Source organism: Nicotiana tabacum, chromosome 14 (genome assembly GCF_000715075.1).
Source record: "Nicotiana tabacum cultivar K326 chromosome 14, ASM71507v2, whole genome shotgun sequence".
Lineage (NCBI taxonomy): Eukaryota > Viridiplantae > Streptophyta > Magnoliopsida > Solanales > Solanaceae > Nicotiana > Nicotiana tabacum.
Genome location: NC_134093.1, coordinates 93,880,261 through 93,952,349, shown reverse-complemented (window position 1 = coordinate 93,952,349; position 72,089 = coordinate 93,880,261). Strand labels below are relative to the sequence as shown.

General features: G+C 38.3%; 3 protein-coding genes across 3 annotated transcripts; all 3 read right to left on the bottom strand.

Annotated features, from left to right (window-relative positions):
• Positions 1-33,670: 33,670 nt before the first annotated feature.
• LOC107790982 (uncharacterized) lies at positions 33,671-34,509 on the bottom strand. The gene is made up of 2 exons (XM_016612961.1): positions 34,326-34,509; positions 33,671-33,846 (listed from the first exon to the last, which is right to left on the bottom strand). The coding sequence occupies exons 1-2, from the start codon at positions 34,507-34,509 to the stop codon at positions 33,671-33,673; spliced, it is 360 nt and encodes a 119-aa protein (XP_016468447.1).
• Positions 34,510-39,833: 5,324 nt separating this feature from the next.
• LOC142168767 (uncharacterized) lies at positions 39,834-45,343 on the bottom strand. The gene is made up of 3 exons (XM_075229765.1): positions 45,224-45,343; positions 44,401-44,514; positions 39,834-43,813 (listed from the first exon to the last, which is right to left on the bottom strand). Exons 2-3 carry the CDS (start codon positions 44,436-44,438, stop codon positions 43,369-43,371), a joined length of 483 nt encoding a protein of 160 aa, XP_075085866.1. The 5' UTR covers positions 44,439-44,514; positions 45,224-45,343; the 3' UTR covers positions 39,834-43,368.
• An 8,613-nt stretch (positions 45,344-53,956) lies between these two features.
• LOC107790984 (L-type lectin-domain containing receptor kinase IX.1-like) lies at positions 53,957-56,452 on the bottom strand. Its single transcript, XM_016612963.2, has one exon. It carries the CDS (start codon positions 56,175-56,177, stop codon positions 54,228-54,230), a length of 1,950 nt encoding a protein of 649 aa, XP_016468449.1. The 5' UTR covers positions 56,178-56,452; the 3' UTR covers positions 53,957-54,227.
• Positions 56,453-72,089: the final 15,637 nt, after the last annotated feature.

Below are 72,089 nucleotides of genomic sequence, written 5' to 3'. Positions count from 1 at the left end.
TTCACCTTCATGGTGTGCCGGTGTCCATTATTTCAGATCGGGACATGCAATTCACATCGTATTTTTTGAGAGTAGTGCAGTGAGAGTTAGGTACACGGGTTGAGTTGATTATAACATTCCACCCTCAAATAAACGGACAGTCCGAGCGCACATTCAGATACTGGAGGATATGCTACGCGCTTTTGTCATGGATTTCGAGGGTTCTTGGGATCAATTTCTACCGCTTGCAGAGTTTGCCTTCAATAACAACTACCAATCGAGTACTTAGATGGCTCCGTATAAGGCCTTATATGGGAGGCGGTGTAGATCTCCAACTGGGTGATTGAGCCGGGGAAGGCTAGGCTTTGGGTACTGATTTGGTTCTGGATGCGTTAGACAAGGTCAAGTTGATTCAGGATCGGCTTTGCACGGCACAGTCTAGACAGAAGAGTTACACCATTCGGAAGGTTCAGGATGTTGCCTACATGGTGGGAGAGAAGGTATTGGTCAAACTTTCACCCATGAAGGGTGTCATGAGGTTTGGGAAGAAGGGCAAGTTGAGCCCTCGGTACATTGGCCCTCTTGAGGTGCTTGAGAGGATTGGAGAGGTGGCCAACAAGCTTGCAATGCCACCTAGTCCATAGAGTTTTCACCCAGTATTTTATGTTTCCATGCTCCGAAAGTATTATTCTGATTCGTCTCTTGTTTTGGATTTCAGTACGGTTCAGTTAGACGAAGATTTGACTTATGATGTAGAGCTGATGGCCATTTTGGATCGGTAGGTTCGGAAGTTGAGATCAAAGAATATAGCCTTAGTGAAAGTACAGTGAAGAGGTCAGCCATTCGAGGAGGCTACTTGGGAGACCAAGCAGGAGATGCGGAGCAGTTATCCACAACTATTTGATACTCCAATTGTGATTCTAGCCCCGTTCGAGGACGAACGTTAGTTTAAGAGAGGGAGAACATAATGACCCTGCCAGTTGTTTTGAGTATGTAGTCTCGTTCCCCCATTTATTGCTTATTCTATGTTAGTTTATTTCTATGTGACTTGCCGGGGTGGTTGGTTTGGTTCCGGGAATGTTTCAGAATGAATTTGGACACTTAGTCCCAAGGTTGGAAGCCTAAGTTAAAAGAGTTGATCGGATGTTAAATTATGTGTAAATGACTCCGAAATGGAGTTTTGATAGTTCTGATAGCTCTGTATTGTGATTTTGGACTTAGGAGTGTGTCCGTATATTAATTTGGAAATCCGTATATGGTTTTGGCTTGAATTGGTGAAAGTTGAAAAAATGAAGGTTTGGAGAGTTGAGAGATTTGACCGACAATTGCTTTGTTGTTACCGAGCTCGGATTTTGGTTTCGGAAGTTGGAATAGGTCTTTTGTATCATTTATGACTTGTGTGCAAAATTTGAGGTCAATCGGAGTTGGTTTGATAGGTTTCGGCATAGATTGTAGAAGTTGGAAATCTATTAGTTTCAATATGCTTGAATTGAGGTGTGATTCATGTTATTTATGTTATTTGATGTAATTTGAAGCCTCGACTAAGTTCGTATGATGTTTTAGGATGGGTTGGTATATTTGGATGGGGTCACGGGGGCTTAGGAGTGATTCAGATTGAAATCGGATTAAAGTTTTGACTTAAGGAAATGTTGAAGAATTTTAGGTCTGGTGCGGTCACACATGCGAAGAATTGGTCACAGGTGCATGACTGCTGAAGCGATCATGGCATCGCAGGTTCAGAATGTGCTGGGGTTGGGGTATGCGCAGGTGTGAAGAGGTGTCTGCATCTATGATCTCGCAGATGCGGGAAGTGGAGCGCAGAAGAGGAGGGCAGATTGGTGTGGTTTTCCGCAGAAGAGGGTTTGTTGCTCAGGTGCGTGTGCACAGAAGCACTTGATTGGCTGCAGAAGCAGAAGTTGGCTAGAAGGTCTCATGCCGCAGATGCAGCCACTTTTCTTTAGAAGTGGTTGAGTGACCGAAGGTGCGGAATCACTGGTAGAATGTTTAAATAGAATGGTTTCGTGATTTCTCTCATTTTGGACTTTGCAAGCTCGACTAGTGACGCATTCTGGAGAGGTTTTTACCTAGATTGAAGAGGTAAGTGACTTTTGATCATTTTTATTCATTGATATTGGATACCCATTGAATTTCCCACTTTGATTATGTGGTTTTGAGGTGAAATTTGGAGAATTGTTTACTAGGGATTGGAGAGTGAGATCTGGGGGTTTGAAGGTCGATTGATGGTCGGAATCAGATGAATTTTGTATGGTGGGACTCATTATTGAATGGGTGTTCGGGTTTTGTGAATTTTGTCGAGTTCCGAGGTGTGGGCCCATGGTTGACTTTAGGGTTGACTTTTAATTTTTGGTTAAAGATCTTAGCTTTATCATTTGGAATCAATTCCTATACCTTTTATTGATAGTATTACGTTATTGTTTGCTAAATTCGAGCCTCCTGGAGATTGATACACATGAGAAGGCTTGCTAGCAGAGTGATTTGATTTCTTGAGGTAACTATCTTATCTAAACTCGGTTGAGGCACTAGTTTCCTGAATTATTATAATAGCTATGAGGTATACATGTGTGGGGTTGAGCCCATGTGCTGACGCCGGGAGTATTAATTTATGTTCGGGTTGTGCTCAGGTTATAATAAGTCTGGAATTGATTATTAAACCTTAAGCTATGTTGCTTCATACATTTGTGACATTGTTGTGATCTATTTGAGCCATGTTTGAGGCCACATAGGGGTTTAATCCCCGAATGAACTGATAAATGTTATTCTCTTATGAAATTGTCGGTTTGAGCTATAAAGTACACCTTGCACATTCCTACACTTTCGCATGTCGTTTATACCAGTCCAGGAGCATGAGATTTGTTATTTATTCATTTCATACATGTATACTTGTTTATTTGCTCATGTATGATATGATTGGACTAGGTGTCCGTGACCACGCCGGGCGGATTATGTTGTTGTACCTGTGCCCATGCCGGAAAAATTATGTTGTTATGCATGAGACCATGCCGGGCGGATTGTACTATTATACATGTGACCACACCGGGCGGATCACGATATTGAGCATGTGACCACGCCGGGCTGGTAGCACATTGAATTGGCTATGCTTGTGTGTGGATATGGATCCATCCCCCTAGGGTCACCCTCTCATGTTTCTCTCTTGATGTTGTACACGCAGTTATTGAGGAACTGATCAGTGGTTTGGTACGGGTATGGAAAGGTTGAGAAATCTTGCCAGTATTTTGTTGGATTTTGCATTTCATCTTTTCTTGCAATTTCCTTGATCATTTATCTGATTTAACTGCATATCATATCTATATGCCGAGATATTGATCGAACATGGTATTTGAGAAACTGTACACATACACACACAGATGTTTTCTTATTGAACTTACGTTTTGATTTCAATATTGTTCTATACCGGTTTAAAAGATGAAACTACAATAGTTAGTATCATTTAATAATTTGTTCTTCTCTTACCTCTCCGTGCTTATTTGCGATACTTATTGAGTACATTGGGTCGGTTGAACTCAAACTACACTCTGCACTTAATTGTGCAGATCCAGGTGTGGGGACTAGTTATCAGCAGTAGGCTTGCTTGTTAGACTATCTGCTAGAGGCGAGGTAGAGTTGGATCCTTGGTCGCAGTTTGACTTGTCTTTTCCTTTCATACTGTTGTTACAGTCCAGACAGTGTATTTATTGTTCAGTTTCAAACTTGTATTTTGTAGTAGAAGCTCATGACTCTGTATTTACTAGTTCTAGGGATTTACTTTATATTAGTAGTTATATTGTATTGAGACCTCAGACTTATGCTATTTCTATAAATTTCATTATTCTTTTTACCTTCATTATCATGTTTCGTCTTGACTAGGTGGTGTGTTAGGCGCCATCATAACGGGTAGAGATTTTAGGCCGTTACAGATTTCCATAACTTTGGGTCCATAATTTGGAATTCAGGTGACTTCAAGCTTAAAAATGTATTAGGTCACAACACAATACCTTATTATTTTTGGTTAGTTAGAGCTTACATTGTTTAAGGTGGAAGATTTCCAGTTGAGTCCTTGTTTTATCTTCAGTTCATACATATCACCGAGGTGAAGGTTATAAGTTGGTTAAGACATAGAAATCTTGTTCAGCTAATTGGTTGGTGTCATGACCAAGGTAAGTTCTTACTTGTTTATGAATTCTTGCCAAATGGTAGCTTAGATTGTCATTTATTTTGTAAAAGGAATCCTCTTAGTTGGAATATGAGGTATAAGATATCACTCGGTTTAGCATCTGCCTTGCTCTATCTACACAAAGAATGGGAGCAGTGTGTGATCAACAGAGACATCAAATCGAATAATATAATTCTCGATTCGAGATTTAATGTCAAGCTTGGTGATTTTGGCTTAGCTAGACTAATGGACCATGAATTAGGTCCTCAAATTAAAGGGTTTGCTGGAACGGTAGGTTATTTGGCTACCGAATACATAAAAATAGGCCGAGCAAGTAAGGAATTAGATGTCTATAGCTTCAGAGTTGCTGTACTAGAAATTGCAACTAGAAGAAAATCAGTAGATCCGGGAACTGGAAAATTTGAGGATTAGTGGAGTATGTTTGGGATCTTTATGGAAAAGGGCAACTTCTTTATGTTGTTGATGAGAAGTTAAACCTGGATTTTGACGCAAAACAAGTAGAGCGATTGATGATTACCGGGTTATGGTGTGCTCATCCGAAGAGCAATCTGAGGCCATCGAGTAGACAAGCAATTAATTTTCTCAATTTTGAGGCAACATTGCCTAATATACCAACGAAGATACCAGTTCCTGTGTATTATTTACCTGATACTTGTACAGAACCGGCAGTTATCTTGGGGGAGCCTATAATGACTTACACAAGCATCAATGTAGGTCATTAATTATTCACAACATCTTGTGTGGCCTGTAAATCTTGGAAACTATAAACATATTTCATTTAATTGTGGTTGTAACATGGTGAAGTTCTTCAAGTTCCAAAAGAATTTAAGGCGGAAGAAATGTTAACAAATTCAATGATTTGGCTTCTGAGTACTGTGTCTTGAATACATAATTGACTTAGACTCTAGTTCTGAAGTTTATTTCTTGTATAAGCATATAAACAGAGGCGGACATGTGTAGAGAGAAGAGGGGTCCCTGGACCCCGTTAACATCGACAAAAATTCTAGATATATACGAGCATATATGCTTAAAATAATTATATATTTAGCCTGAAACCCTTAAGATTAAACGTCTGGTAGGGCGCTGGTTGAGCAATCCACTCACGTGCCTCCGCTACCTTCAAATCCTTAGTCCGCCTCTGAGCATGTATGATACCATACAATGTTAAATGCTACAAGTTCATGCTTGATTTAAGCCTTAATTTTTAAGCTGGTACAATATCTCAAATTATGCATTGTATTCAATTCAGGATCCATAGTTTTCTAATAAAGGACCCCTCCAATATCATGATTAGGTATGTCAGGCCAAATCATGAGTGAATAGAAAACGTTCTAACACATGACTATTAGACTGATGTCAGAAGTACTACTATTAGATTTTTTTGTTTCATTTCTTACTTACTTTTTCGTATTACATCACAATACAAGAAGATTAAACTCCTCATCTTAAGATTTGAAAATTTGGAAATACCATAGTAGTTTAGTGAAGGATGCTTTTGAAAGAGTCGAAAGAAACCAGAAGCTTGAAGTCTCAATTTTCATCTGGATTCTGATATCGATAGATCGATTTAATTTGCATGTTTTCTACCTAAGGTATGATGTTGCTTGCTAAACATAAGAAATCGAAGTATATTAGCATACGGTTATATAATTGTAACGATCCGATCTGTCGTTTTGTGTAATTGCACCATGTTACCCCTTTTTATGCTTCACATATGTGTGTTTATGATTTTATGACTTGCAGGGTTGATTATTTCGTTCCGGGAAGCTTTCGGGTTGATTTGGACCCTTTGATTCTTGACTTAGAAGTTTGAATTAGAAATGTTAACCAAACTTTGACTTTTCTAAAAACAACCCCGAAACTATGTTTTGATGGCTCCGATAGCTTCGTATCGTGATTTCGAGCTTGGGCGTATACCCGAAAATAATTTTGGAAGTCCATAGGTTAATTTATGTTGATTTGCCAAAATTTGGCAATTTGAAGTTGAAAAGTTTGACCGTAGGTTGACTTTTAGTTATCGAGCTCCGAATTTGATTTTGGGACTTGGAATAGGTCTGCTATAGTATTTAGAACTTGTCTACAAAATTTGGTGTCGTTTGAATTTGATTTGTAGGATTCGGACGTTTAGTTGTAATTTTAGAAATTTTTGAACTTTACTTTGAAATTCATGCGTTTTAGAGTTTAATTCGTAGTTATAGATGTTATTTTTGCATTTATATCACGCGAGCAAGTTCGTATGATGTTCTTAGATTTGTGTAAATATTTGGTTTAGAGCCCCAAGGGCTTGGATGAGTTCCAAACATGTATCGAAATGGTTTTGAACTTAAAATGAACTGCTTGTATGGTGGCGCTCAGTTATCGCAATTGTAAGATTTAGCCTCACAATTGCGTAGTTGACAGTAAGGGGCAGATGTCAAAAATGCGACTTCCCCTTCGCATTTGCGAAGGCAGCAGGATTTTGTTTGGTTCTCAATTGCGAACAAGTGTTCGCTTTTGCGATGATGGCCAGTTCGCAATTGTGAAGCCTTTTCTCGCAATCGAGATGATGCATGAGGTTGTCAGGATTCGCAAATACGAGCCCTGGTCCGAAATTGCGACAGTTCGCTAATGCGAACCCTGTGTCGCAAATGCAATATCTACAGCTGGAGAGGGGGTTTAGAGAGGAGATTTTCACCTAGAAACTTTGGGTAAGTTATACTAATCTATTTCTAATCATATTTCATCAATATATCTTAGATTTTCACATCAAAATCATATGAATCAAAGCAAAAATTTGTGAAACCTTGTCAAAATATTGAAAAATAAAAAATTGAGTTTTGAAAGTCGATTTGGACTTTGCTTTTGAAACTAATCATATATATGAACTCGTGGAGACATGGGTCCGAATCTACCATTGGACCTGGGTTTTGACCGGGCGGGCCCCGGGGTGAAATTGTTGACTTTTGGAAAAAGTGTAAAGATCTTAGATTTATCTGCTATATTTGATTTCTCTAGCATTGTTTGATAATATTAAGTCGCCTTTGGTCACATTTGAGCTGTTTGGAGGCAAATTTTAAGGTAAAAACTATTTTTGATTGTTGAATTGGCCTACTTGAGGTAAGTATCTTTCCTAACTTTGTGTTGGGGAAGTACCTCTTAGGATTTGAGATTGATTGTGTCTTTTGTGCTATCTGAAAGCCGTATATACAAGGTGACAAGTGGGTACACGGGTTGTACGTGGTATTTGACCGATTTAGGCTACTTAGTTCTATTCCACGCTTTAATCGAAAGGCCATATCATGTTCTAAATTCTCATAGTAAATCTACCCTTATTTGTGTTAGTCTATCCTTGCATGCCGTAATTGGCTTGTTTAACACTTGTTCTACATCCTACTTGATAAATTACTTTCATGATTTAGTTGAACTTGTTGCCTCTTTTATTATATCTCTTTATTGTTAATTATTATTATTCGTGTTATCTCCTTCATTATTGATTATCATTACATGAAGTTATTGTTCATGTTATCCTTTTTCATGTTGATTTCCATTACATGAAGTCATTGTTATATGTTATCTCTTCCTTTGTGAGTTGTTGTTACTTAATATCGTGGTTATACATTATCTCACTATTGAGTTATTGGTGTTGAAGTTGTGAAAGTCATTATCATGTTAAGGTTAAATTGTTATTGTAGAAACATCTTCCTAATTGGGCATTTTACATTCATTGTTGTTGTTGATATTCTTGTACCCGTTGTGGTGGCGCCATAGGCTATTGTTGTGGAAATATTGAGATTGTTGATTATTGGCAAGTTATGATATATGGGCACTTGTGGTACGAGTTGTTATTGTGATGTGATATTGGCGCGCATGCGGCGGTATAAGGCTTGGGGGTAATGTGCATGCGGCGGTATAAGGTGGGACTTATGTGCATGTTGCTTGTTGGGGAACTACTTGACGTCATGTAGCGTCATAAGGTCGGAAAACGTGTGTGTAGCTATTTCGAGAAAATAGTTTTAAAAATTTATTTCAAATGTAAGGCTCACGGGGCGGTATAAGTAAAGATTGTGATTGAGATTGTAAATTGTGAATACGAGGCAGTACCTCGATTGTGATTCTTGGTATATATACACGAGGCGGTACGTCGTCATGATTCTCGCTGTTTTATTCTTTCATATTTTCTTTTACCAGTTATTGTCTGTATATGATCATTGTAGTTCTCTTTAACTGAATTCTTTATGTTATTTCTGTGTTTACAATTCCGATATTAGTTCATGCTGTTAACTGTTTCGTATCAGTTATTTCTCTGTTTTCTATTATTTATCCTTATTATATTTTCATACTGTTTATTTATATCCTAGTAGGTGTCTTGACCTCGCCTCATCACTACTCTACCGAGGTTAGGCTTGATACTTATTGGGTACTATTGTGGTGTACTCATACTATGCTTCTGCAAATTTTTGTGCAGATCCAGGTACGCCTGCTCGTGCCGGATATCAATGATCACTTGTTAGCTGCTTTACAGAGATTTCAAGGTATACTTGCTCAACATCTACAGGCCTTGGAGTCACCTTCCTTTATTCTTATTTCCTGTTGTATTTTTTATTCAGACATTGATGTACTAGACTCCTCAGTTTACTCGGTAAAGCTTATGACTCAGTTCCACCGGTCTTGGGGAGTGGATTGTTGTTGATTCTATTTTTAGAAGTTTACATCAGTTATTTAGTTTTGTTTTATTATTTTGTTAATTATTTCTTCCAAGTTATTATTAACTGTTTGGCTTATCTAGTCGTAGAAACTAGGCGCCATTATGATATCCTACGGGAGGGAAAATTGGGGTCGTGACAAATTGGTATCAGAGCCCTAGGTTCATAGATGTTACGAGTCATAAGCAGGTTTAGTATAGTCATGCAGATCAGTACGGAGATGTCTGTACTTATTTTCAAGAGGCTACGAAACTATTAGAAAAACTGAATCTTTGACTTTCTATTCTGTCACAGATAGTGAGGACACGCACTGCTGGATCTGACAATCAGACACCCGCGCCCCTGCTAGATCCGCGAGAGGCCAGGGCCAGGGCAGAGGCAGAGGAGTGGCATGTGATGTAGATAGAGGAGCCGCTAGTAGCTCTAGTTGCGTAACAGGTACCCGAGGAACATGTTGCCACCCCAGCACTTCAGGAGACCGTCACACAGTTCTTGAGCATGTTCGGTACCTTAGCTCAGGCAGGGTTGATTCCACTTGCACCAGCCACATCTCAGACTAGGGGAGGAGCTCAGACTCCCGTGGCCCGTACCTAAGAGCACCGGGTCAAAGTTGACCAGGTCCTAGAGGTTATACCTGTACATCCTGTTGTTCCGGTTTAGCCAGCAGTTAGGGCAGCAACATCTGAGGAGGAGAAGCTAAGGATTGAGAGGTTCAAGAAGTATCACCCTCCTACTTTCAGTGGTTTAGCTTCAGAGGATGCACATGAGTTTCTAGAGGAGTGCCACTGTATTCTCCGCACCATGGGTATTGTGGAGACGAGTGGGGTTGCTTTTACTATGTTCTAGCTGTCAAGAGCGACATATCAATAGTGGTGAGTGTATGAGGAGGGTAGCCCAGCCGATTTAGCTTCACTTACTTGGATGCATGGCACGCAGAGTTTGAGCAGTTGCACCAAGGTACTATGATAGTGTCGGAGTATGTTGTCTGATTCAGTGATTTGTCTAGACATGCACTAGCCTTGGTTTCTATAGTCAGAGAGCGAGTCCGTCGATTTATCGAGGGGCTCAACTATGGTATTATGTTCAGCATGGCTCGAGAGTTGGAGATAGATACCCCATATCAGCAGGTGGTAGAGATTGCATGGAGGTTGACGGGTATGCGGGGTTATGAGAGAGAGGACAGGGAGGCTAAAAGGCTCGAGGTATTGGAGGATTTAATGGTGGCCACGCTGCAACTATAACTTGTCATGGAAGGGGATATGTTAGCCGTCTAATTCACTCAGGACTTCCAGCTTCTAGTGTTGCTTCGATAGTTCCAAGGTCTTAGGTTGCACACTTTGCTCAACAACTTTCTAGTGCAAATCCTGCATATGGTGACTTCAGCAGTCAGTCCAGCTGACCAGGCCCGAGCTAGTCCCAACAGCCACGCCTATTTAGAGCTTGCTTGAAGTGTGGTGATACCCGTCACATTGTTAGAGACTGTCCCAAAATTAGGAGGGGTGCACCTCCACATACTACTCAGGCTCCACAGATTCAGTCAGGTCCACAAACTTATCAGGCCATGGTTGCTTCCCCAGTTGCCGCTCCACCCGCATAGCCAGCTAGGGTGGGGTACGGGCGGGTAGAGGTCGCCCTAGAGGGGGAGGCTATGCCAGATTCTATGCTTTTCTAGGTAGGACAGAGGCAGTTGCTTCAGACTCAGTCATTGCATGTATGGTTCCGGTTTGCCATAGAAATGCATCAGTGTTATTTGATTCGGGATCTACTTATTCATATGTGTCATCTTACTTTGCTCCATATTTGGATATATCACATGATTCTTTGAGTTCTCCTATTTATGTGTCCACTTCTGTAGGAGATTCTATTATTGTGGACTATGTAAATCGGTCATGTATAGTTGTTCTTGGTAGTTTTGAGACCAGATTTGATCTACTATTATATAGTATAATAGACTTTGATGTTATTATGGGCATGGACTGGTTGTCACCCTATCACCTAATTTTAGACTGTCACACCAAGATTTTGACGTTAGCTATGCTAAGTTTACCACGGTTAGAGGGGAGGGGTGAATTGGATTATATTCCTAGTAGGGTTGTATCATTTCTAAAGTCTCAACGGATGGTAGTGAAGGGGTGTGATGTTTATCTAGCCTTTGTGAGAAATGTCAGTGCTGATGAGTATACTCATACTGTTGAGTCAGTTCCGGTAGTGAAAGATTTTCCAAATGTATTTCCAGCGGATCTTCCGGGCATGCCGCCCGATAGGGATATTAATTTTGGTATTGACTTGTTGTCAGGCACGTATCCCATTTCTATTCCACCATATCATATGGCCCCAGCGGAGTTGAAGGAGTTAAAGGAGCAGTTGCAAGATTTGCTTTATAAGGATTTTATTCGGCCAAGTGTAACGTTGTGGGGTGCTCCGGGCTAGTTTGTGAAGAAGAAAAAGGGTTCTATGCGCATGTGTATTAATTACGGACAGTTGAACAAGGTTACAATGAAGAACAGCTATCCATTGCCACGCATTGATGACTTATTTGATTAGCTACAGGGTGCTAGAGTGTTCTCAAAGATTGGTTTGCGGTCAGGTTATCATCAGCTTAAGATTCAGGATCTGGATATTATGAAGACTTCCTTTATCATTGTGTTTATTAATTCATTCATCATTGTGTTTATTGATGACATATTGGTGTACTCCCACAGTCGGGAAGATCATGAGAAGCACTTCAGGATCGTGCTCCAGACCTCGAGAGAGAAGAAGTTGTATGCAAAATTCTCAAAGTGTGAATTCTGGCTTGATTCAATGGCATTTTTGGGTCATGTGGTATCGAGTGAGGGGGTCAAGGTAGATCCGAAGAAGATTGAAGAAGTGCAAAATTGGCCCAGACCGTCTTCATCTACTGAGATCCAGAGTTTTCTCGAGTTGGCCGGGTATTATTGTCGTTTTGTAGAGGGTTTCTCATCTATTGTTGCACTTATGACTAGATTGACCCAGAAGGGTGTTCATTTTAGATGGTCTGAGGAGTGTGATGCGAGCTTTCAAAATCTCAAGACTGTTTTGACTACAGTCCCAGTGCTGGTGTTGCCTACGGGCTCGGGATCTTATACCGTGTACTGTGATGCATCACGTGTTGTCCTTGGCATGGTGTTGATGTAAGACGGTATGGTGATTCCCTACATGTCTCGACAGTTGAAGAACATGAGAAGAATTATCCGGTCCATGACTTGGAGTTGGCATCCATTGTTCATGCATTGAAGATCTGGCATCATTATTTTTACGGTGTCTCTTGTGATGTCTTTACCGACCACCGGAATCTACAGCATATGTTCAAATAGAAAGATCTTAAATTACGACAGCGGAGGTGGTTAGAGTTGCTTAAGGACCATGATATCACCATTCTATATCTTCCGGGAAGGCCAATGTGGTGGCCTATGCCGTGAGTCGAAAGGCGAAGAGTTTGGGTAGTTTATCATATCTACCGGCAGCAGAGAAGCCATTAGCATTGGATGTTCAGGCCTTAGCTAACTAGTTTGTTAGATTGGATGTTTCTGAGCCCAGCCGAGTTCTAGCTTGCGTGGTTTCTCGGTCTTCTCTATATTAATGTATCAGAGAGCGTCAGTATGACGACCCCCATTTTCTTGTCCTTAAGGACACGGTTCAGCAAGACGATGCCAAGGAAGTTACTATTGGAGATGACGATGTATTGCGGATGTAGGGCAGGTTATGTGTGCCCAATGTGGATAGATTGCATGAGTTGATTCTTCAAGAGGCCCACAGTTCACGATACTCCATTCATCCAGGTGCCGCTAAGATGTGTCAGGATTTTAGGCTGCACTACTGGTGGAGGAGAATGAAGAAAGACATAGTGGAGTATGTAGCCCGGTGCCTAAATTGTCAGCAACATAAGTATGAGCATCAGTGGACGGGTGGTTTGCTTAAGTGACTTGAGATTCCCGAGGGGAAATGGGAGTGTGTCACCATGGACTTTGTTGTTGGGCTCCCACGGCCTCAGAAAGAAATTTGAAGCGGTATGGGTTATTGTGGACAAGTTCACCAAGTCGGCTCATTTCATCCCGGTAGTGACTACCTATTCTTCAGAGCCGCTGGATTAGGTTTATATCTGTGAGATTGTCCGACTTCATGGAGTACCAATATTCATCATCTCTGACCGGAGTACGCAGTTCACATCACGTTTTTGGAGAGTCATTCAATCTGAGATAGGAACACGGGTTGAGTTGAGTACAGTATTTCACCCCCAGACGGACGGATAGTCCGAGCGCACCATTCAGATATTGAAGAATATGTTTCGGCATGTGTTATGGATTTCGGGGGTTCTTGGGATTAGTTCTTGCCGCTTACGGAGTTTGTCTACAATAACAACTACTAATCGAGTATTCGGATGGCTCCTTATGAGGCCCTATCCCCGTATTAGGGCAGGCAACTTTCAAATAACTAATGTGATGCTCACTTTGCTCAAGCAATGAGTGTTCTTCACCGGTGCACCGGGTCAAAATGCATACAAACACTTAAAAGGGTTCGTAGATACTTGTTGGGGGAGTAAACAAACTAATGTCCTTGAGGATGCCTTTAGGCTAAGTCTTTTCCCTTCTCTCTATGGGGGGAAAGCTTTAGATTGGTTAGACTTTTGCCAAATCATTCCATTCATATTTAGGATTAATTAGCGGAGAAATTTATTTCTAAGTACTTCTCTCCCGGGCACATGGCTGTTCTTCGGGATGAAATTTTAGCATTCAAGCAAGAGCCCAATGAACTACTACATGAGATATGGGAACTATATAGAACAATGGTGAAAGAGTGTCTCAACAACGATATGATGGAGAACATGATTCAACAAACTTTCTATCGGGGGATCAATACGACCAACCAATGTGTAGTGAATCAACTTGCCGGTGGAAACTTTATGATTACGCCTTATGCGGAGGCGTGTGATATTTTAGATGAGATGGCGGATACTTTATCGGCATGGCAATCCCGGGCTAATGTTCAATAAGGGGATCCCAATGTAATTCACCTTCACAAAGAATTGCATGACCATGGGAAGCCATAGTCGAATTGACCACCACCATGAACCAATTGGCAAAGGCTCAACTTTAACAAGTGCAAAAACAAAGGCAATTCAATGCAATGGAGGGAGTAAACATGATGGTGAACAAACAGAGGACAAAGGGTCCGCAAGTGCAACAAAAAGTGGAAAATATTGTGCAAGAAGATAGTGGGTTTGAGCAAGAGGATTCCTATAATTACCAAGAAGAAGAGTTCATGCAATTCCTATAATCCCAATGTAATTCATCTTCACAAAGAATATGTGAATGACTTTCAAGGGAAAAGAAACAACTTCCAAGTCCCAAGCCAACAACAATGGAAACATCAAAACAATCAAGGAAATTGGACAATCAAGGTAATTGGAGTGGTAGAAACAATCAAAGCAATTGGGATAACAACACAAATCAAGGAAATTGGAGTGGAGGTAATAATCAAGGGAATTGGCATAACAACAATAACCAAGGCAATTGGGGAGGCAACAATCAAGGTGGGTGGAATAATAATCAAGGAAATCAGGGATCGGGTTTTCAAAGGCCCCCGATGTATTAACAACCGAGCAACCCACCTCTTTATCCTTCCTATGGTCCTAGTTCTTCCAACAATAAAATGGGCCATATTGAGAACATGTTTAAGCAAATGATGGAGAAAAATGCTGATTTCGATGCCCAACTTGCTTCACACAACACATCGATCCGCTACTTAGAAGTGTAAATGGGGCAAATCCCTCAAGCCTTAAATTCTCGTCCTAAGGTGGCACTACCAAGTGACACGGTGGTGAAACCAAAGGGTGGGAACAATACGGGGCATGCCATGACCGTTACAACAAGAAGTGGAAGAGGTTGGAATGCACCCACCTCAAGTCATAGGCAACTCGTGGATTATGAGAAAGTGGTAGAAGAAGAAGAGATCCCGAACAATGTGGTGCAAGAAAATGATGAAGTGCGGATGGATATTGATGACATTGTGGAAGAGACTCAAGAGGAAGTGAACCTATCTAGGGATCATGTTATTGACATACTGGAACCGGTAGTGCAAAAGGCTAAGGCACCATTGCCTAAGCCACCTCCTACATATCCTCAAAGGCTTGCCAAGCAAAATGGCGAGAATCAATTCAAAAAGTTCATTGACATTATGAAGAGTCTCTCGATAAATGTTCCATTAGTTGAAGCCTTGGAGCAAATGCCTAATTATGCAAAGCTTATGAAGGATTTGGTGACAAAGAAGTGGTCGATGAATTTTGAAACTATCAAAGTCACTCATCAAGTGAGTGCAATTGTGCATTCGATGGGTCCTAAATTAGAAGATCCCGATGCTTTCACAATCCCTTGTACCATTGGAAAAGCTCATTATGATCTTGGGGCAAGTATTAATTTGATTCGGTTTTCAAGACCTTGGGAATTGGTCAACTAAGACCTACATCTATGAGATTACAAATGGCTGATCGTACAATGAAGAGACCGTTGGGAGTGATTGAAGATGTATTGGTTCGTGTTGAAAAGTTTATTCTTCCGGTGAATTTTGTTATTCATGATTGTGAAGTGGACTATGAGGTGTCAATTATTCTTGGAAGACTTTTCCTTGCTACGGGGAAGGTTCTTGTTGATGTGGAAGCTGGAGAACTCACTTTCCGGGTGGGTGATGAAAAGGTGGTGTTCCACGTGTGCAAATCTATGCGGCAACCAAATAGCACTAAAGTGTGTTCTTTCGTGGACTTGGTGACCAATGTGATTATTGATGATACAAGTGCCACGATTAATGTGGGTGATATGTTAGAGGTCATCTTGCTTAACTTTGATGATGACAATATGGATGGCTTCATGGAACGTGTGAATTCTTTGCAAGGAATGGGGTCGTACAACTATGCACCCCAGAAACTTTCCTTGGATCTTGAAAATAGGAAAACTCCTACAAAGCCTTAAATTAAAGAGCCTCCAACCTTTGAGTAGAAGCCATTGCCTCCATTTGGCTTATGTAATGCACCGGTGACTTTTCAAAGGTGTATGATGATGATCTTTACGGATATGGTCGAGGACTACCTTGAAGTCTTCATGGATGACTTCTCGGTGGTCGAGGATTCCTTTGATGATTGCTTGGTAAATTTGGATAAAGTATTGGCAAGGTGTGAAGAAACGAACTTGGTGCTAAATTGGGAGAAATGCCATTTCATGGTCGAGGAGGGAATTGTCCTTGGCCACAAAATTTCAAAAAATGGCATAGAGTTCGACAAGGCAAAGGCTGAGGTGATTTCTAAACTTCCACCTCCAACTTCAGTGAAAAACGTGCGAAGTTTCTTAGGTCATGCGGGGTTCTACCGGTGTTTCATCAAAGATTATTCTAAAGTGGTAAACCCGTTGTGCAAGCTCTTAGACAAAGATGCTAAGTTTCACTTCAATGATGATTGCATGAGAGCCTTTGAATTACTAAAGTTCAAGTTGACAACCACTCCCATTATCACCGCTCCTAATTGGAATATCCTTTTAAGCTCATTTGCGATGCTAGTGATGTAGCAGTTGGAGCAGTTTTGGGAAAACACATCAACAAGATTTTTCATTTAGTCTACTATGCTAGTATGACCATGAATGAGGCCAAAGTCAACTATACCATTACAGAAAAAGATCTCCTTGCCATTGTGTTTGCAATTGAGAAGTTCCGCCCGTACTTGATGGGTGCAAAGGTTATTGTTCATACTGATCATGCGGCACTTCGCTATCTTATGAGCAAGAAAGATTCCAAAACTCGGTTGATGAGATAGGTGCTATTATTTCAAGAGTTTGATATTGACATCCAAGATCGAAAGTGGAGTGAAAATCAAGTGGCGGACCACTTGTCTCGTTTGTAGGAGGAGGGGAGGCCGCATGATGGCCTTCAAATCAATGACTCCTTCTTCGATGAGAAACTCTTGGATATTTCAATGAAAGAGGTGCCATGGTTCACGGATCTAGCAAACTTCCTTGTGTGTGGAATCATCCCGGATGAGTTCTCTTCAAATCAAAGGAAGAAGCTCAAACGGGATTGTCAAGATTATTATTGGGACGAGCCATACCTTTTACGGATTTGCACGGATGGGGTAATTAGAATATGTGTGCCGAACGAAGATCAAAGTGATATTCTTGAGGCGTGCCATTCTTCGCCTTATGGTGGTCACCATGGCGGAACAAGAACGGCTGCCAAAGTGCTAAGTTGCGGTTTCTATTGGCCCACTCTTTACAAAGATGCAAGTGATATGGTGAAAAGGTGTGATTAATGTCAACGGGTCGGTGGAATCTCAAAGAAAAATGAAATGCCACTCACTACCATTTTGGAGATTGATATCTTTGATGTGGGGTATTGACTTCATGGGTCCCTTTGTGAGTTATTGTGGAGATATCTACATCTTGGTCGCGGTTGATTATGTATCCAAATAGGTTGAGGCCATTTCTCTACCCAACAATGAAGCAAGAAGTGTGGTGGCGTTCTTGAAGAAGAATATTTTCACAAGATTTGATACTCCGCGGGCTGTCATAAGCGATGAGGGGTCGCATTTTTGCAACAAGGCTTTTGACATTTTGCTTAGCAAGTATGGTGTCACTCATAAAGTTATGACTCCCTATCATCCACAAGCTAGCGGTCAAGTGGAAGTCTCTAACCAGGAGATAAAGAGTATTTTATCCAAAATAGTGAATGCTAACCGGACGGATTGGTCAAAAAAGCTTGATGATGCACTATGGGCTTATCAGACTGCTTTCAAAACTCCTATCGGGATGTGTCCATACCATTTGGTATTTGGCAAATCTTGTCATCTTCCGGTGGAACTTGACCACAAAGCCATGTGGGCTTTAAAGAAATTGAATCTTGATTGGGATGCAGCTGCTTACTTGCGGGTTGCACATTTGAATGAATTGGATGAGTTCTGGTACCATGCCTATGCAAGTTAGCCCTATACAATGAGAAGATGAAATACCTCCATGACAAATACATTCGGAACAGGGAGTTCAAGGTGGGTGATCTTGGTTTGTTGTTCAACTCACGGTTGAAGATGTTTCTCGGAAAGCTGAAATCTAAATGGAGTGGTCCCTTTGAAATTATGGGTGTAACGCCTTTTGGTGCATTGGACTTGAAGAACAAAAATAATGAGGTTTTCCAAGTCAATGGTCACCGAGTGAAGCACTATTTGGGAAAGGTTGATGATAGCCACGTGGTGGCAGTGATTCATTACAAATGATGGTAATATGCGTCATGCCGCGACGTTAAATCAGGCGGTTCTTGGGAGGCAACCCATTTTCCTTTTTCTTTTCTTTTCGTCTTTTCTAGTTAGGTGTTATTTTACTGCTAACTGGTTTTGAAGTATGTTGCAGGATTGAGTGTACTTTATAGAAATTATGCCTAGAAAATTGGCTAAGTGTGGAAAGAATTACGGACCGCAAATATATTGCGCGGACCACAAAATTTTGGTTGCTACAGCAAAAGGTGATCTGCAGCCACACCATTACATTTTAGACCGCACCATTTGAAAGGGAAAAATGACAACTCTCTGAAGTTCGTTTGTCAGAGAAATAGCCAAATTGCGATCGCAAGATAAAATCTACGGTCCGCAACAAATTCTGCGGCCTCACAGAAAATTTTGTGGACCACAGCACAAAAGGGCTTCTGAGCCCCCCAGGTAACATAGTGCAGACCGCAACAGGAATTCTAAGACCACACTCAACTCTCTTTCCCTCAGTCAAAACCGTCCAGTATAAATAGAAGGCCTAGGGCTACTGTTACCTTTTTTCCCTCTCTGAGCATTCACAAGTCTAAAATATTAAAATCATCTGGTAAATCATCTCACACACTCAACATCTTTGATCACTCATTTGCACTACTCCAAATTTGGTATGCCTCAATTACTTGTAGAATTTTTCAATTTTTAGTTTAATTTATAACTTGTTAGTTAGTTTTAGGCCAATTGTCAGTAGAATTCAATTATACAGCGATGTGGGGTTAAAACTGTAGTGGGTCAACTAGTACTTTCTCTATGGGGAATGTGTAAATAGGTTTCAATGATTATACACTACCACCATATCAAATTTGTGCAAAAATTGCAAACAGTAAAACTCTAATTGTAATTGTGTTGAAATCTGCGGCCGCAAAAGAAATTGTGCGGTCCATAAAAGTTGAAATTAGGGTACTTTAGTCAGGCATGATTCTGCGGCCGCAATGAAAATGTGCAGACCGTAGAAATCATATCGCGACCGTAGAACAACTAGTTTTCCGTTATCATAGAGTTGACAATTTGATGACTCACATATGCGGTCGCAATGGAAAATGTGCGGACCGTAGAAAAGTGATTGCGGCCGCAAAATAGCCCATTCTCTGTTATGAGAGAGTTGGCATATTGGTGGTATCTGAGCTGCGACCGTAATGACAATTGTGCAAACTGCAATCCAATTCTGCGATCGCACTAACAATTGTGCGGACCGCAAATCTAATTTTGCGACCGCAAGATTAAATTGTGTCGTCTGCAATGCCCAGTTTGCGGCCACAATGATAATTATGATGACCGCACTCCCCTACCCTTTAAGCATGTTTTACACTGTATTATTCACTGTCTCTCTGGCGTGTTCTTGTATGTTTGCACTTGAATTACAACTGACTCCTGCTTTTGTTTGATACAAAAAATGGTTAGATATCGAGGCAGAGGTGATACTTCAAAGGGGAGGGTGAACCTTCCAAGGGTCGAGACAAGAGTGCTTTACCCCTCGCCCTCCAAAAGATAATCTCATAGAAGATTACAGTCGGTCAAGGGAAAAATGCAGAGCCCTCTGAATCCAGTTCTTATACCCCATCTAGGGAAGAATCAAAGGGAAACTCGGTTCAAGAGCAGTCGGCTATCCAATCAAAGCCACCAGGAAGTTATCAACTCCGGGACGAGCCTTCCATATCTCAGAGCACTTCTAAGGAGTCAAAAAGTGCTGGTTCGGCTTTCGAACCCTCCTCTACACTTGTCCCTAAGGCACCAGTGACTACATTTGATGACATCCCCGATGATGGCCGAGGGGGAGATACTACAGTTGTTGGCCTTGAGCGGTCGAAGTAGAAAGAGGCATGGGAGGACCAATTCGTCAGTCTAGCAGCCTTCACTAGCTTCCGTGGGTGGTGGTCGGTGAGATCGCTTACTCCTGAGCAACAGTTCCGATTGAAAGATCTTGAAAAGTATAATCGGGCAGTCTTGAGGCAGTCCGAGAGCAGAAAGTGGTGGATGTGGTTCACCTAGAGTGTAGTGGACGCAAAGGAATACCTTGTCCGGGAGTTCTACGTCAATGTGGCTCACATTAAGAAAGGGATAAATGTAACGAAAGTGAGGAACCTGAAAGTGCGTTTTGACCAGCACATATTGAACAACTACTTGGGTTTTGATGATGTTGAGCCCGCACAGTATTTGGAGAAGTTGGCAATGGGAGATGTAGTTCGCCCATGGCTTGCTGAGATTCTGGCAGCTCCTGGGCCACCACCACCATGGATTACTGTAGGGGTATATATTCACAGAAACACCCTGAGTTTTGAGGTGAAGGGGTGGTAGATCTTTGTATGTAGCCGACTCGACTCGCGTCAGAATGAGACAAATCTTCCTATCCCGCGAGCAGTTGTAGTCGCCTCCATCATGGACGGGGTACCCGATCAATGTGAGTGTCGTGATGTCGGCCAACATATCTGTGGTCACTAGCAAAGATGATACCTCCTACCTATATCCCAACACCATTACTGAGTATCTTACGGATGCACGGGTGGAGCCGAGAGATTTTGATACGAAGGTGCGGGCAAAGAAGCCCTTCTCATGGTATTCGTTGATGGATGCACACAACCCTAAGAAAAAGGGTCAGCAGACTACCACCATAGGCCAGTCTGATGAGCCATCGGTGGTAACTGCAGAGACAGTCAACATGCCATCTATGTCAGTAGAGCCTTCAGCTAGTGCAGCAGCTATGCCCTCACCTCTAGCCTCAGTGCCTCCAGCAGCCCCCATTACAGGTTCTACCTCAGCTTTGAAGCCAGTGCCGATGCCATCTGCTCTACTATCTGTTCTGCGAGTCTCCCAGACACTAGCAAGCCTCAACAACTGGATGTCGATAGCTACTACAAAGCTGTCTGACATATCCAGTAATGTTGCAGCACACTCCTTCATTCCGGCACCCCAAATCCTCCTCCCCCCCACAGTTGAAGAAACTTTGAAGAAGCTCTTGGAGAATCAGAGCACAATCATGGCCATTTTGGTGCAGCATGGGTTAGTAATAGAAGAGCTGGGCAAGGACATAAAGAAGATGCAGAAGTCCCAAGCCTCCAAGAAGTCAATGGACAAGCTCTGGAGACAGGTTACTAAGCTTGCGGCAACAGGAGACATTCCATTTGACATGTTGATTGATCTGCACCACCCAGGCCCAGATCTTACAGCACATACAGCACCAGCTGGCCAATCTGAGGATGATGAGATCCAGCCACTCCCGGAGTTGAGATCCAGCCACTCCCAAAGATGTTCACCAACCCATCCATTCCCAGAATTGAGGATGATGAGATCCAGTTGGATGAGGCTGAGGTCGGTAACACTGTTGTGCACACACAGAGATGGCCAAGGAGCCATAGGGAGTTTTCTTCACTCTTACCCTTTCTTTATTCTTATTTTGTTAAGCATTGGGGACAATGCTTATTTTTATTCGAGGGGGTGGGGTGGAGTTTGTTTGATATATTTTGCTGATTCTGAGACATTTGGCCTGTAATTAACTTGATACTATTTTCTTCTTCTTTCTCCTTATGTATATGTTCTCTCTACTCTCTCATTATGTATATTCGCTATGCTTTCAATAGTTTTTGCTTTGTAGTTTCTTTATGTTTGTTTTCTTATTAGTTAGTGTTTAACTAAGTAGCTTCTTTTTGAATTAGTAGCTTCTTTTTTATTTAATAGTTGTTCTTATGTTTTAGTAGATAATAAGCCTTTGGGTTTCTTAATGCTACGGTTCTTTCCAAAGGTAGTTTTTGTGTGAACTGGGTGACTCGTCCAAACGATGGATGGCATGAGAACCTTCTTAATGGACTGAGTCCGTCTTTGGTGTTTAGGTAATAATAGTAATAGTAATGAATAAAAAGACCTAATTAAGTCATTCTCGAAGAGTCAAACATGCTTCACTTGGTACCAACACACTTAACTACGTGCGTATGGTTAAAAATAAGGTTTTTGGAAAGAAATAGCTCTAGTTAGTGACCTTGTGACTCTTGTGTTGACTTAGGCAATCATCGAGTGGTTTAATCGAACCATAGTGATTTTTAATCTTGAATATGGTCGTTGTGGGCCCTAAAATATATCCTCTTTAACGATCGAGCTGCGTGAGAGGTGATATGTTTTTGTTGCAAGTCCAAGTACCCGTACGAATGGTCTAGAACTTGCCCCGAATGTATTTCAAAGCAAAATCTTAAGTTTTGCTTGGCTTGAGAAGTGATTGTATGCTTTCCTTGACCCGCTTAAAGTTTTACATTGCCCACCATTGTTGTTATCCCTAGTCAACCCATTTGAGCCTCGCACCTTTCTCATTTGATAACCATGTTACAAGCCTTTACTCGTTTTGTCGTGACCCTCTCGTGGCACCCGAGTTTTCCTTAACACTCTTGTTAAACAATTAGCTAAAAACATAAGTTTGGGGGAGAGACGAGGAACTTGAAAGGGGTATACACAAAAGGAGAAAAAAAATGATGAGAAGGAAAGGAAAGAAAAAAAATGCAAAAGAAAGTGAATAAGTGGAAGAGTTGAAGGGATTCAAAGAAAAGTAACGATGCAAAGCATGGAGAAATCAAAAAGGGAGAAAATGAATGTCATAATCAAGAAAGAGTGATAATAAGTCTCTCTAATTCCCCAAGAAAAAGAAAAAAATAAAGTGCCTCAAAGAATTGGCAAAGCATGAGCCAAGAACAAAAAAATGGAGTGCTAAGGAAAGATAAACTTTCTCTACCATAGTATAACCAATCTTAGTCCGAAAGCCTTCATTACATTCTGAAAACGCCATACGTAATTTCAAGCCGAGTGAGCTCACATTAGTGGCAATGTACATGAGGGGAAAGTCTATGGTACTTAAAGCCATACTTGCAACATTCTCTTGAGAGAGATGAGTGAACCTTTCGCAAATCTTTGGATTGAGTGCTAAAGTTTTTAAGCGAGATAGGCAAACAGAGAGTAGACGAGGAGGAATTTGGGATCCACAATAACCTACATGAATGAGCGAGCTTCCTTGATGAATAAAGCCAACTCTTGATGCTCAAGTGTCACATTAGAACTATATGTGCATAAAAGTTTAACTTGTTGCCTTGTTGATAATTCATAACTGGTGTGAGTAATTGTTAGTCCCAATTGATGTGTGAATGACTCACCTTTGATTAGCTTGAATGGCCCTTAACTTGTGAAGGTGGGAACTAATTTATTTGCTTGAGGACAAGCAAAAAAACTTAGTTTGGGGAGTTGATAAGTGGGGATTTTGACTACTTATTAGTGCCTTTTAGCTTTTGTTTTAGTCTAAAAGCGTTAAATTATATTCCCGAAACTGATAAAATGTGCAAAATTGCAGGAATATTGGAAGTTGGACTCCCGAGATGAAATCCAACTCAAAAAGGAGTAATCTAAACTCAAGGAAATAAAAGGCACAGAAGCTCACAAAGTGCGGACCGCGGAATTTCATCTGCGGCCGCAGATGATGAAGGAAAGTCCAGCAGACTTTTGTGAAAAGTGCGGACAGCACATGAATTGTGTGACTGCAAAATCTGGACTAGGAACAAAGTTCAGAGAATGTGCAATTTCCCAAGTTCCAAGTCCCCCAGAAGAGCGGACCGCACAAGAATAGTGCAGCCGCAGAAGAAGTGCCTTGCGGCTACAGAAGTAAAAGTGTGAACCACAAAACCAAGTTGCAACCGCAGTTACAAATTTGTGGACCGCAAAAAGAATGCCTCGCGGCCGCAGATCAGAATTATGCATCCGCATACCTCCAGTTCCTGACAAGTTGAAGAAATCTACGGACCGCATATGAAATTGTGCGGCCGCAGAACCTCCCGAGGTGCATTTTTGTCCGAAATTGTCAGCTTTGTATAAATAGAAGAGTTTCACAAAATTAGGTCAATATTTTACATCAACAACTACAGTAGTTGTTTCTCTTTGCTTCTTTTAGTAGTTTTTCATATTTTGGGATATTTTAATATAGATTTTATCATTTTAATTTTACAATATGAATTTAATTAGCATTTCTTTTTCTATTTCTTCAATTTCAAGCATAAGTAGCTAGATTTTTACTAGGGTTGTTACCCAACCCTAGTGTGTAAACCTTATTGGTGTTTAATTTAATGCTTGTTTATGGTTGAGTATTTATTATTTAGCCTTGTTCATGCTTTAATTTATGGAATTAATGGTTGCAAATATTAGTTCATGCCTATTTGACTTAGTCTCTACTTGAGAAAGAGAGACTTAGTCTAGGAAAACTTGGCTAACAAGAAATTGGGACAATCGAGAGATTGATAATCCCAATTAAAGAGTTCAACCTAGAGATAGTAATAACCCGACTTGAGCTTTTATCAACTATTTCGTGCAATACCCATTTGAACTTGAGAAATCCAAATTGGGAAAAATCACTCTCTGACCGTGAGGTATTGAGTGGGTAATTGAGAATTGATAGCTATAATACACCCCGATCAATAAAATAAGTATTGCGGTTTATATCACATTAGGCAAACACCTAGTTTATGGTCATAGCCCTAGGCTTTTTACAAAACTTGAAAAACAACAAAAACAATTCTCTTAGTTTTATTTCTTAACTTTAAAATCTTAGTTTTAAATTAGACATAGAAACAACCCAAATTTGTGGAAGTGTAAATTAAGATATTCAAACTCATATACTACAATATATACTCCTAACTCCCATATATAGCTCCCTATGAAAATCGATTCCGACTCTCGTTCGGTACTATTATTGCAATCGACCGTTTCATAACCTTAATTTGAGGTGTGAAATTGGACGAGATTAGCCGGCCACACAGTTGAGGCTGCAAGGGAGATACCAGCTCAGGGGCGAGCCGCCTTCATCTCACAGCACTTTCATTAGATCGGAGAGCGCTAGTCAGGCTTCTGAGCCATCAGCTACACCAGTCCCTGAGGCACAGGTTACACTTGATATCCCCGATGATGGTAGAGGGGGAGATGCTACAGCTTCCGGCCTTGAAATATCAAAGAAGAAAGACGTTTGGGAGGATCGCTTTGTCAGCCAGGCCGCCTTCACCAGCTTCCGTATGTGGTGGCCAGTAAGGTCGCTAACTCTTAAGTGACAGTTTTTGTTGAAGGATTTGGAGAGGTACAACCCAGCTATATTGAGACAGTTCAGGGCACGTAAGAGGTGGATTTGGTTCACCCAAAGTGTAGTGGATGCCAAAGAATACCTCGTCCATGAATGTTATGCTAATGTGGCTCATATAAAGAAAGGGACGAAGGTGACCAAAGTACGCAACCTCAAGGTGAGGTTTGATCAGCATATGCTATATGCATATTTGGGCTTTGAGGATGTTGAGCCGAGGGAGTATCTGGAGAAGTGCACACTGCAAGAGGAAGTCCGACCTTGGTTGGCTGAGATTCTAGCACCACCAGGGCCACCACCACCATGGGTTGCCACTGGTGTTCCTATTCAGTGGAACACTTTGAGGCAAAGGGATGGAAGACATTTGTTTGCAGCAGGTTGGATCCGCGCCATAACGAAACTGGCCTTCCTATTCCTCGAGCAGTTCTTGTGGCATCTATTATAGACAAGTACCTAATCAATGTGGGTGCTGTGATGTCAGCCAACATCTTAGTGATAGCATGACAGGATAGCTCATCATACCCTTATCCCAATACTATTACAAAATATCTCACCGATGCAAAGGTAGAGTCGAGGGATTTTGATACAAAGGTGAAGCTGAAGAAGACTTTTGATTGGTAATCACTGATAGATGCGAGCAGCCCAAAGAAAAAAGTCCAGCCTCCTACCACCACAGGCTAGTCTAATGAGCCAACAATGGTAGTTTCTGGGACAGTTAATGTTCCATCCACTACGACTGATCCTTCCTCTAGTGCCTCAACTATGCCTCCGCCATCATCCATAACCCCTACTACAGCTCATGCTACAACTCCCACCATAGATCTAAGATCAGTGCCCATGCCCCACTATCTGTGCTGCAAGTCTCCCAGACATTAGTGAGTTTCAACAACTAGATGCAGACAGCTACTGCAAAGCTAACTGACTTGTCCAGTACTGTTGCAGTGCAGTCCACTTCTCAGGAACCTCAAGCTCCTTCTACCATTGATGAGACACTGAAGAAGCTTTTAGAGAACCAGAAGACGATCATGGCAACCTTGGTACAGCACAGGTCAGTGATTGAAGAGCTGGGAAAGGAAGTGGAGAAGATGAGGAAGTCCTATGCCAGCAAGAAATCAGTAGATAAGCTGCGAAGGGAGGTGAGAATGCTACAATCGGAGACCTTCCCTTTGATATGCTGCTTGACCCGTACCAGTCTGCCCCAAATCCTTCAACACCATCTACATTGGAAGCACCAGCTGGCCAATCTGAAGAGCCAGACCTTGTTGCCTACACCACTGAGGCAGTGCATGCGATGTTCTCCAACACAGCTACACCTAGACTTGCAGATGATGTGATTCAGATGGCTGATCCGGAGGGAGATGACATTTCTGGGGACACAGAGATGCCCAAGGAGCCATAGGGAGTTTTGTTCACCCTCTCCTCTTTAGCTCTTATTTTGATAAGCATTAGGGACAATGCTTACTTTTATTTGGGGGGATGGAGTCTATTTGACACATTTGGTACACTTTGATACATTTGGCCTGTAATAATTTGATGATACTTTTTATTTTCTTATTTGTATTTATATATCTTCTCTCTCTCTCTCTTATTATGTATATTGATTATATCTTTAGTAGTTTTGCTTATTAGCTTATTTATCTTTTCCATATTAGTTCTTGTATTGTTAAGTAGCTTATTTTCATGTTTTAGTAGATAATAAGCCTTTGTTTTTCGTAACGCCACGGTTCTTTCCAAAGGTAGTTGTTGTGTGAACCGGGTGACTCATTCCAACGATGGATAACGTGATAACCTTCTTAATGGAATGAGTCAGTTTTTGTGTCTAGGTAATAATAGTAGTAGTAATGAATAAAAAAACCTAATTAAGTCGTGCTAGAAGAGTCAACCATGCTTCAATTGGCACCAACACACTTAACTATGTGCTTATGGTTAGAGAGAGACAAGTATTTTAAAAGAAATAGCTCTAGTTAGTGACTTTGTGACTCTTGAGTTGACTTTGGTAATCATCGAGTGGTTTAATTGGACCGTAGTGATCTTTAAACTTGAATATGGTCGTTGTAGGCTCTCGACTCTATCCTCTTTTACAATCTAGTTGCGTGAGGGGTGAGATAAATTGTTGCTAGTCCAAGTATCCGTGCGAAGGGTCTAGAACTTGCCCCGAATGTGTTTCAAGGTGAAATCCTAAGTTTTGCTTGGTTTGAGAAGTTATTGTAGGCTCTCCTTGGACCGTTTGAGCTTTTTATCGCCAACCAATGTCGTTATCCCTAGTCAACCCCTTTGAGCCTCTAGACTTTCTCATTTGATAACCATGTTATAAGCCTTTACCCGTTTTGTCATGACTCTCTCTTGGCACCCGAACTTTCCTTAACACTCTTGTGAAACAAATGGCTTATAACATAAGTTTAGGGGAAAGATGAGGAATTTGAAAGAGGTATCAAGGCAGTAAAAGAGAAAATAAATGATCTCTATGAAAAAAGAAGGCAAGAAAAGAAAAGAACAAAAAGAAAAATGCAAAACGTGAATAAGCGGAATGGTTGATGGATTCAAAAAAGAGCTGATCCCAATTATTGAGAAATAAAAAATGGAGAAAAAGAACAAAATGATCAAGAAAGAGTGATGTTAAGTCTCTCTAGTTCCTGATGAAAAGAAAGTACCTCTAAGAAGTGACGATTGTGAGCCGAGAAATGAACGATGGATTGCTTAAGGAAAGGTGTAACCACTTACCCATATGGTATCCTACCCTAACCCAAAAGTCTTCACTACATCCGGAAAGAAGTGCTACTTGATTTCAAACCAAGTGAGCTTACATTAGTGGCAATCTACATGAGGGGCAAGCCTATGGTACTTGAAGCCGTACTTGTGACATTCTTTTGTGTGAGATGAGTGAGCCTTTCATGAATCTTCGGATTGAGTGCTAAATTCTTAAGTAAGCTTAGCAAATGGAAAGTAGAGGGGGAAGAGTTTGGAGTTCACCATGGCCTACATGATAGAACAAGAGCCTTTGATGAATAAAGTCAATTCTTGAAGCTCAAATGTCACACTAGAACTATATATGCATGAATATTAGACTTGTTACCTTGTTGATAATGCATGAGTAGTGTGGGTAATTGTTGGTCCCAACTAATGTGTGAATCGCTCGCCTTTGACTCGTTGAAATGACCCTTAACTCTAGGAGGCGGAAACTAATTAATTTTCTTGAGGACAAGCAAAGACTTAAGTTTGGGGGAGTTGATAAGTAGGGATTTTGACTACTTATTAGTACCTTTTTACTATTGTTTTAGTCCGAAAGTATTGATTTATGTTCTCGAAACTAATGAAATTGTGCAAATTGCAGGAATGTTGGAAGTTTGGTCTCCCATGATGAAATCTAACTCAAAAAGGAGTGTTCCGAATCATAAGGCAATAAAGGGCACAGAAGAAAAGAAGTGTGGTCTGCAGAAGAAAGGGCCGATCGCAGAATTCCATCTGCGCCCGCAGACCAAGTAAAAGAACTCAGCAGAACTTTGGTTTATGTGCGACCGCACATGAATTGTGTAGCTGCAGAATAGGGATTTCACTGACAGATGATTCAAAGTTCAGAGAGTGTGCAAAATGCCAAGTTCTGATGCCTTGCTAAAGTGCGGACCGCACAAGAATTGTGCAGCCGCAGAAGATGTTTTGTAGCTGCTATCCAGAAATGTGCGGCTGCAGAATCCTAGTTCCTGCCAATTGAAGAAATCTGCAGACCACACATGGAATTGTTCGGCCGTAGAACCTCTCGAGGGGCATTTTTGTCAGCGAATTTTGGGCCACTATAAATAGACGAGTTTTAATATTTTAACTCAAGTTTTGAAGTTTGAGCTACTGTAGCCGTTACATTTTGCCATTTTAGGAAGTTTGTGATTACTTTAGTGTTTAAACATTATATTTTATCAATTTAATCTTTGATTATGAGTTTAATTAGCTTTTCTTCTTTATTTTCTTCAATTCCCACTATGAGTAGCTAGATTCTTACTAGGGTTGTGACCCAACCCTAGTGTGTAAACCTTATGTGTATTTAATTTAATGCTTGTATATGATTTGGTGTTGATTATTTAGCTTAGTTCATGCTTCAATTTTAAAATTAATGGTTGCAAACATTGATTCATGCCTTTTTGACTTAGTCTCTACCTGAGAAAGAGGGACCTAGTCTAGGATAACTTGGCTAACAAGGAATTGGGCTAATTGAGAGTTTGATTAGCCTAATTAAAGGGTTTAAACTAGATATAGTAAGAACCCGACTTGAGCTCATATCAATTATTTTGTTTGATACCCATTTGGACTTGAGAAAGCCAAATTGGACAAAATCACTCTTTGACCGAGAGGTATTGAGTGGGTAATGTCAAGTTGAGAGCTATAATACACTCCAATCAACAAATCAAGTATTAACGTCTTTAACCATTAGGCGAACACCTCGGTTATGGTTACATCCCTAGGCTTTTTAACTATTTAGAAAAACACCAAAAATAATCGTTCATTTCTAGTTTCTTTTACTTAGCTTGCAATTGTTAGAGTAATAGTAGAAGTAGAAATCAAAACATTTTATGGAAGTGTAAATTTAGTTAATCCATTCGCTCTCTTATATACTCCTAACACCCCTTATAACTCCCTGTGGATTCGACCCCGACTCATAGTTGGGTAATTTATATTGAATTTGACCGTACATATCTCTTATCTTGGACCGACAGGTCCGAAAGTTAAGATCAAAGAACATTATTCAGTGAAGGTTCAATGGAGGAGTCATCCGGTTGAGGAGGCAACCTGGGAGACCGAGCACGACATGCGGAGTCGTTATCCTCATCTATTCACCACTTCATGTATGTCCTTATGCACGTTCGAGGACAAGCGTTTGTTTAAGAGGGGGAGAATGTAATGAACTGATGGATCGTTTTGTGTAATTGCACCTTGTTTCCCTTTTTTATGTTTCACACATGTATGTTTATGATTTTATGACTTACGGAGTTGGTTAGTTTCATTCGGGGAAGCTTTCGGGTTGATTTGGACCCTTTGATTCTTGACTTAGAAATTTGAATTAGAAATATTGACCAAACTTTGACTTTTGTGAAAACAACCCCGAAATTGTGTTTTAATGGCTCTAATAGCTTCGTATTGTGATTTTGGACTCGGGCGTATGCCCGAAATTAATTTTGGAAGGCCATAGGTTTATTTATGTTGATTTGCCGAAATTTGGCAATTTGAAGTTAAAACGTTTGACCATAGGTTGACTTTTAGCTATCGAGCTCGAAATTTAATTTTGGGATATGGAATAGGTCCGTTATGTTATTTAGAACTTGTCTGCAAAATTTGGTGTCGTTTGGAGTTGATTCGGGCGTTTAGTTGTAATTTTAGAAATTCTTGAACTTTACTTTGAAATTCATACGTTTCAGAGTTTAATTCGTAGTTTTAGATGTTATTTTTGTATTTTGATCGCGCGAGCAAATTCGTATGATTTTTGTAGACTTGTATGGATATATGGTTTAGAGCCCCGAGGACTTGGATGAGTTACGGACATGTATCGGAATGGTTTTGAACTTAAAATTAATTGTTGGTATGCTGGTGCTCAGTTATCGCAATTGCGAAGGTGACAGTAGGGGGCAGATGTCGCAAATGCAACTTCCCCTTCGCATTTGCAAAGGCAGCAGGATTTTGCTTGGTTCACAATTTTGCGATGATGGCCAGTTCGCAATTGCAAAGCCTTTTCTAGCAAACTTTGGGTAAGTGATTCTAATCCATTTCTAATTATATTCCATCAATATATCTTAGATTTTAACATCAAAATCATGTGAATCAAAGTAAAAATTTGTGAATCCTTGTCAAGTTTTTGAAAAATAAGAAATTGAGTTTTGAGAGTCGATTTAGACTTAGATTTTGAAACTAATCACATATATGAACTCGTGGGGTCATGCGTAGTAGGAATATACATTGGACCCGAGTTTTGACAGGGTAAGCCCCAGGTTGAATTTTGTTGACTTTTTGGGAAAAGTGTAAAGATCTTATCTTTATCTATTCTAATTGATTTTCCTAGCATTGTTTGATAGTATTAAGTCAATTTGATTAGATTTGAGCCATGTGGAGGCGAATTTTAAGGGAAAAGCTATTTTCGAGTGTTGAATTGGCCTAGTTGAGGTAAGTATCTTGCCTAATTTCGTGCGGGGGAAGTACCACTTAGGATTTGGGATTGATTGTGTCTTTTGTGTGAAACCCGTGTACGCAAGGTGACGAGTGGGTACACGGGTTATACGTGGTATTTGACCAGTGTAGGCTACTTAGACTATTTCCATGCTTTAATTGAAATGTTATATCATGTTCTAAATTATCATAGTCAATCTACCCTTATTTGTGTTAGTTTATCCTTACATGCCTTAATTGACTTGTTTAATACTTGTTCTACATCCTACTTGATAAATTGCTCTCATGCTTTAGTTGAACTTGTTGCCTCTTTTATTGTTACATGCTATCTCTTCAATGTTAATCATCATTGTTTGAAGTTAGTGTTCATGTTATCTCCTTCATTATTGATTATCATTACTTGAATTTATTGTTCATGTTTTCCCTTTTCTTATTGATTTCCATTACTTGAAGTCATTGTTATACGTTATCTCTTCCCTTGTGAGTTGTTCTTACTTAATATTGTGGTTATACATTATCTAATTGTTGAGTTATTGGTGTTGAAGTTGTCAAAATCGTTATCACATTGACGCGAAATTGTTATTGTAGAAACATCTTCCTTGTTGAGCATTTTACATTCATTGTTGTTGTTGATATTCTTGTACCCGTTGCGTTGGAGCCATGGGCTATTGTTGTGGAAATATTGAGATTGTTGATTGTTGGCATGTTGTGATATATGGGCACTTGTGGTGTGAGTTGTTATTGTTATGTGATACTAATACACATGCGGCAGTATAAGGTAGGACTTATGTGCATGTTGCTTGTAAGGGAATTACGTGAAGCCACGAGGCATCATAAGGTGGGCTAAGATTCGTGTAGCTATTTCGGAAAAAATTGGTTTCAAAACCTATTTCAAATGTAAGGCTCGGGCGGCGGTATAAGTAAAGATTGTGATTGAGATTGTGAATTGTGAATACGAGGCGGTACCTCAGTTGTGATTTTTGGTATATATACACGAGGCGGTACCTCGTCGTGATTCTCGTTGTTTTGTTCTTCCTTATTTTCTTTTGCCAATTATTGTATATATATGATCATTGTGGTTCTCTTTAATTGAATTCTTTATGTTATTTCCGTGTTTACAATTTCGGTATTAGTTCATGTTGTTAACTGTGTCGTATCAATTGTTTCTCCGCTTTCTTTTATTTATCTGTATTACGTATTCATATTGTTTATTTATATCCTAGTAGGTGTCTTGACCTTTCCCCATCACTACTCTACCGAGGTTAGATTTGATACTTATTAGGTACCGTTGTGGTGTACTCATACTACACTTCTGCACATTTTTGTGCAGATCTAGGCACGTTTGCTCGTACCAGTCGTTAGTGATGAGTTGTTAGCTGCTTTACGGAGACTTCAAGGTATGCATACTCGGCGTCCGCAGGTCTCGGAGTCACCTTCCTTTATTCTTATTTCCTGTTGTATTTTTCATTCAGGCAGTGATGTACTAGACACTTTAGCTTACTTGTAGAGCTTATAACTCAGTTCCACCGGTCTTGGAGAGTGTATTGTTGTTGAATCTATTTTCGCAAGTTTACATCAGTTATTCATCTTTGTTTTAGTATTTTGTTAATTATTTCTGTCAGATTATTATTAACTGTTAGGTTTACCTAGTCGTAGAGATTAGGTGTCATCAGGACATCCTACGGAGAGGAAATTGGGATAAATGATTCGTCTCAGAACGTATAGACCCTATGTCACATTTATTAAAGATTTATGACTAGTGTATAGGATGTACTCAATATGTTCGAGCCTGACCCACATATGTATTAGAAATGATACCTTGGGACGATTAAACAAATTGTTTTTGCTTCACGAACAGCGGAAGGTGTTGGTTGTAATAAAGGATGCCAATATCTAGAGGTTTAATTATGTTTCAAGATAATCTTTGTTACTAATGCACGTTATCGTATGCAGCCTCTGCATTAAGGAATCATTAATTCCTTATTCCTTGTGCAAACTCAGATTAAAGAATCTGGAAACCTCTAAGTTTTCCCTGCACGTTCAAGATTTTAAGACTATTATTGATATACTGTACTTCTGCGTGTTAGCATTTTGAATGACTTAAGAACTGATAAACATGTTACATCATTTTTATTGTTTTTTTGTTATTATTATTATTACTATTATCATAATAAATGTTATCACAACCACAAGCACTTGAGAGTGCAGAATAACCACTTTGGTCAAGAGACATATGTACCTGGATAAAAACCTCTATGACAGTGGAGGAGAAAGTTAATTTAATGGAAATGAATCCTGAAGGAAAAGGACTTATTTAACCAAGATTTCCAGCTGCTTCTTCCCTTATGAGAAATCTCCTCTGCACTTCCTTCTGTCATCTGGGGCTGTTTTTGCTTCTTGCAAAGAATGAAATTCCTCACCCCTTGTGATCCTATTTCATCTGATGGACCCATAGCTGAAATCAAGTTTAGCAATGTAAAGAGTTTAACTTCTATAAATTAACAAGTTAAATGATCTTTTATACTATTACACACTTAAAGGATAACTACACATACTCGTCCATAGAAAGTGAGACTAGTAAACTGAAAAAATAAAGCAGATTACTTGCTATGTACGATATATAAAATACAGTGTCGATGTACATAAGTTAAAATCTTCTGCAAATGGCAACCAAAGCATCAAATTTTAAATCTAAAAGTGCAAGAAAATATTAAGAATAGAATTTAACTTATATACGTCGCCAATGTAAGAAATTTTTACGTGTTGTAACATAGAATCAATTTTGTTTCAAGATTACAAATCCCGCATCTTAAAAAGGCTTACTTATATAAATCTTTTGGTTGACTTGATTGTGTAAGAAATTTCTGACAGTGATAACGTATATAACTTAAACTCTTCAGAATAACAAAGGATTAAAGAAAGAAATAATTTTACGAGTATCATCAGGTCCAGCGTTAACAGGGTAAAGGAAGAAACTGTCCACATTAGAACCAGGAACTAGCAGTCGTCCCTCGCGAGCATATTTTTTCAAAGCTGTGTCAATGAACCCAGCAATGACATCGACAGTGATCAAGAACCTAGTATTATTCAGCTTCTTCTTTGGCTTCTGCAATGACATCTTTTGAGTTTTTAAAAATATTTCAAGGTTCAAAGTGTAACGACCCGACCGATCGTTTCGAGCATTTGTGCTTTGCTCAGTGATTTGAGGGCATGAGTAGCTCTGTATGATGTATTACGACTTGTGTGTATCATCGGTTTCGGTTTCCAGGTGATTCGAAATTAGTTTGGAAGAATGAATTTCATAGTTGAAGCTTTAAGTTGGAAGAGTTGACCAAGTTTGACTTGTTAGTATTTGACCTCGGATCGGTGTTTTGATGATTCTGTTAGGTCCGAATGGTGATTTTGGACTCGGGCATTTGCCCCGATTTGCATTTGGATAATTCTAAAAGGTTTCGGCACTAATTGGCGAAAGTTTGAAATTTGAAGGTTTAGAAATGTTTATAGGTTTAACCGAGGTTTGACTTTATTGATATCGGGGTCGGATTTTGATTCCAGAAGTTATAGTAAGTCCATTATGTCATTTATGACTTGTGTGCCAAATTTGAGATTAATCCGAGGTGTTTAGGCTTGTTCGCCATTAGTTTTGAATTTTGAAAGTTCATTAACTTAATTAAGTCGATTTAAGGTGCGATTTATGATTTTGATATTGTTAAGTGAGATTTGAAACGTCGAATAGGTTTGCGTTATGATTTGGAACTTGCCTGCAAAATTCGGGGTCGTTCGGAGTTGGTTTGATAGCATTCGGACGCTTGGTTGTAATTTTAGAAGTTCTTGAGTTCTCCCTTCATATTTCATGCGTATTGATATCCGATTCATGGTTCCAGGTGTTATTTTGGTAATTTGATCGTGCGAGCAAGTTCGCATGATGTTTCCAGACTTGTGTAGATGTTTGGCGTGGAGCCCCGAGGGCGGGGTGGTTTCGGACCATTTTTAGGCTATTTTCAGTTGCTGATTTTTGGCTACAGGGGTATGCATCGCGGTCGCAAATATTTGGTCGTGTTCGCGATGAGCAAACTGCAGTTTGTGGACTTGTGAATCACGATCGTGTAAGCCTTTTCGCGATCACGTAGGAGGAATTTCTGTTGCACAAGGTTGACTTTGGAAGCTTATATCGTGCAATCTATAAGGAATTTAGAAATTATCCAAAAATAAAAGTTATAGCCCTATGTGTCTAGGTTTCAGAAAACGAAACCGTTTGGAATGCGGAGTTCTGCACAAAGAGTTATGGTAGATATTCTATAGGCTATCTGGGAAGAGTTTGGAAATCGCTGTTGAAAAATTTGTTCATCGTGATCGCGAAGGGATGTCCGCGATCGCGAAGAAGGAAGCTTGGTAGTGGATTTAATATCCAATTTTGGACCTTTGAGCCATTTATCCATATTTTGAGTTGGGGACCTCGGGATTTAGTGATATTTTAGGCTATTTTCACCATATGGATTGGGGTAAGTGTCCTCTACTCGGTTTTGATTATATTTCATGAATTAATATTCATTTTCAGCGTATGATTATTGATTTTTAAAGAGAAATTAGAGGAATTGTCTATAATTTTATAAAATGAATTTTGAGTTTTGAACATATATTCGGATTCGGAATTTGGTAAATTTGGTATGGTTTTACTCGTGGTTGAATGGACGTTCGTATTTTTGTAACTTTTGTCGGATTCCGAGATATGGGTCTCGCGTTGACTTTTGGTTGACTTCAGGTCATTGATTAAAGATTTGACTTTTATCAATTTGAATTATTTTCTTAGACATTATTTGATGTATTTGAGTTGCTTTTGGCTAGTTTCGAGTCGTTCAGAGGTTGGTATAGGTGGGATGGCATTTCTAGAGTATTGTGTGGCTTGATCGGTATTGGATTCCGCTTGTTCAAGGTAAGTAACGCTTCTAAACTTGGTATTGAGGGTATGAACCCCTAAATATACGTGTTATGTGTTGGTGTTGAGGTGACATATATGCTAGGTGACGGGTGTATGGGCGTGCACCGTATGAATTATGACTCGATTGATTATGTGGTACTGTGTAGCGACATAAACTTGTTCCTATTCATGAAATTTCTACGTGCTAGAGTAATTGAGATCTGATTCATGTTAGAAACCATGTCTAGGCTATATGTTTATCATGTTAGGACTCACTGAGATCATTTCTGATTAGTTATTTGCTTACATTGCAATTACATACTCAGTCATACTCATTCATTTGCATATCATATCTCAGTTTCCATTGCTATTTATTGATACATCATATCATCATTTTTAGGCTGACTTTCAAGACATTGTGAGCCCGAGAGATTGGAGAAATTGATGACTGAGTTGGGGCCTGAGGGCCGGATTGTGAGTGATATTGATTGGATCGGGATGCACGCCGCAACATGCTTTATTGATTCATGCCATGATTGGCTTATTATAGCGATTGGGTTGGATCTGCCCCTCTGGAGTCTGCACACCCACAGTGAGTGCAGTTGCTATTGATTTACGATGGGATCGGGCTGCATGCCGCAGTAGAATTTATTAGCATTTGGGATGGATCTGCTCTTGGTTGGATCTGCCCTATACAATGCTAAGTGACTGAGTGTGTTGAGTGATTGAGCGTGATGAGTGGGAGTGTGAGACAGTGAGACTGAGTACTCTGAGAGTGTGGATACATGAGTTCATCACTGTAGTGCATTGCGTTATCATGTATACTTGACACATAAACATAGAGATGCATTCCCTCATGTTACACGGTTTTGTGACATTTATGACTTCACATGCACATTGACATGTAGGCATAGAGATGTACTTTCCTCATATTTATTGTTGAGGTATTTAGGGAAAAAAGGTTTTGGAAAAAATTACAGTTTTTCAGACTTACTCATATTTTGGTGATTTCGGTGAAGGAACTGGGTTTTACTGTTATACTTGAAAAGCATGACTATTTTCCGTAACTGTAAACGAGCTGAGCATCATACTGTTTAGTCATTACTTGTATAGTTTTTCTTATATTGTTACGAATTGTTCTTGGATATTGGCATTGGACTCTGACCTTTGTCCAAACTCGTCACTGCTTTCAACCTAAGGTTAGGTTTGTTACTTATTGAGTACATGGGATCGGTTGTACTCATTCTACACTTATGCACCTTGCGTGCAGATTTTTGGATGCTGATGTTGTTGTGTATGGGGAGAGCTGGAATTGAAGATGTACTTGCGTTCCGACCATAACTGCTTTTTGTTCTTGGTAGCTTTAGAATTTTTAATCTATTCATGTATATTTCAAACCGATGATGTATTTATTTCATACCAGCTTTGTAAACTCTAAATTTTAGAAGCTCATGATTTGTACTACCAATTCTTGGGAAGTGTATTAAAGTTCAGTTATTACATTACTTATTTTCTCAGTAAATCTCTTTTGAACCGGATTATTGTTATTTGGATTACCTAACGGATTGAGTTAGGTGTCATCACGACTAGTTAAATTTTTGGGTCGTGACACAAGGCCAAAGCTGCGATAGTACCAGGCTACTTTGCAAAAGCCGAAGGATGAAGAAAATGAGGATAGACGAATTGCAAAGCAAAGAAGACGGGACATCAAAGCTCTGATTGGTGCAACCATTGAAGTTGTCTGGGATTCTGCAAGACCTTTCTTGATCAATCCCTTGCCCCTCATTCTTCAAAAAGAAATCACAAGGGTAGTGGCAAAGAAAAGGAGAAAAGACTACTTCAAGAATGGAACTTTTGAGGGGAGAAAAGAGGGGAAGTATTTCTCCAGGGAGGCAAATGCAGAATTTGATCATTATAAATTCAAGTTTTGGGATCCTTTTCATTTACTGGTTTCAAAATCATTAATTTTTATTTAATTAGTGAGTTTTTAACATGTATATAGGATTCAAGTCAAATCTAATATAGGAAGGAACCAATTATATAAATGTTAGATCTGCCCCTGTTCCTCGATATGAACTCTGGATTCTTGGGCAAAGCAATCTTATATATATTTATTCCTTTGTCCATTTTTTGTGACACAATCTTTTTAAAAGAGAAACACATATTTTTCTTTTTAGAAACTATTTAATCTTACCATTCCTATTTTATCGATAATGGCATGACTTGTTAAGATCACTTGATATGAAAGTTCGTTCTTTATATATTATAGGAAAAGCGAAAAAGAAACAAATTGCGAAGCTCTCACTTTAGTGCTTTGCATATATTTGATTTACAAATCAAAAGTTATTTTTAATTTATTAAATTCGTATTTAATCAAACAACTTCATATGAAATGAGACGAAGAAAGTGAAACTGTATAGCTTATTTACATGGTTTCTTCTCATATATGATAAAGAGTAATTACTAGTTAGTACTTAGTATATAATTACTTTTCCTCGTAAACTCCTAATATTTTGTATTGAAATCTATTCATAATTCGAAATGGTCATTACTCTTTAACATTTTTTTCCAATTAAGGAATGCTTGCCTTTAAAGATAAGAAGGTATCTGTCTCCGTCGTTTTTCTTACCTACACTATATGAGCGGTAGCGGTGCTTATCAGGCGGATCGGGCGATTATTTATGTCTAACGGTTCGACTTAATGGTTATCGGTTTATAAATATAGTAATCTGTTAGCCATTGGGTGGATTGGTATCGGATTAACGATTAGCGGACGGTTTATCGCCTAAACCAAATAGACAATAAAAGAGAAGTAAAGAACTAGAAAAATTATCATTTTCCCATAGAAATCATGTGCTAGATTATAAAGAAAGCTTCTTTTTACCCCACCTTTTGATTTCTTTTTGGCAATTACAACTAGCTCAACCATAAGAGTCATCAAATAATCAGTTGCTACATCATCCAAGCTCTTTCCTCAAATTACTAGACAAAAATCCTTCAACAACCTTAGTCAGCTTAGTAACTGGAATTTCCTTGCCCTCCAGGAATGCTAAATAAGAAACTAAGCATTATTTTCAACCAATCTGGTAAGTGTTGGTAACTGAAGTCTAATATGTCAGAAAGCTAGTTTGAATCAGTACCAACATTTAAATTCAAGTTGTCTATAGAGATTTGATAAATTAGGGGTGCTTATCGACTGCTATTGAGACTTGATAGATTAGGGATTTATATTATAGGCCTTAGGGTTTCAAATTATATACATAGGGGTAAAAGTATAAATATAAAAATTCTTAACGGGTTAATATTTAATCCGATAAGGAAATTAAGTAATCTGCTCCCAAGCCATTAATTATAAAGTTTCAATTCGTTCACCAACCGTTACCCCGATAACCCGATACCCATATGTTACCAAATTGAGGTATCACTTCAATGAAACAGTGAATTAATAACAGAAATGAGAGAAGAACAGAAGAGTTGATCGAAAAGAGGCAGAATTTAGAGAAAACAGGAGGAGGAGGAGGAGGAGGAGCGAAATTCAATTCATATATCAATCTCAATGCCTTTACATTTGGTATACCTCCGATTTATAAGATTGTAATGAAGCTAAATGCTAAAATAAAAGGAAAAGGAAATACAGACACGCTCATTGTGTGACACAAACAATAACTACTTTTCCCCCAAAAACGTGTGCAACTACTTTTCAAGAGCTAATGGCTAATATTTGTATCAATACCTCCCCGGTTGAACAACACCCTTGTCCTCAGGAGTGAAGGAAGGGAAACGAGCTTTAAGGGCATAAACTAATTCCCAAGTAGCATAGGAAGCATCCAGTCCAGCCCATTTAACCAAACATTGAACAACAGCCTTGTAGTCCTTCTTGATCAGCCTTCTTTCCATAATCAACTTAGGAACAGGGCAGAATTGACTAGCCAAATCTACTACAAGATGGCGCATTATTTCAGTAGGGACTTCATGACAAAATTTGAGCTGGGATACATGAAATGTGGGGTGGATCAGAACTTTAGGTGGAAGGCAGTTTATAAGCAACAACACCAACTTTCTCAACTATAGGATATGGTCCAAAGTAGCGAGAAGTCAACTTGTGATAGGGAAAGGAGGATAAGGAAGACTATCTATATGGTTGAAGCTTGACAAAGACGCAATCACCAACTTGGAATTGCATGTCCGACCTGTGGGCATTATCTTGAGATTGCATTCTCTGTTGTGCGCGAGTGAGATGAAACATAGCTAATTGGAGCTTGAACTCACAAAGCAGGAAAATGTCCTCAATAGATTCTACCTCTGAATCCCCAGGTAAGTAAGGCAAATGTGGGGGCGGTGGATAACCATAAAGAAGCTCAATAGGTGAAGTTTTAATAGCAGTATGTAGACTGGTATTGTACCACCATTCAATTAAGGCAAGGAAGAAGACCAGTCAGAAATTGAATCAGTGCAAAATCATCGGAGCTAAGTTTCCAAACAACGATAAAGCACCTCTGTCTGACCATCAGTTTAAGGATGGTACGCAATGGAGGTGTTCAAGGTAACTCCTTGAACAGTAAGAAATTATCTCCAAAAAGAGCTAATGAAGATGGGATCTCTGTCACTTATAATGGAAGCAGGAAAACCATGAAGTTTAAAGATATTATCCAAGAAAATAGGGACAAGAGACTGAGCAGTATAAGGGTGAGCCAAAGCAATAAAGTGAGCATGTTTAGTAAGTCGATCAACAATGACCCATATAACTGCTTTGCCTCGAGACTTAGGCAAACCTTCTATGAAATCCATTGTGATGTTTGTCCAAGGAAGAGCAGGAATAGGCAAAAGTTGGAGAATGTCAAGGGATGCACCGGTGTCATACTTATTTCTTTGGCACACAGAACACTTGTGAACAAAGGTCATAATGTCAGTTCTTATCCTCTTCCAATAGAAATAAGTAAGAACCTTCCTTATAGTCGCATCCATACCAGATTGACCCCCAGAGGGAGTGGAATGCTAAAGTGTGAGTATTTATTTTCTCAAAGCAGCATTGTTGCCAACTAGCAGCTTGCCTTTCCTTCTAAGCTGATCATTCGCCCAAGTGAAGTGTTTCTGAGGTTGCTGGTGCAATAAAGTAATCAAAGCCTTCAATTCAGGATCTGAATACCAACTAGCTTGAATGTCTTTTCATAAGTCAGCTTGAAATGAAGAAAGGAGCATGGTCATCAGTGATACTCATTGAACTCTAGATAGCGAATCTTCAGTTACATTCTCCTTCCCATTTTATATTGGATTCAAAATCAAAAGGCAAGAGTTTAGCCAACCACCTAATCTAAGAATCAGTATGGAGCTTTTGTTCTAAAAGATATTTGAGTGCTTTCTGGTCAGTTCTGACAATAAAGTGTTAGCTGAGGATATCATATGACCATGTCACAGCAAAGACTAATGCAAGAAGCTCACTTTCATACATAGACAATGCAGCATGCCTGGGAGCCAACCCTTTACTAATAAAGGTTATAGGATGGTTGTTTTGCGTAAGGACAACACCAATACAAGATCCACTAGCATCAGTCTAAACAACAAATGGTAAGGAGTAATTTGGCAAGGCTAGAACAGGTGCAGTAGTGAGTGCCAGTTTAAGCTCAGCAAAGGCTTGTGAAGCAACCTCAGTCCATAGAAAATTATCCTTCTTCAGCAGGTCTGTGAGAGGTCAACTAATAAGGCCATAACCTCTGATAAACTTCCTATAGTACCCAGCTAACCCAAGGAAGCCTCTTAATTGCTTCAGAGTTGTGGGATTAGGCCAGTGTTGCACAACCTCTATCTTCTTTGGGTCAGTAGCAACTCCTTGTGCAAAGATAAAGTGACCCAAATATTCAATACTTGACACACCAAAAACACATTTAGAATGGTTGCCAATAAATTGTTCTGCACCATAATGTCAAAAACCTGTTGTAAATGAAGAAGATGATCTTGCAAATTCACACTGTAGATTAGAATATCATCAAAGAAAACAAGCACAAATCTTCCGAGAAGCTTCTGCATGGTTCATTAAGCACTAAAAAGTGGAAGGAGTATTGGTCAAGCCAAAAGGCATGACCAAATACTCATAGTGTCCCATATGAGTTTTGAATGTTATCTTAGGTACATCTTCAGAAACCATCCTGATCTGGTGATAACCAGACCTGAGATCAATTTTAGAAAAGATAGAAGCCCCTGATAACTCATCCAACAAGTCATCAATGATAGGAATAGGGAATTTATCTTTAATAGTGCATTGGTTTAGGTCCCTGTAGTCTACACATAACCTCCAAGTGCCATCCTTACCTATCACCACCACAGGTGAGGAGAAAGGGTTGTTACTGTACTGGATGACCCTTGTTGCAACATCTCCTTTACCAACTTCTCAATGATATCCTTCTTTATAGAAGAATATCTATAGGGCCTGATGTTGATTGGTTTGGTACCAGGTTGCAATGGGATCCTGTGGTCAAATGCACCCCTTTGAGGAGGTAGTGCAATAGGCTCTGAGAATACCTGCTTATAGGTTGTTAATAAGTCTCTGAGTGACTGTGGCATTGGCTCATCTGTAGGTAAATGTAGGGCTAGCATAAGTCCATCACTTCCACAAGCAGTACTTGTAGCATATACTACTGAGCATTATCACATTGATACTTGTTGACAGCCTTAGAACTAGAAAGCTTATAATCCTCTGAAACTCCCTTCAAGAGATGTTGTTTGCCTTGGTAGTTAAAGGTCATAGTTAAGGCTGAATAGTCCATTGTGACTGGACATAGGGTCTTCATCCACAAGGCTCCTAAAACCAAATCATATCTACAAACAGGAAAGACAATGAGGTTTGATACATATGTAGTACCCTACAGCATCCACTTAAAATCCTTTACCACTCCAGAAGTGGCTTCAGAGCGTTGTTGCCTAAGCTAACATAGCTTAGCACAGTAGGAGTAACAGAACAACCTAGCTTCTTTGCAGCTGCTGAATCTATGAAATTATGGGTGCTAGCACCATCTAGGAGAATTTGAATGGGCTCTTATCATTGTAACTTGTAACATGAATGGTTTATGCTCTTTGGATACCAGCTAATGCACATAGTGAAATGTGAGGATGTCCTTCTTCAGCAACAGTCCTCTCCTCAAGAAGTTTTTCAGCTTCAGAAATGTTGTCTCCTTCTTCTGTAGGTAAAGTATCAGGTCCTTCAAGCTTTAAGACAAGCAATTGTTTGGGAAGGTTGCATTTGTGGCCTGTAGTATATTTCTCATCACAGAAATAACATAATCCCTGGGCCCTTTTTGCCTGCATCTCAGCTAGAGAAATAGTCCTCCTGCTCCTATGTACCACATCAGTGCTAGCAACATGTAATGGAAGTCGAGATGTATGACTAATTGCTGGAGAGGAAGGAGGTTTAGGGCCTTGATTATCATAAGGAATCTGCTTAGCAGCAGAGTAACCAGCTGAAGTGTGTTTCTGAGCTCTGGCATTAGCAGCGAAAGTGGCCTCAGCTAGCCTGCAGGTTTTAGCTAAAGTTTTAGGCTCATGCATCGTGATAGGATTCACTAATTCCTCTTTCAAACTACCAAGGAAGCAAGAGATAGCTTGCTCAATAGTTAAGTTACATTAAGCTACCAATCTATCAAAGGCAAATTGAAATTCTCTAACAGATCCTGTTTATTTCAATTGTTTCAACTATAGCATAGGATCAGAAAAATCACCACCAAATGCTTTGATTAACTCAGTAATATACTCATCCCAAGAGGGTAGCACAGGTTCATTTCGACATTTGAGGTAGGCTTGGTGCCAAGCTAAGGCCTCATCATCGAGGTTCATAACTACCAGCCTCACTCTCCGATTGAGAGGAGTATCATCTTCTAAAAAATACTGCTCAATCCTATATAATGTGGTTTTCATATTTTCCCCATTGAAACGAGGAAAAATCAAAATATGAACTCGATTTGTATTACCACAATAAGGATTAGGACCTAATATACCTTACCCTGATTGTAAAACCTTATCCCTAGCAGTCGAAGTAGAAGCATTGTCCTTCGATTGTTGGTTCAATTGCAAATCATCGAAGGAAGTTTTTAGAGAACTTACCATATGGAGCAGCTCAGCATGGCTTTTGTCCAAATCATCCATGAGTTTTTGCTGTTTCTGAGCCATTTATGCCCTTAGATCTAACTGTTGAGTTGCTAGATCTTCATATTGCTCCTGCAAATCCATGGGTTGATTGCTAGTTACTACGTCGACAGCTCTATGTGGTCCCATCGTCTAACGAGCTCTAATACCAATTGATATCAAATTGAGGTATCACTTTAATGAAATAGTGAATTAGTAACAAAAATGAGAGAAGAACAGAAGAGTTGATCGAGGAAAGGCAAAATTTAGAGAGAAGAAGAGGAGGAAGAGAGAAATTCAATTCATATATCAATCTCAATGCCTTTACATTTGGTGTACCTCTTATTTATAAGATTGTAATAAAGCTAAAATGCTGAAATAAAAGGAAAAGGAAATACAGGTACGCTAATTGTGTGACACAAACAATAACTACTTTTCCCGCCAAAACGTGTGCAACTAATTTTCATGAGCTAATGGCTAATATTTGTATCACAATAAGCCAATAAATCATTTTTCGATTAAGTTAACGATTACGGTTCGATTTTGAACAACCCTAATAAGCTGGACCCAAAACCCAAAATAAAGAAAAAGATTTAAAAAAGAAAATCTAAGACAAATAACACAAGGGGGAAAACAACCGTCAACGGAACGACTAAGCTAAACGCTGCTCAGCTCCATCTACTCAATTGCAAAAATATAAGAAAATTGTCGCTGAATTATTTGTTCTCCTTTCAGATCTCTATATTTTTCACTCTCAGTCGAAACCAGTAGGGCAAAATATGGCTAGAGCCGACAGAATTACCAACGCCATGAATGTAGGTATAGCAGTCCAAGCCGATTGGAAGAATCGTGAATTCATTTCTAACATCTCCATTAATGTCTGTAAGCTTTTCGACTTCCCTGTCCAATTCGGTAACTATTCTCTAACTCCTTAAATTTCATTTGAGTAATTTTTCAGTAATTAATGTGTCCGGTATTTATACCAAATTAAGCAATTTAACCTTAGTAGTTAAAAATTAAAGTAAAAATTTACATCAGTTAACACATGTACTGGTTTGGTGTGAATACCGAGTACTGGTTAGATTTTATCATTTTTTTCCTTTTTTTAATAGTGTGACGGTTAATTTTGTTGTAAATTTAGAGGCAACGACAAAGAGTAAATTGGCGACACTAAATGAGAAGCGTGATACACTGGAACGTCGTTTGGAATTGCTTGAAGTCAAGGGCGGATCTATGGTGGTATGCCACCCGATCGCTCGAGTAAAATTTTATATATGTACTGATATTTTTCTCAAAATGTTGAACATATATAACGAGTGGCACCCCAAGTCACAAAATGACTGGATTTGCCACGGTTAAGGCACTGGAACTCCACATAAAATGCTCAGGATCGTGACTCTAATGTGGTCCTAGTTGTTTTGTTGTTATCTATTTTCCCTTTCCTTTCTTTTCCTTATGCTCCTTCTTTTAAATTATTTTAATTAATTTCTTCACCTTTGTTATTCACTCTATTTGTACAATCTCCTTTTTATTATTTATTTAAATTGTATATTTGCTTCCTTTTTTCTTTTTCTAGATCTTCAAATTTATTTGAATGTGATTTTAATTATTTCCTCTTTTTGTCCATCTAATAATATTTTATTACGTTTAGAAATTAGAGTGATGCATCAAAGACATAATATTAATCGAGCTATATGTAGATTGAAGTGGTGTATTTTCTAATTTAAAATTTTATTTTTACTTTTTATTTTCTAATCATATTAATCGAATTTGAATCCAGAGACTTAGACCGAATTGGACAGAACTTATTCGATTTTGTGATCACATATTCATTTATGCATAAAATAATCTTTTAAATTGAATTGAATTAATTCAAAATGGACCGAACCGAATCGAACCGAATTAATCAAAAATGGATCGAACTGGCTAAATGTACACCCAAGTTCAATCTCTTAGCATAAATTTTTATTAGCGGTGTCAAAATTTATAGAAGAACAGAAATAATAACTTTAGTTATCATACTTCTAGACAAGAAATAGTTTTAGTCTATTGGTTTTGTTGAGCCTTAAATTAGAAAAAATTATGAATTAAATTGTACTTCATCACAATTTTTAATCACATAGATTCTCTCAAATATTTGCAAACACGTTGTGTTAGTTGAGGTTTGAACCTCTAACCTCTTAGAGCAAAATAAGTACACAATCAATGCACCAAGAGACAACTTATGTCAATTGGTGTCATATTTTCCTACTTATTTGTTTCCTCACAGTATTAATACATATATTTAATAAAAAAAATCCAACGAAGTGGTATCGCGTGACACCGCTTCGATAAATGTGTATCTGCCCCTGAGTGACACCTGTAACAATCAAATACTGGATCCGCATCTGCCTGAAGTACAAGTAAGCACAGCCACTGCAAATCCAGCTCTGTTTAATGTTTGAAAGGATGATGCAACATTTTACAAATGCTCTTTTTCTGTAAGCTACTTTACCCCTGTATTTTATAAATAGATTGCTTAGTTTTGAAGATCATATTTGTGAAAACTCCTTATATTTATGAATATCAGTTAATGAATCAATGAATGTGCCTCGATCCCGAATTTCTTAAGTTAGAATTTATGAATTCCGCTCTATTCAAGCCACTATATTTCAACAGAAAATACTTTGATGCAATTCTTCTCCAAATGGTTGGTGGAATTTGAGTAACTGAAAGTGTGTTGTGTGCATACCTATTGGATCTACAGTTTCTTTATTCTGCTTCCCACCAATCCAATTTATATAATATAGTTTGACTCAGCATGGAGTTATAAGAAAGAAAAAAAGATTTTTGAAACTTATGGTATTAAACATAAAAAAATTTCACTAAGAGTAAATAGGAATTTTAAAGCTAAAATGTTGTCAAATATAGTAATATTGTTATAAAATAAAAACTGTAAAGTAAATAAATCGAAGACAAGTATAGAGGGAGATTGACATTTTTATTCAACTTCAAAATTCTGTACATAATGAACTGAAAACTCCTCTATTTATAGAAGAAAGGAAGCAGCTGCGAGGCTTTTCAGGAAGCAGCTGCAAGGCTTTTCTTTAGCTGCTTGTAAGTTGTCTGCATGAGCTGCTTGCAACTTGCTTGTTTAATAATAAGCTGTTGCAAATCATTTCATTGAGCTGCTTGCAACCTGCCTGCATCAGCTGCTTGTAGATAAATTTCAACAGAGTACTAAATGGATAATCTTCTTCAGGAAGATTATCTATAGCGGAGTAATAAATGGACATCCAAAATATAATTATTTTCATAACACTCCCCCTTGGATGTTCATTAAAAGGTATTGTGTCTCGTTAAAACCTTACTAGGAAAAATCCAGTGGGAAAAATTCTAGTGAAGGAAAAAGAGTACACATATTTAGTAATACACATTTCTAGCTGCCTCATTAAAAACCTTATAAGGAAAACCCTGTGGGAAAAAACCTTAGTAAGGTAAAAATAGTACATCGCGTATTTTACTCCTCCTGATGAAAATCTTGTTTCAAATATTTGAGTCTCTGCATTCCAATCTTGTATACCATCTTCTCAAAAGTTGAAGTTGGCAAAGATTTAGTGAATAAATATGTCAGATTGTCACTTGAACGGATTTATTGCAAATCAATGTCACCATTTTTCTGAAGATCGTGTGTGTAGAATAATTTTGGTGAAATATGCTTCGTTCTATCTCCTTTTATAAATCCTCCATTCAATTAGGCTATGCATGCAGCATTGTCTTCGTATAAAATTGTGAATTTTTTCTCACATTCCAAACCATATTTTTCTCGAATAAAATAAATTATTGATCTCAACCATACGCATTCCCTACTTGCTTCATGAATAGCTATTATTTCAGCATGATTTAAAGAAGTAGCAATAATAGATTGCTTTGTGTAGCGCCATGATATGATAGTACCTCCACATATAAACACGTACCTGGTTTGAGATCTATCTTTATGGGGATCAGATCAATAACTTGCATCTGCATAACCAACAAAATCTGCACTATCTTTGTTAGTATAAAACAAACCCATATCAAGAGTTCCCTTTAAATATCGTAATATATGCTTAATCCCGTTTCAATATCTCCGTGTAGGAGAAGAACTATATCTTACTAGTAAATTAACAGAAAATACTATGTCAGGCCTTGTAGCATTAGCAAGATACATTAGTGCACCAATTGCACTGAGATAGGGTATTTCAGGACCAAGGAGTTCCTCATCCTCTTCTGGAGGTCAGAACGGATCCTTATTCACTTCAAGTGATCAAACACCCATTTGGTGTACTTAATGGGTGCGCTTTGTCCATGTAAAAGCCTTTAAAGACTCTTTCTATATAGGCAGATTGATGGATAAAGATCTCGTCTGCTAAATATTCAATTTGCAGACCAAGACAAAATTTTATTTTTCGAAGATCTTTCATCTCAAATTCTTTCTTAAGATATTCAATTGCCTTTTGGAGCTCTTCTGGAGTTCCAACAAGATTTATGTCATCAACATAAATAGCAAGTATAACAAATTGTGATGCCATTTTCTTTATAAAAATATATGGACAAATATCATTTATGTAACCTTCTTTTAGCAAATATTCACTGAGGCGATTATATTACATGTACCCAGATTGATTTAAATCGTACAAAGACCTTTGTAATATGATCGAGTACACTTCTCGAGACTTTGAACTATATGCTTCAAGGATCTTCATATAGATTTAATCAAATGAGTCATATAGGTTATGACTTGCATTTAAATGGCATGACATCTTCAGGTGTCTAGACTGCAGGTCCGATCCTCACAAACTTTTACAATATTGCGCACTATATTGTATCAAATATATCGTCGACGATTATTTCGTATCGGTTCCTAAGCGACATAACTTGTTGAGATCTCATCACTTTCTTTATTTTTAGGTACCTGAACTTCTTCTGGAGTTTCATGAAATATTATGTCGTGGGCTCTTCTAGAGACCATTTCCTCCTCATTATGATCATTTTGATCATTTGCTCCTATTATTTTTCAAGGATTGTTAACTTTGGAACCGATCAGTTTACTACGCTTCATGCGTGCAGTAAACTTTATCCTTCAGGGACTTTAATTTTAATAGGAGCATTTGCAGCTAAAATATGATATTTAATTTTGGATCAACAAATGCTTCTGGTATTTGAATTGAATTATCTTCTAAGTGAGGATCATATTAATGATAATTCGATTCATATAGCATATTTTCGAGCTGTTTATTCCATCCCCCAAATATTAGAAAAACTAACTCATATCCACAATCTTCTTTGGGAAACATATCTTTGTGTATTGTGGTAGAGAAATTAATCATATAACATACATCAAAAGTTATTAGATAGTAAAAAAAAATTGATTTCTAATCCTAAACCAATTGTGAGGGGAGGACTTATCATATTTTATTGGTCTGATGCATACAAGTGTTGTTGTATGCAATTTATAAAATATTAGACCAACACATGAGGTTTTGTTCTCATAAGTAATAGTTTAGCCATTAATAGGAGGTGTTCAATGCTAAACTAGCTTGGATATAAACCAGCATCATCAAGATGAACTATCTTGATTTCATAATCTGAAAATTATGCTCTTAATTGAGAAAGGCAATTTCAAATGTCAAATTGCAGGTTGACAATAAACACACATGTAACCATCCCATATATGCATCTAAAGTGGTTCACATGGTAGGTGAATGAGCCCATATTCACCTTTTATATATTCCAGAATTCGGGGATTTTAGTCCCAACTTTAGCTGGTATAATCAAGTTATTATGAGAACAAGCAACACAAGAGAATTCTTGAAGAATCTTCTAGTTCTTCAGTATATGCTTATCTGAATTCTCAAATAGCTCATTTAAAAATGGCAAATGAAAACTTCAAGTTTATCATGGCATGTGCTATCTCTAAGTAAACTTCTGATTTACTATGACATAAACTTTTGCATCAGTAAACTTCTAATTTACTGTGATTACTTTTGTATCAGTAAATTTCTGGTTTACAATAGCTACTTTTGCCTCGGTAAAACTTCTGATTTACTGTGACTGCTTTTGAATTAGTAAACTTCTGGTTTACTGTGATACATGATATAGTACAAATTGAAGAATAAGGCGGGTAACTTCTTACATACATATTATTTTACCCTCTATGATTGTAGAAACATGAAGATTTTCAATCTTCCAATCATTTGTGATCTCAATATGATAGTCATTTGTATTAGTAAACTTCAGGTTTACTACAACATATGTTTTGACCATATTCATATAATATGAATGACATATTTGTATATAAGCTCTTCGAGAGCCTTCATTTATTATCCACAATCTAATATTTATCAGACACTACTGGTGTCATGTGTCTTCTAGACAAACGGTTAGTTCTCCACGCGTTTTTGATACATTTTGTACTATCAAATATTTCTCAGACACTTCTGGTATTATGAGAGAAAATCATAATCAAATTAACAATATAAAGACAATTCTAAATCTATTAAATGACGAAAATTAAGAAATATAATATTTCTACCACTACATAATATTTTCCTGCTTCAGGAGAAAATTTTAATTGCTTACTACTTCAGGAGCAAATTTAAAATATAAAATATTGAGTATATCATATTACCTCTTCTGGAGGTGAGTTATAATATATTCATATCAAGAGCCCGTTCATATTTACACGCTTTATTAACATTGTCACATTCACTTATGAGAATAAATCAATATTTATCAAAAATTCTCATCCTTCGGGGAATATAATATAATTATCTGAACGTGCATTAACCAAATCACATTGTGATGATTCGAACCTCCTTTTAAGATATTTGCTACTTCAGGAGCAAATCGAAGCATGTATGTAATATGGAGAATTTTCTTTAACTTATCTTCAATTGTAACCATAACAAGCCTAAATTATCACTTTTGGTGGTCATAGGCATATACCACTTCTGGTGGTCATAGGCATATGCCACTTCTGATGGTTAACACAATTTAGTTACAATGAGATATATGAAATATAACCACTTCTGATGATTGTACTCGGCTAGAGTTCAAGTGAACTATGAAGTTAAGTTATAACAAGACTTAGAAAATATTGCCACTATTGGTGGTTATATATTTCTTACAAACTCTGTCGGAGTTTAAATAAATCTAATAATGTCATCCACTTTATAGTTTCCTATGCAATATTACTCTTATGGAGTAAAATTTGAAATCCTAATTCGAAAACGTGTAAGTGAAAACCGGAAGATATGCAAATTATAGTGTTTTAAAATTCATAGAATGCTCCAGAATCTCGTCCAATGATTATGGCTCACTTACTAGGTTCCTAAATACTTCTTTTTTTTTAAATTGGCAGTAGCATATATAGCAAGTAAAGCACATGATAACTTATCGTTTATGGTGTCTGCTAGACCCATTACATCGAGATGAATTTCAGCATCAAATACTCAAGATATGTAATTTTGCCCGATATATCCGGTGCTACAAATTCACGTTTAGAAAAAAATGATATTATTTACAAAAATAAAGTTCGTACCTTTGATACTTTCAAAGTATTTGCTCGAAATGGCAGAGTCTTGTGCTTATAACGTGTTATAAAATAAAAACTGTAAAGTAAATAAATCGAAGACAAGTATAGAGGGAGATTGATATTTTTATTCAACTTCAAACTTCTGTACATAATGAACTGAAAACTCCTCTATTTATAGAAGAAAGGAAGCAGCTGCGAGACTTTTCAGAAAGCAGCTGCGAAGCTTTTCAGGAAGTAGTTGCAAGGCTTTTCTTTAGCTGCTGGTAAGCTGTCTGCATGAGCTGCTTGTAACCTGCCTATTTAATAAGAAGTTGCTGCAAATCATTTCGTTGAGCTGCTTGCAACCTGCCTACATCAGCTGCTTGTAGATAAACTTCAACAGAGTACTAAATGGATAATCTTCTTCAGGAAGATTATCTATAACGGAGTAATAAATAGACATTCATAATATAATTATTTTCATAACAAATATGTCATTCTTTTTTAAATGGACTAGTGAGCATTGGAAATATTGTTATATAAATTGGAATGAAGGGAATATATTTTTTGTTTAGTACGTTGGCTCTTGCAAAGAAGCCTTGTACTATCGTCGCATTGGTCTTGACCCTTGAATTTTCTATATCACATACATATCTTGTACATTATATTCAATAACTATAAATTTGTAGCTTAACTGTGATTAACTAGAGGCATTAGCTGATTCAGAATTTAAATTTGAACGCTTCACTCTTAAAGTTTTATCTTTGAATCCATAGCACCTTTGAAATTATGAGTTCAAAATTATTTTTCAAAAACTATATTTATGCTCCGTACTGAAAATAGTAGGATATGGAGATAAAATATAAGAAAATATTCCCGTAAAAGATTTTATTGCAGAAGCCAAAGAAGAAGCTGATGAATACTAGGTTCTTGATCACTGTCAATGTTCTCGGAAGTACTGGACCTTATGGTATTCATGGAACTATTCTTTCTTTAATAATTTGTAACTTTGAATATAATCTTGCACTTTTACGCTTAAATGTTTGGTACTTTAGTTGCCATTCATATAAGGATTTACTTTATGTTCATTAATAAGAAAATTCCCTTCCCTGCTTTAGGAAAGAGCAAATGATCAATAACGCTGTAACGGGGTCTATACGATTATGAATAAGCTATATATTTTTCGTCCTTTTGAATAAAAAACCTTTTGGAACGATGATGGCTGAGTAGTCGATCTCATCTCGTGCAGGGGCGGAAAGAAATACCATCGTTGAGGTAAGAGAGGGTAACTTGCCAAGCAAAAGCAATCTATAGTAGTTTCTTTTTTTTTTTTTTAAATAATAATAACTGGAAGGGCAGTATAAAGAAAATTTACATTATCAACGTATTTTAGATGTTGTAGCAGTAATCTACCTTATTATTTAAGTTACTAGTCTCACTTTTTATTAACGGTTATTAGTAGTTATATCTTTTAAGTGATTGTAAAAGTTCTTTTACGTTGTCGGTGTGTTAAACATGATTTCAGCTCTGGGTCCATCAGATGCAATAGGATCACAAAGGGGTGAGGAATTTCATCCTTTGCAAGAAGCAAAAAGAAAGAAGGGAAGAGGGGGATTTCCCATTGAATTAACTTTCCACTCCATTGTTATAGAGGTTCTTATTAACGTATAGAAGTCTCTTCACCAAAGTGGCTATTCTGTATTATCAAGTGCTTGTGGTTGTGCTTACAATAATTATAACAATAATAATTACAGCAAAAAAACTACAAGAAATAATGTAATATGTTCATCAATTCATAAGTTATGAGAAATGAAGATCTTTTGCTGCATTTTGTTTGTTTTCTAATCTTTCCTTGCTTTCTTTTTTCTTCTGAGTGTATTCTAGGGAATGGGCAAGAGGTGATGAACCAAAGGAGAAGTATAGTATATGATCTAATATGTTGCATCGTTCCCTTGGAAAGAAGAAAATAAAAAGCAATCTCCACCCTAGGAAATGTTTAGATTTCTCAATGAATTTGCCTTATATTCATTCGGAACTTAAAAGAACTTTCACAATCTTACACCCAATGTTACATGAAAGCTTTTATAATTTGTGCAGTCACAAGATTTACAAGCCACTGGACTACAATACATAAGATACTACAACAATAACAACAACTACTACTATGCCACAATCTCAAGCAAATCGAGGTCTGCTGTATAATTCCTTGTTGACCATGTCGCTCCAATTAAGCTCATTATATTTCAGACCAATATCATAATATTGCAAATAATTAACGACCCACATCAATGCTTGTGTAAGTCATTGTAGGCTCCCCCGAGCTAACTGCTGGCTCACCAGAACTAGGTAAATAATACACAGGAACTGGCATCTTTATTGGTAGATTAGGCAATGCTGCCTCAAAATTTAGAACATGTATTGCTTGTCTTATGGATGGCCTCAGATTGCTCTCCGGATGAGCACACCATAACCCGGTAATCATCAATCGCTCTACTTGTTTTGCGTCAAAATCCAGGTTTAATTTCTCATCAACAACAGAAGGAAGTTGTCCTTTACCATAAAGCTCCCAAACATACTCCACTAACCCTGCATCAGATTTTCCCGTCCCCAGATCTACTGATTTTCTTCCAGTTGCAATTTCTAGTGCAACTACTCCGAAGCTGTATACATCTGACTCTTTACTTGCTCGGCCTGTCTTTATGTATTCGGGAGCCAAATAACCTAAAGTTCCAGCCAACCCTGTAGTCTGGGGACCTAATTCATGGTCCATTAGTCTAGCTAAGCCAAAATCTCCAAGCTTGACATTAAAACTTGAATCGAGCATTACATTACTCGATTTGATGTCTCTGTGGATCACACACTGCTCCCATTCTTCGTGTAGATAAAGCAAGGCGGATGCTAAACCGAGTGATATCTTATACCTCGTATTCCAACTAAGAGGATTCCTTTTACCAAATAAGTGGCAATCTAAGCTACCATTTGGCATGAATTCGTAAACAAGTAAGAACTTACCTTGGTCATGACACCAACCAATTAGCTGCACAAGATTTCTGTGTCTTAACCGACTTATAACCTTTACCTCGGTTATGTATTCCTTTTTCCCCTGCTTAGACCCTCTCGAGATCTTCTTCACAGCAATCGCGATATCAAGATCGATGAGGTAACCTTTATAAACTTCTCCAAATCCTCCTTCGCCTAACTTTCGTTCCTCTGAGAAGTGATTGGTTGAAGTATCCAGCTCTTCGTAAGAAAACTTTTTCGGTCCTGCTCCCTTTTCAAGATCATCATTGAAAGATGTTAAGCTTATTGTCTCTGGATTTCTCTTCATCTTTCGTCTTCTCCATTTCCTCAATATTACTAAAGCCAAAATCGCGCTCACAAACAAAACTCCCCCTAATGCTGTTAACCCTGCAATCAATCCAATCTTTCTGCGACCATTTCCCCCTAACTCTGTTATATCAAGACTCGAGCTGAATTCCCACGATTCAAGTGTATGTCTTTCAACATTTTTACCCGTTGCAGCAGAGAATCCTATGGTTATCCACGAAGGTAGAACTTCTCTAAGGTTTATTATATAAGATATGCTGGAATTGAAGCCTTTTCCATAGTTCCAAAAGACACTTAGATTTTTTGTCGTAGAATTGTAAGTAATCCATGCATCAATAGTCTCTCCACTATGTAAGCTAACATTCCAAGGAGCTGTCACTGATGAAGCAATAGAATTTTTGTTTATACCAACATGTTCGAATGGAGGATCCCATTCGGGATTTGAAAACGAGTCGAACTCAACAACAACAACTTGGTTTTGAGCTGAATCACTGGTGGTAGTATTGAACAGTCCAAGAAAACCACCATCTGAGTTAGGTGGAATCTGAAAACCAACCGGAGCGAGGAAAAATGCAATGCCATGGCCATACAAAGAACGATTTAGGGTATCAATAGTGAATGAAAAATGTGTGGAGAAATCAGCAAGTTTAGTAGAGTCAGGATCCCAAATTGGTACTTTCTCTCTGTAGATAGCATGTGCAACGCGACAAAGATAAGTAACTTTGGTAAACTCAATCTCTCCTACAGAAGCAACTGCATCTCCTTCATAGAGTATATCAGTCACGTCCGGACCAAAACGTGGTATTTTAAAGTAGACTGAACTTACAAACGGAATTAGAAAGAAGGTAATAAAGAGAGAAATAGAGTTTATGTTAAAAGACATAAATAGTACCATTTGTAGATTTTAGGAAAAAATGTCCGTGCCCCTTGCCTTGCCAAAAAGAGTAGGACATAAATGTTTGAATTGAATGGATTTGATCGAAGTGACAAAAGGCCGTGTGAATTCGTGCAGCTTCAGGGGCAACAACTTGAGTGGTAGTTGTAATTCACGAACTTTACAAAAGTCTTTGTGCGTATGCATAAAAAATGCTACTAGTCTTCTTCTTGATAATAACGCTTAGCTACCAGCTTGATTTTATAATCATAAGATGTTTCATTATATGTACGAACTGAAGATAAAGCAACGACTTAGCCGGCCGGCAATCTTCTACCTTAAACAATGTAAGCTCCAACTAACCAAATATATAAGTTAGTTAGATTGTGACCTAAATTATTTTTATGTTTGTAATCGCCTAAATTCCAGGTTGTGTCCCTACAATCATGGAAATTCTACAAAGTAGCCTTATTGGCTATTGAAATTCTACTCTCCTTTGATATTTTGAGTCACTTCCTTAGAAGGTCATTCAAGTATTGAAAATTATTCAAGAAAGTCACTTTTATTTATTTTAGGACAAAAAAATTACTTAACTATATCTTTATCACTTAGAAATCAAAACCACCGAAAACCCCTTTATTAGTTCTTAAGAAGAAATACTCTGTGAAGAGCAAAAATGGGTAACCCTCAGTCGCCTTGTACTCTATAATTATAAATCAATTAAATTTGATCAAATCAACCCATATGATATCTCTCTATGTAGAGCGTCCACTGAGAAGGAATAGAAAGATCTAAAATCGTTGTTTAGTTCACTCGTTGCACAATATCAAAGCAATCGAAATATCAAATTTATGTCTTTATCCTTCACTTTATTCTTTTTCTTTATGAAGTTTCGATGTAAAGATTCCTCTACTAATGCATTTAACTCCATTTGTTAGAATAGCTTTCGTTGAGTCTTGTACCTATTCTTTCGTTTTTTTTTTTCCAAAGAGATCATGAATTGGATATAGGTATATACGGTACATAGGAGGTGAAGAGTCGTTGGGGGGATAGAATGTTCGATTTGGTTTTCCAGAAGGATTAGAAATTTACATTTGAAGATCCTGTGATTACTAAAGCGAGTATTTTCAGCTCAAGTTCTTGAATTAATTACTCCAAAGTTTTCTAATATGTTGATGGTAATGCATAGGCTTTCTTTTTTTCTTTTTTTAAAATCCGTTTATTTAATGGCTTTTTCAAATTATACTCTAGTGTATTTTGAGTTAAATGGGTCATACAATTAATCTTAACACTAAGCTAATATATTGGTGAGAATAAGGGACTTTCTGGTGTGTTTTAATTTTCTTAGTAATAAAAGTATAATTCAATCACTTTCTTAAAATAAACAAAGTGACTTTGTTGAGTAATTTTTAATACTTGGATTTAAGGAATTGACTCTGATGTTTTGAGGCAGATGCAAACTAAGAAACAAATTGACAAGAATTTATTCTCTGTCTATATATATATATATATATATATATATATATATATAAGCCCAATTATGTCTTGATTCGACATTTCCGAAGAATCAACTTAGTGAAATCTTCTACTTCGTATATTGGAAAAAGAATGATTTATCGAAGTCAGGATTGCTCTCTCGTAATAGATCATATTGTAGGAATATCAACCCCTTTTCTTCCATTTATTCCTGTTCTAATCTAAGATTTAAATTCTTTCGTGTTTCGGTAGTAACATATTCTTCCATGGAGCTAAGGTCCAAAATATGAAAGAAATAAGCGTTTTCACGACTCTACTACTCAATCAATTTTGTTCCACTTAATCCCTTTTTCATGGAAACATATTTTTCCAACTAAAAAAGCCCCTCACTTTAACCCATTATGAAAATATTATTAGGGATAATTTAGATAAAGACAAAATGAGTACCTTACTAACTTACTACCTTCGTATAGTATGTCAGTAAGATTCTATGTGCGTCTGTAAAATAAACATATAAAACCACTCGCACCATTTGAAACTTGACATTCTCGTCTATGACAGATTCACCATGGACAAGTATTTTGATTGGACATATAAAATGCCCCAATTTCTAGTTCTCCTTCTTCGGCCACTTCTATAGCGCTTATTTTTGCACATGCATTCTTCTCTTTGTTCAACTCCGCAGCAAGTAGAGCATTCACCTCCGTTTGCAATGAGCAGTCTCTCTTCAAGTGTGGCCTTGATAAGTGTGGATTTAAACCACTTATAAGTTCTTTCTTGCTATAATTTTTAGTCTGAATGTACTAATTCATCCCCTAATCTAATGAAAATAGCTTAATTGCATGTGTGCTGGAAAGTATAAGGTCAATAGAGAAGAATGACTCAAAAGGAGATGATTCTATCCATTTCAGTTAAGAGGAGAAGTACAGAGAAAAGTGCGGTCCGTAGAAATGTAACTGCAGCCACAAAAGCGATTGCGGTCCACAAAAGAAGAAATGCGGCCGCAGAAGGAGAACTGAAGCTTCAGGAACTCCAGGCATAAGTGTGTTCCGCATAAGAAAATATGATGTCGCACTTTGATCTGCAAATTGGTTCGTACTGACAAACTTGAAAGATCAGAGAATGAGCAGTTGGTCGATTCTGAAACCTCCTCAAATATGGTCCACGAAATTAAAAGTGCGACCGTAAAAGTTGATGTGCGCCCGCAATGCTTGAAGTGCAACTGCAAAACTTCATCCACTAAAAGCACAGGAAATGTCAATCCAGCAAAGTGAGGACCGCAGAATCCATTTGGCGGCTGCAAACCCTCCGAATGGCATTTTTGTCAAAGACTTCGGGAGCCCTATAAATAGAACTTTATAGCTTTTTAGGGCATCTTTTCACTGTAGCAACTTAGAGTTAGTTACCTTTAGCTATTTTGAGCAAATATAAGATACAATTGGAGAAGATCTTCCACTCTTTCTTTTATTTTTGATTTTATCTTATTCTCTCTTTCCATGACTTGTAGTATAAGTAGCTAAATTTTTATCTAGGGTTATAATCCAACCCTAGTATGTAAATCTTATGGGTCATTAATATTATGCTTGTTACTGATTTGGTTAAGTGTTATTTAGCATTATTTATGCTTTAAAATTAGAATTGATAGTTGCAAACATTGTTCATACATTTTGTTCTTGCTTGAGAAAGAGGAACTAAGTCTAGAAAAACTTGGCTAACAAGGAATTAAACTAGTTGAGGAATTGATTAGTTTAATTAACGGATTTGGACTAGAGAACTTGAGCTCATAATCAATTATAGTTATAGCTACCCATTTAGTTTTGAGAAAGCTAAATTGGGCATAATCTTTTTAATCGGGAGGTATTGAGTGAGTACTTGAGTTTTGTGAATCATAACAAACCCCGATCTATCAAGCAAGCATAATTGACTTTACCCATTAGGTTTACACCTAGGGTAGGACTACAACTCTAGGCTTTTCTCCATTTGTTGCAACTTCTCGAATATATTGCTTATTAAGTGTTTGTTAGTTTACTTCATAAAAGCATCCTAGTTCAATTAATAGATTTGACACACCATTATTATTTGAAAGTTAATCTAAGTATATAAAGTTGCTTACTTAAATGTTTGCCGTAACACTCTTATAAACTTCTTGAGGTTCAACCCTGTAATGACCCAACCGGTTATTTTACTTTCTATATCCTCGTTCTCCTATTTAAGACTTTCCGTATGTGATTTTACTATTTTATGACTTACGGGGATGGTTGGTTTAGTTTTGGAAGGGTTCGGGTTGAAATCGCAACACTTAGTTCCTTAATAGTGGCCTAAGATGGCCAAGTTTGACTTAAGTCAATATTTTGAGTAAACGACCTTGAAATCGGGGTTTTATGGTTCTGATAGCTTCCTATAATGATTTTGGACTTGGGCATGTATTCGGATCAAGCTTCGAGCGATTCAGGAGTGTTATGGCGTTTAATGTTGAAAGTTCGCGCCTTAAAGGTTTTAGAGTTTATTAAATTTGGTTTGAAGTAGATTTTGGTGTTATCGATTTTTGTTTGAGATTTCGAGCCTATGAATTGGTTAGTATGGCGATTTATTACTTTTATGCAAAATTTGACGTCATTTCGAGTTGTCTAAGTATGATTCGTCGCATTCGGAGCTAGTTGAAAAGGTTTGGAGTTCATAAGTTGGTTAATTTGGTTTTAGGGTGCGATTCTTAGTTTCGATGTTGTTTTATGTATTCCGAGACCTCCAGCAGGCCCGTATTATGTGGAATTCTTTAAAGAAAGTTGTTACCTATAACTTCACGAACTCAAATATATGATTTTTACTATATTCCATAACTAATTTCGTGGTCAAATCCCATTTTTATCCAAAATCTTGGTTTTCATCCAAGCCCTTGATTTTACCAAATTTATACATGTTAATCTACCCATAATCTATGTATTTAACTCACGTTGTGTAGAAATTAATTACCTCAATGTGCTAGGTGAAAATGCCCATTCCAAGAGCTCCAAAATCGCCCAAGAGATGAAAGAAAATGAGCTATATGGCCTAAGTCCCGCATTTAATAGAGTTGAGCATAGGTCTCAGATGTCGCATCTGCGACACCTGGTTCGGAAATACGAAGGTCGCAAATGCAACAAACTCATCGCAAATGCAAACCTGGCTCCCACTGCCAAGGTTGCAAATGCGACCAAGGGGTTGCAAATGCGACCAAGGGGTCGCAAATGCGAACACTGCCAAGGTCACAAATGTGAACACTACCAAGGTCGCAAATGCGAACATTGCCTAGCTCAGGCTTCTTTGAAATTGCGAAGCCTTCCTCACAAATGCGAACAAATTCTCACATTTGCGAGACCTGCAACAGCTGCCAAGAAACACCAGAAAAACTAAAGTTTTTCTCATCCTCCCTAACGTCCGAAACTCACCCGAGTCCTCGGGGCTCCACACCAAACACCCACACAAGTCTAACAACATCATACAAACTTGCTCGAGTGATTGAAACATTGAAATAACATCAAAAACCACGAATCGTATGCCAAAATGCATGGATTAACTCGTGAACTCAAAAACTTTAAAATAATACTTCCGCGCGTCCGATTCCTAACAAATCAACTCGGATTAATGCCAAATTTTGCGTGCAAGTCTTAAATGACATTACGAACCTAATCCAAGTACTGGAACAGGAATCCGAACCCGATATCAAAAAGTCCACCCTCGGTCAAACTCTCCAAAAACTTCAAATTTCCATTTTTTGCCAAATGACCCCAAAACGACCTACAGACCTCCTAATCCACTTCCGGATGCGCCCCTAAGTCTAGAATTACCATACGGAGCTATTCCTAGGCTCGAAATCCCAAACGGACATCAATAAAAGTGAAATGCACTTCAATCGAAATTTATGAAATCCTTTGAAAATGCCAACTTTCCACAATAGGCGCTGAAACGCTCCCGGGTCATCCAAAACCCGATCCGGACATACGCCCAAGTCCAAAATCATCATACAAACCTGTTGGAACCTTCAAATCCTAATTCTGAGGTCATTTACCTGAAATCACACCTTAGTAAATTTTTTCAACTTAAAGCTTCCGAAATGAAAATATTCTTTCTAAATCAACTCCGGACTTCCCGAAATTCAATTCTGACCATACGTACAAATCATAATACCTGAAATGAAGCTACTCATGGCCTCAAACTGCCAAATGGCACGCTAGGGCTTGAAATGACCGGTCGGGTCGTTACAGCAGCCTAGTGTTGTGATCCTTCTTGAGCCACTATTTTTATCTCCGGTGTATGTAGCTCATATGGCTTGAACAATCACTTTGTTCCTTTGTATATATTATCATGAATCCTTTTCATCGTCTAGTAACATGAGAGCATATTGATTTGAATGACAAGTTTGTTGTATCTCTAGTCCTCTCATATAGGATGAACTATCAGGAAGGGTTAAGCTGTCAGAATGATAATAATCTCACAAGTGTTCAACTTCTTTTTCATTCTCATGGGCTTGTGGAATAGATTCCTTGTGCTAGTTACCGTCAAGAGCATAATGCAGTTTCATGTATTTTGAAACCCATATCACATTCAGAGTGCCAGAATATTCTCATTTCGAGTTAAACTGATTTTTCCTACATTATCAATGCCTACTAGGCAACTTTATGCTTCATTTGTTGAATTGATGATTTCGTCACAATGATTAATTGTGGCAGCACTATTGGTGGTCACCCTCATGTCTCTTAGAATATGACCTCTTAAATACCCTTCTCGGCACGTTGATGGATTCTTGAATAATTACAGCCAAATCTCGAACCTTGTTGTTCTTATTGGTAGTAACCCATGGGGGTTGAAGGATTCAAACATGTCAAAGAAGAAGCATCATCCCGTGATCAAATATATTGGATAGATAATTTTATGGTCATATTCATGCTAGCACATCTTAGAGTAATTGTTGGAGGTCGCCAAAGGTTTAGTTTGGGTGTTCGGCGTAGAGATTTAGAGTTGAAGAAAGTGAACGAGTTATTCTCAATATTTTCTCCATGAGGATGCTATGTGAATTGTTAATAAAGGTAAAGTATGTGTAGTCACATTAGGCCTTATGAAATCTTGAAGGAAATAGGCCAAACTATGAATATGATGTTTCCCTATTATTGTACTTCGTGTACCCAGTGTTTCATGTGTCTATGTCTAAGAAGGTAGTTGGAAATACTTTGTCTATCGTTTTGGTGGAAGCTAGCGAAAGTGAAGTTAATGGATAATTGGATTATGAGGGGTATCTATTTGTCATCCTTATTAGATAAGATTGGGAGTTGAGATTGCCTCCGTTAATGTGTTATGACAAATTCTATGAGTCGAGAAGGTCACCTTGAAATCCGAAAGTGTTGTGGAAAGAAAATGCTTTCTCTTGGTTGTATAGCAAAAGGTTGTGATTTGAAAGGTACTTTCTATGTATTATGATTTAAATATTTGCAGCTTATGTCGAGATATCACTCTTGATAATATAATGCCTGTAATGTTGAGATTAGTACTATTGATATACATTGTGATGCTTTTTCGAGTTGTGGATGTGTTGATAGGGTGATTTTGGTGATTCTCTGACAGGTGGATAGGCCCAGTTACAGGGAAAACTCTACTGAAATATTTACGAATTTGTACTGATAGCCAAATTTTAAGGGCCATAAGTAAGTTGAAATTTTGGAAAGGAAGTATGAGATCGATGTAGTCATAAGTGCCTATGTATAATGGTTGGAGGTAGAAGGATAACTCTATTCTTTAAAGTGACTTGTGAAACATTCTAGGACTAATGCTCTTAAGTAGGGGAGAATGTAACACCCCGAAAATATTTGAAGTACTTATGTGTGAAGATGAGGACTATTAATAGGATGGATATCAATTGGATATGATAATAAGTGTACGAGGCATATTATAAGTGATGTGGGGTCTAAGGAGAGCCCTAAGTCCAAGTCAAGTATGAAATTTCATGATAGACTAATGTTTCAAATGAGTACGCACAAGACCAAACCTTGGACGAGCATATCTACATATATATAAGGCGTTATGTGATGAATGACCTATAAAATTAAAAGGAGTTATGTGATGGATGACCTATCAAATAAAAGGTCTTCTAGTCTAGTTTCTAACGCTTCAAACCGTTTGTCATTTGGACACCTCTACAAGAAGTTATGACCAAATTACCAAAGGCTGGAAGAATGTGATTCTGCGGTCAGATGTGCGACCGCAAAATCAGTATGCGATTGCAAAAGTGGTTATGCGACCACAAAATGGTCGCAAAACCTGGCCAGCGCAGCCCAGTTCTGGGCACCAATTTTGTGGTCCATTGTGCAACCCGCATACCAATTGTGCGGTCCATTGTGCGACCACATACCTAATTTCGGAGGGTCCATTTTCCTATTTTCAAAACCTAACTACATTTTGATAAATAGGCTTTGGGGCTTATTTTGGGGCAATTATCTAATGATTTTAGAGAGAAGTAAGAGTATTCTAGAGGGAGGAAGAAGCTCAAATTCCTTGTTCATCAATATCTTGTCCAAGCTTTAAAATCCAACAAGGAAAGCTCACAAGTTCGTCATCTAAGAGGTAAGGTTCCATACCCTAGTCTTTAATTTCGAATTTGGATAGAAGATGGTTGATTAGGAGTATGATTCTTGGGTATGAAAGTATTATTAATACATGCATGTACCAATAAGTTTTGTGGGAAGATTGTTGAGCTTAAATTAGTAATGATTGGGTTGTGGAATAAAGGAAATCTTATAGAAGAACCTTGTAACCAAATTTGCACACCTAGTGTTTGATAAAATGCTAAAATGAGCTGAAACCATGAATACCTTCCTAATTTATGATCAATTTTGTTATGTCTCAAAATAGATTGGGATTGCTAGAATTTCCGGAACGTTGTAGTAATTAAAGGAAAGCTCAAAGCGAGGTATTTTGGCTAAACTACTCTCTTAGAATTGAATTCCATGATGTTCCCGTAAGTTTCAAGTATGGTTGTATCAAGTTCTTTATTCTATGTTCCGAGATGTTCCTAATAAGTTCGATTGTCCCGAATAAGCAAAGTGTCGAGAATTATGTATTCAAAACGTGTTATGAATGTTCCTATCACATTATGTTATCCTTTGGGAATGTGTTCAAGAATGATATATGTATTAAAATGCTATGTCTTTGAGTCATGGTTCAAATGAAGGCTATGATGCCAAATTATGTGAGAAAATCTCAATATGCTTAAGACTATTAATTGCTCGTATATATACCTAAAGTCTTGATTAGAAATGTCTTATTGTTGATAATCTATAAAGAGAGTTGGAAGTTAAATAAGTGAATTGGGACATAAAGACTGGCCAACATGCCAAGAGTGAAAGTTATACTTGTGGCCAATGGTGCCAATGAAATGAAATGATGTGAGAAATGTTATGAAATGAGCCTTGATTCAACTATTCTGAATTGACTTTGAAAATAGAATAGCCTAAAAGTGTCACGACCCAAAACCAACCGTCGTGATGGCGCATATCGTGGAACTAGGCAAGCCAACTATTCAACCAGTTCAACCAAATAAAAGATTTGAAAATTATACGGAAGCAGTTAATATTTAAGAAAACCTTTTAAAAAAACATAAATAAATCCACAACGTAGTACAAATCTTACCCAAACCCAGGGTGTCACCGAGTACACGAGCATCTATACCAGGAACGGTCTACTACAATGTCTAAGGAATAAGAACTTAAATGCAAATAAAGATAATGAAGGAGAGTCAAGGCCTGTGAATGCCATGCAGCTATCTCGATAGTCTCCGGGATCAGCTACTCAAATATCAACACTCGCTATGACCGGGAACACCTGGATCTGCACACGAAGTACGTGGTGTAGCGTGAGTACAACTAACTCAGTAAGTAACAATCATAAATAAGGAACTGAAAGATAGTGACGAGCTACACAATTATAGTTTGTTTTCTATAATCTAAGCAAGAAAGTAGACATGCTTTCAAATCCTGCAGTTTAAGTCAAATCAGTTTATACATTACAAAATTCAAGTAAAATCGGATACAATATCTTCCAAGAGTTTCAAAACAGTGACATATAGCAGCTAAGTGCAACAACTAATGAAAGCAAGTACAGCCTCTCAGGGCAACAATCACTCAAACTTTCTCAATAGCTTAATCACTCGGCTCTTAGCTCTCAACACTCACACTTAATAGGTACCTGCGCTCACTGGGGATGTACAGACTCTAAAGGGGGTCTTTCAGCCCAAGCGCTATGCTGGTGCGGCGTGTAGCCCGATCCCATATAAAGAGCCATAAGGCTCGTTGCGGCGTACAACCCGATCCATATATATATATATATATATATATATATATATATATATATATATATATATATATATATATATATATATACACACACACACACACACACATGCTACCCAATCCATATACATATACAATCCTAAGGCTCATTGCGGCGTGCAACCCGATCCATATATATAGCCCTAAGGCTCATTGCGGTGTGCAACCTGATCCATATATACATATAGCTCACATCTCGGCACTCAGGCCCTAACTCAGTCACCAACCTCTCCAGTCTCTCGGGCTCTCAGAAATCATAAATAAAACCAACCCAAACAAAGATAATATAATGTATCAGTAAAAAACAAGAAGAGACTGAGATATGATACACAAGTGAATCGTGACTGGTTACAAAACAACAATTAGCAATTAATTCAACGAGGACACGATATCTGCGGGTCCCAACAGTGTAATCGTATAGCCTAAGCATGACTCCTAACATGATTTGCAGCCAAATTTCTATAACACAGGGAGAGCATATAGGTAACGACAAGTTCTTCAACTTTACAGTTCCACGGAATGGACCAAGTCACAATTTTCACTGTGCACGCCCACATGCCCGTCACCTAGCATGTGCGTCACCATCAAACAATCATATAACAACAAAATTCGGGGTTTCATACCCTTAGGACTAGATTTAAAACTGTTACTTACCTCAATCCGAGCCAAAACTCTAATCCAAAATTCCCTTGCTTCTCGAATCGGCTTCCAAACGTCCCGAATCTAGCCACAAGTAATACAATATAATCAATACGGCTAAAGCAATTAATTCCATAAGAAAAATACGAATTTTAAGCCAAAATCCAAATTGGTTCAAACCCGGCCCCTGGGCCTGTGTCTCGAAATCCGACAAAAATCACAAAACCCGAAAGCCCATTTACTCACGAGTTTAACCATACCAAATTTATCAAAATCCGACATCCAATAGCATTCAATTCCCCAAAATTAACTCTCCAAATCACTAACCTCAAACCCACAAATTTCACCTCAAAAACTCACCAACTAGGTGTAAAATCAGTGGGAAAACAAGATTATTGACCAAGAACGAGTACAAGAAGCTTACCTCAAGAATCCCTTCGAAAATCCTCTCCAAAATCGCCTAAGACCGAGTTCAAAATGTTGAAATGAAGACAAAATCGCGAACTCTCATTTTTTAAACATTCTGCCCAGACCTTTCGCACCTGCGGCCACTTATCCGCACCTGCGGAACTACTTCTGCAAAGTCCACTTAACCAGCAGCCTCCGCTTCTACCAGCACGGGACTGCATCTGCGTACATCGCAGGTGCGAAAAATGCCATCGCCCCTGCGGAACCAGCCACATCTGCGCCCTTCTGCCCTCTTCCGTGACCACGCAGGTGTGGGAGAATCTTCGCACTTGCGATCTCTGCTACCTCTCCCTTGGCCGCTTTTGCAGACTCGCACCTGCGGTTCCCACTTCGCAGCTACAATTACACCAGCAGCAACAAAACTTTAGCTGCTTCTCAAATCAAACTCCAAGTCCGTTAACCACCCGAAATCAACCCGAGGCCCCCGTACCTCAACCAAACATAACAACAAGTCTTATAACCCAATACGAACTTAGTCGAACTCTCAAATCACCTCAACCAACATTAAAAACACGAAAATCACCCGGATTCAAGCCTAATGAACTTTGAAATTTTCAAATTCTACAAACGACGTCGAAACCTATCAAATCACGTCTGATGGACCTCAATTCTTTTACACAAGTCATAAAATGACACCACAAACCTACTCCAACTTCCGGAAATCCAATCCAACCCCGATATCAAAAAGTCCACTCCCGGTCAACTTTTCAAAATTCCAACTTTCGCCATTTCAAGCCTAATTCTACTTCCGACTTCCAAATCTTAATCCAGACACGCTCCTAAGTCCAGAATCACCCAACGGAGCTAACAGAACCATCAAAATTCCAATCCGAGGTTGTTTACACATAAGTCGACGTCCGATCGTCTTTTCTAACTTAAGCTTTCAATTAAGAGACTAATGTCTCAATTCACTCTGAATTCTCTCTGGACCCGAACCAACTAACCCGATAAGTCATAAAATAAAAGTGAAGCACAAAAATGAGCAGAAAAGGGGAACTAGGCTACATCTCTCGAAACGACCGGCCGGGTCGTTACAAAAAGCTTATGAACTCAAGTCATGCCCATATGTGGTTGTTTTAACAAATACTATGCTTTGTGAGTATTTTCAATGTGTTTTGCATTCTTACATATTTGTGAGTGGAAATTGTGTATTGCCCTTTTTGGGAAAAGGTATTTCAAGAATAAATGATGTGTTACTTGTTGATGATTTTAACTTGTGCCTCAATTGCCAATTAATTTACTCCATTTCTCGGAAAGAAATCTATTGTGCTTAAATTGTTCATTTCTAATGAACTTAAAGTTGTGATTTCCGGAATTGTATATATGTTGATATTTATGATGATGATACATGAGAGGGAAGAAATAAAAGTGTGGAATATCAAATACGACCACCGTGCCTTGAATAAAGAATCTTGTGAATGGCCAAAAAAGCCAAGGAGATATTGTTGTTGTTATTGGTTGAAAATACTAGTGGAGATTCATACAAAGTGAAAGATGATGAGGTAAATACATTTGTACCTATGTTATTTTTGTGAATTATTCACCTTATTTGGGATGAGATTGATGTGATAAAATTATTTTTCTTATTTGGGATGAGATTGATGTGATAAAATCATTCCCCTTATTTGGGATGAGATTGATGTGATAAAATTATTTTTCTTAATTGGGATGAGATTGATTGATAGAAAATAATGATGTTGATCCACACGGCATTGTGGTGAGACGGTCTAGCTGATCGGGTCATGATCGGACACCATGCCGCACACATGGTGGTGATTGTGCTGAAAATTGTAATTTAAATTGTGATTGTGGTTGATGTCTCTAATGAGATGGCCTAGCCGATCGGGTCGTGGTCGGACTCAATGCTAAGATTACGATGATATTGGTATTAAGAGTGATTGTAGTTGATATCTCTAATGAGATGGCCTAACTGATCGGGTCGTGATCGGACTCCGTGCTAAAAGTACGGTAGTATTGGTATTGTAAATATTGGTATTGTAAAAGGTGATATTGTGAACAGTGATATATCGGTGCTAAAGATCTCCCAACAAAAAATAATATTATCATCATTTTTTGATTATCACTTCATAGTGTTATCTTCATATTTTAGAATTATTATGTTTTAACTTGGCATTTGAATATCATTGATTGTTGATTGTTGTTTTCACGGTTTTTCCTTTCTTACATTGGCATTCTATTTTGAAAGAGGACAGTTATCTTTACATACTAGTACTATTCTATATGTACTAACGTCCTTTTTGTCAGGGGCATTGCATCTTTAATAGATGCAGGTGGTTCATCAGCGGGCAGCTTTGGTCCTCATTAGCAGTCGCTCTCTATTCAACAGATTTTGGTGAGCCCTACTCTATTCCAGGCCTGATATCATTCGAGTTGTACATTGTGTTTTGAGGTATAACCGGGGCCTTGTTGCCGGTACTTCCATACTACTCTTCTGTTTTACGTAGAGGCTCCATAGACAGGTTCTGGGTGGTAGTCGATGTTGGGAATTGAACTAGAAATATTAGTATTTGGTAAACATGTTTTTCATTATATTTATAAACTTGCAATATTTTGGAAGTTATGAATGAATCTGCTAATAGAAGTGAAATGGGAGTTGTTAATGAAATCTTTTCAATGTTTGATTAATGGAGTACATCTGCTCTTTATTCATGAATGAGTTTGGGTAGAAGGAAATCTAACATGCTTGCTCGGCCAGGTTTACTCGGTTGAGCGACGACCGCGCTCCCCGAGTTTGGGGCGTAACACCCTTTTCCTATTTGGTTGAGGTAATGATTTACTTAGGGCAAAAGTTTATTCCAAAATAAACTTCATGGAATATTTTGTGGAAAATTCGTAATCCCATTCTCAATGGGTTTTCCCGTGGCTGTCGATCATGGACTTTCCATGACGTCCAATTCCAAGCATTGGAATTTTCCTATTAAAATATGAAACCAAAGTTTTTGTTGTCAGACGTCCTTTTATGGACTTTTATTTCATGTCCCAAAGAAACCGTTGAAATCCCTTTATAGAATTTCATGTCCAATTCAAAATTGGATGGTAAGAATAAATTAATATTAAATATATAACTTTTATATATAAATATTAATTACGAGTACTATATATATAGTAAATGGGGGAACAAGGTTGTAATACTCAAAACGACCGGTCGGGTCATTACAAGAAAACTTCAACTTGTTCAAAATATTAATTATATCCTTTGTGCTACCAAAGAATATAATAATATTTCATTTAAAATAATAACTAAATTTATTTGACTAATTAAATTCTTTAATTGTCGTTTTGAGAGTAATAGCCATGATCCCCTATTTACTGCTTCTCCCATATCTATTTATGCTATTGTGACTTGCCGGGAGGTTTCATTTTAGTTTTTGGAGTGTTTTGGGACACTTAGTCCCTAAATGGAAGCTTAAGTCTTAGGATTTTGATCGTAGTCAGAAGTGTGTGAAGACGACTCCGAAATGGAGTTTCCGTCAGTTCCGTTAGCTCCATAGGGTGATTTTGGACTTATGAGCGTGTTCGGACTGTGAATTTGAGGTCTATAGCTAATTTTGGCTTGAAATGGCGAAAGTCGATTTTTTGGGAATTTTGACCGGGAGGTTGACTTTTTGATAACGAGGTCAGATTCTGATTCTGGAAATTGGAGTAGGTCTGTAATGTTGAATATGACTTGTGTGCAAAGTTTGATGTCAATCCGACGTGGTTTGGTAGGTTTCGGCGTCGTTTGTGAAATTTGAAAATTTAGAAGTTCTTTAGGCTTGATTTAGAAGCTCTTTAGGCTTGAATCCGGGTGTAAATGGTATTTTGATGTTGTTTTGAGTGATTGGAAGGCTCGACTACGTTCGTATGGTGTTTTGGGTTGTGTTGGTATGTTTTGTTGTGGTCCCGGGGGCCTCGGGTGAGTTTCGGGTGGTTAACGGATCATTTTTGAACTTGGCTAGATAGCTAAAGTCTGGTTGCTGTAGGTTTTGGTTTCCTTGTACGCAATCACGGGGATCCATTCGTGATCGCGTAAGCTTATTCAGGGCAGAGGTGAATTTCCTCTATGCGATCGCAGAGTAAACGCGATCACGTATGTGTGCGAAGTTGTGTTGCGCGAACGCGTGGCTATGGTCACGTTCACATAGAAGGATTTGAACAGGAGGGGAGGTGTAGCCAATGCTCTATGCGATCGCGTGACGCAGGATGCGATCGCATAGGTATGAGAGACAGTGATCCGCGATCACGTGGGTGATTCCGCGATCGCGTAGGGTAAAAATCCTGGGGCAGCGAAGTTGTTCTTCGCGATCGCGAGGCTATTTCCGCGATCGCGATTAAGGAAATGTCTGGGCAGTATTAAAGTTTCCAAAATGAGGGTTTGAACTCATTTTGCATATTTTGAGCTAGAGAACACGGAATTGGGCGATTCTTGAAGGGATTTTCGTGGAGTTGATTGGGGTAAGTAATTCTTACTTGGTTTTGGTTAAATCCTATGATTTCATCTTTAATTTTATCATCTAATTTGTGATTTGGGATGAGAAATTGGGCAAAAAGAGGAAGAACTCTTGAGTGGGATTTTTGAGGTTTTGAATGGGATTTTGTTATCGGATTTGAGTAAATTTGGTATGGTTAGACTCGTGAGTGAATGGGCTTTCAGGTTTTGTGACTTTTATTGGATTTCGAGACATAGGCCCGGGGGCCGGGTTCGGGCCAATTTCGGATTTTTGGCTTTAATTTAGTACGTTTCTTGGGGAATTGATCCATTTAGCCTATATTGATTGTATTGTTCTACTTATGGCTAGATTCGGGACGTTTGGAGACCGATTTGAGAGGCAAAGGCATTTCGAAGTAGAGATTTGTTTGGTTTGAGGTAAGTAACAGTCTTAAATTTGGTTTTGAGGGTATGAAACCCCGAGAATTTGTATCATGTGAATATTTGGAGATGACGCACATGCTAGGTGATGGGCGTGCGAGCGTGCACCGTGAGGGATCGTGACTT

Excerpts from the sequence above, each read along its gene's own strand:
- LOC107790982 (XM_016612961.1), bottom strand. The coding sequence starts at position 34,509 with ATGTCATTGCAGAAGCCAAAGAAGAAGCTGAATAATACTAGGTTCTTG. Across the intron at positions 33,847-34,325 it reads CGCTGGACCTGATGATACTC|CTATGGGTCCATCAGATGAA; the intron begins GTAAAATTATTT and ends ACTTGATTTCAG.
- LOC142168767 (XM_075229765.1), bottom strand. The coding sequence starts at position 44,438 with ATGATTTGGACAAAAGCCATGCTGAGCTGCTCCATATG. Across the intron at positions 43,814-44,400 it reads ATGCTGAGCTGCTCCATATG|GCTAGCTGAGGCCACTTTCG; the intron begins GTAAGTTCTCTA and ends TAAAACCTGCAG.
- LOC107790984 (XM_016612963.2), bottom strand. The coding sequence starts at position 56,177 with ATGGTACTATTTATGTCTTTTAACATAAACTCTATTTCTCTCTTTATT.